General features: G+C 40.8%; 1 protein-coding gene across 1 annotated transcript; it reads left to right on the forward strand.

Moving 5' to 3' along the window:
- The first annotated feature begins 5,022 nt into the window (after positions 1-5,022).
- Positions 5,023-29,110, forward strand: RSPH3 (radial spoke head 3 homolog). Its single transcript, XM_025382812.1, has 8 exons — positions 5,023-6,654; positions 12,102-12,189; positions 19,315-19,456; positions 21,931-22,076; positions 23,358-23,561; positions 25,117-25,279; positions 27,996-28,082; positions 28,493-29,110. The coding sequence occupies exons 1-8, from the start codon at positions 6,539-6,541 to the stop codon at positions 28,801-28,803; spliced, it is 1,257 nt and encodes a 418-aa protein (XP_025238597.1). The 5' UTR covers positions 5,023-6,538; the 3' UTR covers positions 28,804-29,110.
- The last annotated feature ends 42,979 nt before the right edge of the window (positions 29,111-72,089 follow it).

Consider the following 72,089-nt stretch of genomic DNA (forward strand, 5'->3'; position numbering starts at 1 on the left):
GCACAGTGCCTGCTAATCAGAAACACCTATTGATTAAAGAATTTTAAAATGATTATCTGACTATGTCTGTGGTCATAGATCTACCTTTCCTCTTCTAACTAGGGATGAATTGTCCACGTTTCTAGGCAAGGCCAATCCCTCAACTTACACACAAGAACCTATTCCTTTTTGCCAACATCATTCCACCAATTCTTCCCTCCGTCCCACACCATCCATTCCACCCTCTCTCCTGAATCACTTCTAGAAACATATACACACACAGTCAATTCTCGCATTGAAAAATATTGAACCTGTTCTTGACTCAATTTCCCTTTAACTACCAGCCCATTTCTTTCTTCTTTCCTTAAGCCATAAATTGCTCTTCTGCCACTCTTTTCAGGATCCATTATAACTGAACTTTCTCTTCTATAACTTCATGAAAGTTGCCTTTTTTCAGATTACCAGTGACTTCTATGTTTCTAGATCCAATGTTCTTATCTTGCTTAGCACATGTATAGCATTAGATATAGCTGATTACTCCCTTCTCCTTGAAACACTTTCATTACTTAACTCCCAGGTGACCAGGCTTTCTGCATTTTCTACCATTTCTTTGACCCTCTTTTGCAGTCTCCTTTGCTGATTATTCGTCATCTTTCCAAACTCTAAATATTGGAATACTCAAAGCCTTATCTCTCTATACTCCCTTGGTAATCTTATCAAGTCTCATGGCTGTTGATTCAAAAATCCACTTCTCTAACCCAGACCAATCTCCTAAAACTATAGACTCCCATGTCCAACTGTCTACTCAACCTCTCCACTTGGATGACTAACATGCCTTCCAAGCGTGATGTGCCCCAGACCAAGCTGCTAATGCTCACTCCAAAAACGGCTCCTCCCCAGCGTTCCCTGTATCACTAAACGGCAACTCCATTCTTCTAGGTACTCTAGTCAACAACCTTATCATGGCCTCTGGCTACAATCGAATAGCTTAAATTAAACCAGTCCTCTCATGGGAATAAGCATAAGAGCTGAACATTTAAAAAAGCACACATAACAAAAACTACACAGGCTGTTTGAAGGCACTGGAGAGCAACCAAGACGGTCAAGATAGGAGAGCCTGGGATCCCAGGAAGAAGAGAGATGCAAAAAGTGATACAGAACTTCTCCATCACTTTTTCTTATTAGGGCATTTGCTGAGTTTTGTGCAGGGCATTATGGCGAGCAGAAAGCAGTGACCTGGAGGTATTGGGAACCTTTCAGATATGAGGAGATAAAAAATTGGAGTTGAAAACTGCTGACGGGACTTGAAGGGACAAGATCTCAAAGAAAGAAGGATCATAAAGAAGCCAGTCTGACATTTTGTTTGGCTTTTATCCTTGAGGTATTTGCTGAATTCTAAGCTGTAAGGGCACCAGAAATCAAGAAACCAAACAGTTGCTAAATAGTTAAAATGCTAAGTGTACATTTCAACAGTCTCACAGAGCTGGGGGTACAAAAATTGGAGTTCAAGGTTACCCAAAGATGGGGACCTGTTAAATATCGCAGATGTTCATGTTGAGAAAGAACAGAAAGGCCTAGCTCTGGGATAAGACCAAACCAGAAAATGATCAGCCCTCACAAAGTCTGAGTCCCTGACTAAAGGTCATCTGAGGCTGAGCACAGGGGCTCATGCCTGTAATCTCAGCACTTTGGGAAGCTGACGCAGGTGGATCACTTGAGGTCAGGAGCTCGAGACCAGCCTGATCAACATGGTGAAACCCAGTCTCTACTAAAAAAATACAAAATTGGCCAGGCGTGGTGGTGCACACCTGTAATCCCAGCTACTTGGGAGGCTGAGACAGGAGAATTGCTTGAACCTGGGAAGTGGAGGCTGCAGTAAGCCAAGATGGCACCATTGTACTCCAGCCTGGGCAACAAGAGCAAAACTCCACCTAAAAAAAAAAAAAAAAAAAGGCATCTGTTCCTACTCTAATTGCTTGACAGAATAAAATTAAATCCTTTCTGGAAAAAAACAACATCAGCCACAGTCTCTATGCAATTTTTATTTATTTATTTATTTTATTTTATTTTATTTTTTATCTTTTTCGCCAGAGCCTCTATGTGATTTTTTCCTGCACAATGTCCAACATTTAATCAGAAACCTTAGGTTCATCTCTAATGCGTTTCTTTCTCTCATGTACCACGTCACGTCCAATCTGCTCTACCTTCAAAATTGAGCTGGGATCTTCCCACCACTTTTGGCCCAGATCCAGAACCAAGCTCCACCAAAAGCAAGGCAGTCTGCCCCCCGGACATGGCCTCAGCACTGACTGACCGCACCTCTCAGGCCCGAGCACCACACCTATACCAGATCCAAGCCACTCTCTCACCAGCCTTATTGGGAGCAGCTTCCTATCTGGTCTCTCTGCTTCTGTCTTCGCCCCACTTCAGTCTATTCTCAACCAAGCAACTAGAAAAAACAAATGTTTTTAATCAAACTATGTCAAGCTTCTACGCAAAACCCTTTAGGGACTTTTAACCCTAGAGTAAAACCTAAAGTCCTTTCACTGACCTACAACAAGGCGCATGGCCCGGCCTCTGACTTCATCTCCGAATGCTCCTCTGCTCCACTCACTCTTACTCCCATCCCCAACATGGCTTCCTGCCTTAAAACTAGGAATTGGCTGCTTCCTTGACCTGGAATGCTGTGCCAATTAGTATCAATTTTCATTTCTTCACCTCCTTCATGTCTTTACTCAAACGTCACCTTTTCAATGAAGCCTGCTCTGAAAATTGCTAGGTCTCCCATGCCCCAGCACCTAGCCTTCTTTCCTGCTTTATTTTGCCTTAGCTATTATAATTATCTAACACACATAATGTACTCACTTTTCTTGTTTGTATGACTCCTCCACTGGAATACAAATTCTGTCAAGGCAGGAGTTTTAATCTGTTGTTTGGTTTTGTTTCTCACTGCTATATCCCCACGAACACGAGGGGAGTGGGGGTGAGGGACAAGAAAACAACAGTGCTTGGCACATACTAGATACTCACAACTATTTGTGGAATGAATCATTCAGTTTCAGATCATCCAAGAGTTGTCCAGAAAATAGTCAGATATCCAGGACTGTCATCTGAGGGAGAAGTCTAGGTTAGAGATACATCCTTTATTGTCCTGAGTATACAGGTGGTACTAGAAATCATAGATGTGAAATGGGACTGCCCTGGGAGAAAGGAGAAGAGAAACAGGTTGTGGATAAAAACTTGTACAGGCCAGGCACGGTGGCTCACGCCTGTAATCCCAACACTTTGGGAGGCTGAGGAGGGTGGATCACGAGGTCAAGAGATCAAGATCATCCTGGCCAACATGGTGAAACCCCACCTCTACCAAAAATACAAAAGTTAGCTGGGCAGGGTGGCATGCGTCTGTAGTCCCAACTACTCAGGAGGCTGAGGCAGGAGAATCACTTGAACCAGGGAGGTGGAGGTTGCAGTGAGCCGAGATCACGCCACTGCACTGCAGCCTGGCAACAGAGTGAGACTCCATCTCAAAAAAAAAAAAAAAAAAAAAAAAACTTGTACAAGAACCTACAATGGCTATCAATTTCTTTATAAAGCCCACTGTGGCTGGAATAGCACTACTGGTTACTATCATGCACGTCCGTGTGAAGAGACCACCAAATAGGCTTTGTGTGAGCAATAGTTTTTTAATCACCTGGGTGCAGGTAGGCTGAGTTCAAAAAAAGCATCAGTGAAGGGAGATAGGGTGGGGCCGTTTTATAGGATTTGGGTAGGTAAAGGAAAATTACAGTCAAAGGGGGGTTGTTCTCTGGTGGGGAGGAGTGGGGGGTCACAAGGTGCTCAGTGAGGGAGCTTTTTTGAGCCAGGATGAGCCAGGAAAAGGAATTTCACAAGGTAATGTCATCACTTAAGGCAAGAACCGGCCATTTTCACTTCTTTTGTGGTGAAATGTCATCAGTTAAGGCAAGGACCCGTCATTTTCACTTCTTTTGTCGTGGAACGTCATCAGTTAAGGCAGGAACAGGCCATTTGCACTTCTTTTGTGATTCTTCAGTTACTTCAGGCCATCTGGGCATATAGGTGCAGGTCACAGGGGATATGATGGCTTAGCTTTAGCTCAGAGGCCTGACAGTTACCCACTCAATATCCATTCTATTCTGCCCCAACATCCTTCTAACAGAATTCGTTCATCTCCTCCCTGGCCAAGCGTTTCTTGGAGGCCCGTAAAGACTGGTTAGCTGGTCTAATCCAAACATGGTGGTCTTACATATAGATCCTAAGCTTAAGTCAATATGATGTAATTCTGGTCAGCTGGGAGTTCACGAGGGGGTTTTGCTCTTCCAATAAAGACAAAAGAGAAGATACTTCTATTACTACCTTGTTGAAGCCAACAACCCAGGGGACAGAGTGGAAAGGCAGGGGAAAAAATGCGGTGTTGATAATGTGCTGAGCCCCCAAGTTAACCTCCAGGTTAACCAACCTGGGGGGTGTAAAATAATGAATTCCTTATTATTCAGGACTGTCACCTGAGGGAGACAGTCCTTATTATTTCAGCCACTTTGAATTGGTTTTTTGTTACTTGAGGGAAAAAACATTCTTTTTTTTTTTTTTTTTTTTTTTTGAGATGGAGTCTCTCGCTCTGTCGCCCAGGCTGGAGTGCAGTGGCTGGATCTTGGCTCACTGCAAGCTCCGCCTCCCGGGTTCACGCCATTCTCCTGCCTCAGCCTCCCGAGTAGCTGGGACTACAGGCGCCCGCCACCTCGCCCGGATAGTTTTTTTGTATTTTTAGTAGAGACGGGGTTTCACCGTGTTAGCCAGGATGGTCTCCATCTCCTGACCTCGTGATCCGCCCGTCTCGGCCTCCCAAAGTGCTGGGATTACAGGCTTGAGCCACTGCGCCCAGCCAAGGGAAAAAAAACATTCTAATTAATACGCTAGTTTTTACGGTTTCCACGATGTGGTGCCAGCCTTTCCTTCTCTAGATATTTCTACAACTCATCTACACAAGCCTTGCTTACAGTTTTCCAAATACACCTTGCACTTTTTGAGCCTTTGATCAAGCCATTCCGAATGCACTTCCCCCAAGAGGCTGGCCAGTTAAAATACTATCATTCATCAAACACAATTTAAATGTCACTTTCTCCTGTAGCCCTTTCAGAAATTACCTCAAAATTAAATGATCAGACCTAAAATCTTTTGGGAGTGTTTTCGCCTCTAGAATTTACCACATACCTTTATGTTGGTGTTACTTATGGAATGCCTACATCTGCCTTATGTCATAGACTTCAACGTGGAGATTGGGTCCAGATCTTAATATAAAGGCTTACCATTTACCAGGCACAGCTCTAAGTATTAACGGTTTTAATCCTCAAGACAAAACCTAAAGAGATAAATTCTTCCATTGCCACTTTGTGGATTAGGAAAATGAAGCACAAAAACATTTAACTTGCCTGAGGTTTCGGAGCTAGTACATTGTAGAATCTGGATTCAAATCAAGACAGCAATTAGCTGAATGAAGGTGTAACTGTAAATGCAAATAACTGATCACAAGGGATACACATTCACTCACACAAGATACAAGATTTTTAACGTTGCCGATACTAAAAACAAAGCGTCTGCGTTTTTAAGCGCAGCCCCACCCCGCGATACTAGATTTATTCTTCAGAGCTGGGAGCCTGATGAAGGGGAACTATTCCTTTATATTTTTTAAGACTCAATAAATTGCCCACTTCTTTCCCAAAATGAGATGTCTGTTGGGGTGGCCCTTGTCGCTCCGTGTGCCAAGGGTCCTCCGATTGCTAAGGACACAGCGGTGAGCAGAGAAGGCAGGTGAGGAACTGCACGGACTCAGCTGCAAAGGGCGGCGGCAGCCCGCCCCTGGGGCGGGGGAAGTGGAGGTGCCGGGAGACATCAGGAAGCCCTTCCCTCCCCGAGCACGTAACAGAGCTGGGAGCCTGGCTGCCAGAGGTTTGTCATCGCGGGGGCGGCCTGGGAGCGCTGCGGCGCCGCGGCAGGAGAAACAGCCAAGGACGCCCTGGAAGAGCAGGAGCACGTGGGCGAGAATGGTGCCAACACCAGCCCTGCAAAACCACATCCCAGAGCGGGGCCCAGGACAGCCACCATTACCCCGCAGGCCTCAAGGAAGACGGTCAAGTCAGCCAAGGCCGCCTCCCTAGTCAGGAGCCTCCCAAAGCGCAGGCGCACCTACCCGGGGGGCGCGGCTGGGCGGAGTCAAGAGCCGGAAGAGCCTTGCGCCGCAGTCCTTCCCCGGAAACCCGCGGGCCGGAAGTGTCGGGAGTTCCAGCTCAGAACCCCGGGTTGCTGGGCAACCGATGCGGCCGCTGCAGCTGGTCTCTGTGGTGCTGGGACCGAACCCAGTGTAGCTCCCACCTCCTACGCTGGTAACCTCCCGTCCCGCCCGCTTCCCTTGTTGTCGCTTCTCCTCGCGTCGGGGAATCCTTGCCCTTGGCACTACTTACATCTCTCCGGGTCCCACGACACCTTAGCGCCTACCTGCGTCAAAGCCAAGCTCCACCGAAAGCGAGGCAGTCTGCCCCCGGACATGACTTCGGCGCTGACTGATGGCACCTCTCGGGCCCCGAGCACCTACACCTACACCAGCCGGCCCCGAGCACTGCCTTGCCAGCGCAGCCGTTACCGGGACAGCCTGACGCAGCCGTGAGTGACCAGGCCAGCCCCTGTGTGGTCCATACTTGCACCCCATCCCCGGGCCGGGGTCTGGCCCCTTCGCCCTGGCAAAAGCTACTTATATGCTGTCTTCCCTTGGCTGCACTCTGCCGAAATAAAAGTTCTGCCCTAAGGAATCTCCCGTGGTGTGGAGGAGTGAGGCAGGAAGGGGCATGGATTGGGCACCAGCTAACTTTTAGTGATACTGAGTTGCTGCCGTGGTCCTTACCAGGTACACGAATCGGCTCATTTCACAAAGTTTGAATTGTACCAGTGTGTATTGAGGGCCAGCTACGTGCTGAGCACCTTACTGGGGGCATTCAAATACGTTTTCTTACTTAATCCACAGTGCTGTGAAGTTGGTTTTATAACTCCATTATGCAGATGAGGGAACTGCGGTGCAAGGATAATCCAACAATAGCATATCCAAAATGGGAGCCGAGTAAATCTCTTCTGCAGGCTTTGAGCAGGAGTAAGATTATTCTTCCATGCAGGACCACGTATTGGTTTTTTGTGGTGCTGGTGGTGGTGGTGGTGGTTGTTTTGAGACGGAGTTTCGCTCTTATCGCCCAGGCTGGACCGCAATGACGCGATCTCCGCTCACTGCAACCTCCGCCGCGCCCCCGCGCCCCTGGCCCAGGGTTCAAACGATTCTCCTGCCTTAGCCTCCCAAGTAGCTGGGACTACAGGTGCCCGTCACCACGCCCGGCTAATTTTTGTGTTTTTAGTAGAGACAGGGTTTTGCCACGTTGACCAGGCTGGTCTCAAACTCTTGGCCTCAAGTGATCCGCACGCCTCGGCCTCCCAAAGTGCTGGGATTACAAGCGTGAGTCACTGTGCCTGGCCGGCAGATTGTGTTTTTACATCGATGAACAGTTGCAAATATTCAAACATACATAGGAAAGAAAAAAATATACATAAGCTCTTAAAGTTCTCTTAAAGTTAAACGGTTCTCTAAAATTATTTCCATAAGCCTCAAATGTTGAATTCAGCAGACCTTTACAGGAATGCAAGTTCCATGGATGCAGGAACCTTTGCATCTTTTGTTCACCTAGTACAATGCCTGGTACATAGTAAGCACTTAATACAAATTGTCGAATTGATGATTGAATATCAACAGTGTAATTATTGATGCTTGTTTCAAACACTGTTTCTAAATTCATAATTATCTTGTTCTGACATTCTTTTGTAAGAGATGTCTATCACTGTGAGAAAACTAAAATAGAAAATTTAAATCTGAAGAGTGGTCATTTATGTTAGAAAAGGATTCAATTTTAAAATTTTCTAATCCTTCCAAAAACACTTTCTGGTGCCTTTAAGTAGTTGCTTACAAATCATTACTATCCAATCAGACCAACAAATTAGAAACAAGAATCAAGGATGGTTCATTAGGAACAACTTTTTTGATAGTTGATTAGTATATTGAAGTAATCTGTTGATTAGTTGCTTAGTATATCTGAGTAATGCACAAGACAGAAAAATCTCAATTTTGAGAAAGTAGTATCTTACAAATCATAATCATTGATATCCTAATGGATAAAATATTAATATTTTATCCATAATTTGCTTATGGGTAAGGATAATATTCTCCTCTGATACCTTTATGAATAAAATATTTTTTAAGTGTTCAGGAGAGTAGCTGGGCATGGTGGCATGTGCCTGTAATCTCAGGTACTTCGGAGGCTGAGGCAGGAGGATCTCTTAAACCCAAAGGCAGAGGTTGCAGTGAGCCAAGATCACGCCACTGCACTCCAGCCTGGGCAACAAAGCGAAACTCTGTGTCAGGAAAAAAAAAGAGTTCAGGAGAGTACTTGTCTTAATCCCTTTTATGTTGCTTTAACAGAGTATCTGAAACTGGATAGTCTATAAAGAGATGTATTTAGCTCACAGCTCTGCAGACTGAGAAGTACAAGAGCATGGTGCTGGCATCTGCTTGCCTTCTAGTGAGGATTTTTCTTATTGTATCATAACATGATGGAGAAGGTCAAAGGGGAAGCAGATACATGGGAAGTGGCCAAACAGGAGGAAGTACCTCATTTTGTAACAACCCGCTCTCTTGGGAACTAGTCCTGTGAGAACTTAATCCAGTCTCTTGAGAGTAAGAGCTGCCTCACTACTGCAAGAACTGGTGCCAAGCTATTCATGAGGGATCCACCCATGATCCAAACACCTCCCACTAGGCCCCTCTTCCCAACACTGCCATATTGGAAATTAAATTTCCATGTGAGTTTTAGTGGGGATGACAAACCACATCCAAACCACAGCAGTACTTTTAGTACTTTCAGTACTTGCTGGTGAGTAACTAGATGACCATATCCAAAAAGAGTATGCTTTTGTGTCAATCTGTCTCTATGCTAGAATGCCCTTTAGTTGTTTCCTGTTCAAAATTTCACATTGAACTGGATAAATCTTCAGTTTTTCATGGCTGGAATGGATAACTAACTTATGATTGAAGGGAGTCAAGATTCCAGATTATCTTGATTGGGTATATATAACTGGGCTGAAACCAGAAAATGAAACTTAATTGGAAAGCTGTGAAGTTTTACTTAGGTGTGAGAAGTCAGTTATACAGAAATGGGAGTATCTGATTTTTCCTTTGAAAGGGTCTAGAAATTTAACACAAGTCTAATGTGAGTCAAGAACTTCCACCTTTTCATAGGGTTATAAAGCTGAAAGAGAACATTTGAATACTAGTCTTCTCATTTACAAACAAGAGAATGTAATACATCTTTTATGTATTTCTTGGTAATTGGGTGATCATAAACACCATTAAATTCACCTTTAGGCATGTGTCAAAAGACAATTGTGATAATGACATCCTCATTTTACAAATCCTTTGGTAAAGGATGTATAGCCCTTCTAATAAAATAACATTTTAATGCAAATGAATTAAAACCTTAGAATATACCTTAGAACATTTTTTTTAAAAAACTCAGATCAAATAAGGTTTAAAATCACTATAGTGGGCAGAATAATGATTCCCCAAAGATGTCCTCTTCCTCGTCCCCAGAACCTGTGAACATGATATGTGGTAAAATGGACTTTGAGATGTGATTACATTAAGGATCTTGAGATGGGAGATCTTGAGATGGGAAATTAGCCTGGCTTATCCAGGTGGACCCAGTAGAATCACAATGGAGTCTTAAAAGTGAAAGAAGAAGGCTAGGTGCAGTGGCTCACGCCTGGAATTCCAGTACTTTGGGAGGCCGAGGCGGGCGGATCACGAGGTCAGGAGGTCGAGACCATCCTGGCTAACGTGGTGAAACCCAGTCTCTACTAAAAAAAATACAAAAAAAAAAAATTAGCTGGGCATGGTGGCGGGCTCCTGTAGTCCCAGGTACAACAAAGGCTGAGGCAGGAGAATGGTGTGAACCCGGGAGGCGAAGCTTGCAGTGAGCCGAGATCATGCCACTGCATTCTAACCTGGGCGACAGAGCGAGACTCCATCTCAAAAAAAAAAAAAACGTGAAAGAAGAAGGCGTAGGAGTCTGAGTCATAGAAGGAGATGTGTCATTAGAAGCAAAGGTCAGAATCACACAAATGTTGACTGGAAGGCGACCACAAGCCAGGGAATGAGGGCAGTCGCTAGAGCCTGGAAAAGGCAAAGCAACATTCTCCCCAGGACCTCCAGGAGGAGTGCAGCCCTGTTGACACCCCTTTTGGACATCTGAACTGCAGAATTCTGAGAATAAATGTGTTATTTTAAGGCAACTACGTGGTTAGTAGTACCATCTAATCAAATAGGAAACACTGAAGAAGTAATGAGTTGGAATGGGAGAGTAATAATTAGTTCCATTTTGAGGTTGCCTTCCAGATAACATAGTGAGATGTCGTTGGGCAACTGGATATACCTAGAGTTGAGAGAAGAGTTCTTGGCTAAATAAAAATTGGGAGTTTTAGGTATATGGATTATAATTGAAGTCTTGAAAATGGATGAGGTCGACTAAGGACAAGAGAAGGCTGAGCCTGGAGGAAATCCTCCAGTATGGGAGGAACTACAAACAAAGGCTAAGAAAAAGGCATTAGAGAAGTAGTAGAAAAACAATCAGAAGATTATGGTGGTAACACAGAGGCCTAGGAAAGAGAATGCTTCAGTGAAGGAGTGGCCAACTGGGCCTAACACTGCCCAGAGATCAATTAATACAAGCAATGAAACATGTTAGAATGTTCAATTGTGGCTTCAATATATGACAAAAAAGCAACTTATACCCCACTCAGAATCATTTCCCATAGAATACTGTTGTTGGTGTAGGGCAATGTTTAGTTTCTTAGCTATAAACAATATACCATTTAAATAACTTTGAATGAAAATATCAACTGTGTTTTTGTATTTTTTACTAGCAATCATTCTGATCCCTGAAATCAATATTTTATTTTATTTATTTGTCTATTTACTTTTTGAGACAAAGTCTCTCTCTGTCTCCCAGGCTGGAGTTCAGTAGCCTGATCTCAGCTCACCGCAACCTCTGCCTCCTGGGCTGAAACCATTCTCATGCCTCAGGCACCAGAGCAGCTGGGATTACAGGTGCAGGCCACCAGGTCTGGCTAATTTTGTATTTTTAGTAGAGATGATGTTTCACCATGTTGGCCAGGCTGAAAAATTTTATTAACATTTTAAACAATAACTTTAAAAAATACGTTTGGGGGCCGGGCGCGGTGGCTCAAGCCTGTAATCCCAGCACTTTGGGAGGCCGAGACGGGCGGATCACGAGGTCAGGAGATCGAGACCATCCTGGCTAACATGGTGAAACCCCGTCTCCACTAAAAAATACAAAAAAATAGCCAGGCGAGGTGGCGGGCGCCTGTAGTCCCAGCTACTCGGGAGGCTGAGGCAGGAGAATGGCGTGAACCCGGGAGGCGGAGCTTGCAGTGAGCTGAGATCCGGCCACTGCACTCCAGCCTGGGCGACAGGGCGAGACTCCGACTCAAAAAAAAAAAAAAAAAAAAAATACGTTTGGGTTTAAAGAACAATTAGAAAATTGACCTAATTTTTAAGCCTCATTTTTTTATTACTATAACTTTTCAATCTTTGAATCAAGCTTTTTTCAGTCCTTTAAAGAAGGCCCCTTTTCAGGTGGGCCATTTTCATATTTACTAAAGTCATACAGATTTACAATCTAAATCTAGCCCTGCCACTTACTAGCAAGGTGACCTTGGGCAGATTCCTGAGTCTGTTTCCCCTTCTGAAAAAGGAATCATAATTCCCACCTTGGCAGCTTATTGTGAATAATAAATAAATAATGTACATGAAGGACCTGGCATATAGTAAGCATTACATAAATTGTATCCATTTACCTCCTTATTTTATGGACCACACTGAAACAGAAATTTATTTTCTTAAAATATATTTATTTTAGTCTAAATCCTATTGAAAATGAGTTACTTCATAGATACCAATACTCTATTAAAATGGTTTTACAGAATTTTCTGTTTTACAGAGATGAGGAACCTATGCGTTATGGAAACATAATGTATGACAGAAGGGTAATTCGAGGCAACACTTACGCACTCCAGACAGGGCCACTGGTAAGTTAAGTTTGAATAGTCTAACACTGTGTTCTCACATTATCTGTGGGGAAGGATCAGTTTCTTTGTGTTAATTTCTAATCCATTGCAGACTAAAACATTCATAAAATAAAGATGAATTACTATAAAAATGAAGTTTTAAAAAAGACGTACAAATGGAAGCCCAGTGAGTTTCCAGGAGCTGGGGGATGAGGGGGCCAGGGAAGGAGTTATTGTTTAATGAGTGTAGAGTTTCGGTTTTGCAAGGGGAAAAGAGTTCCGGAGATAGAGGATGGTGACAGTGATAGAACAATGTGAATGTGATTAATACCACTGAATTTTATACTTAAAAATGGTTAAGGTGATAAATTTTACATTATGTGTATTTTACCACAAAAAAAGAATTAACTAAAAAAAAAAGCCCCAATTTTTCATTAGATTCAACAGAACTCTGCCATTCTAAACATTTCTAGACTTTTACTCTCAATTTCTATACTTAAATTGTTACACACCAGTTCAAATAGTTTATAGACACACTAGCCAGAGGCCCACATTTTGAGTAGCCCTTGTTGATTGCATCTAGGTTTGTTTAGATTATCTCATACTCTAATACAATTATCATTATTTAATCAAAAAGTCTGAATTCTGCTGCTTTAATTCACTCAACAGATATTTATTGACTTTTAGGTCCTGTTATGGGTACCTAGGATACAGAGATGAGTAAGACATGGTATGATATTAAGGGTGGTGAGTTCTTGGCACAGAAATGAAATACAGGTGAATCTCTAAACTGTATATGATATATAAGTGCCTAATACAAGATGGTGATAGAGATGCTCCTCTACTTAGGATGAGGTTATGTCCCAATAAACTCACTGAACATTAAAAATGGATTTAAAACACCAAACCTGCCAAACACACCATAGCATAGCATAGCATAGCCTACCTTAAATATGCTCAGAAGCCAGGTATGGTGGCTCACGCCTGTAATCCCAGCACTTTGGGAGGCCAAGGTGGGCAGATCGCTTGAGCCAAGGTGCTTGAGACCAGCCTGGGCAAAGTGGTGAAACCCTGTCTCTACAAAAAAAAAAAAAACCCACAAAAATTAGCTGGGCATGGTGGCACGCACCTGCAGTCCCAACTACTTGGGAGGCTGAGGCAGAAGGATTGATTGAGCTCCGGAGGACAAGGCTGCAGTGAGCGGAGGACAAGACTCCAGCCTGGGTGACAGAGGGAAACCCTGTCTCAAAAAACAAAAACAAAAAAACACAACCTAGAATGTTAAAGAATTGAGGGAAGCTCAGTGTGCCTGAATCGGAGTCTGAGGCAGGGAGTATCAAGAAATAAGTGATTAAAAAGAAGTTAAAGATGAATAATAACATTCAAATCCAATGTTGCTGAATGTCAGATGAGGCATGTGAAGAATCCACCTAAGGTATGTTCCCGGAACGAGACCCTGTCTCAAAAAAAAAAGTGCTCAGAATACTTACATTAGCCTACAGTTGGGAAAAATCATCTAACACAAAGTCTATTTTATAATAAAGTGTTGAATATCTCATATAATTTATTAAATATTAAAGTGAAAAATAGAATGGTTGTATGAGTATTCAAAGTACATTCTCTGTGGATACTTTTGTATCATCATAAAGCTGAAAAGTCATAAACCACATAAGTTGGGGAACATCTATTAGTCTGAAGCAATGGTTAACTTATTAAACATATATATATATATGTATGTATGTATGTATGTATATACGCTTCAACCCTATCCTGGATCTCTTGCATTAGAACCTCCAGGGATTCCCTGCTTCTCCCACTGAGGTGGTATCAACAAGGGTGGAGCAGGAAGCTGGACTTTCACCTTCACCCAGTACCAGTGAGGTAGTAGGAGATGGCACAAGTCAGTGCCCCACTCTTTCTGGGGTGGTGCCAGCAAATCCAGTGGGTAGCTGAATTGCAGTCCTATCTGGCAGTAACAAGGTGGTATGAGGCAGTACTAGTCAATGCTGCACTCTCCAGACACCACCACCAGTGTCAACAGAGCCTAGAAAGGAGCTGAACTACCACCCCCACCTGGCACCTATGTGTTGGTACAGGTTGACCCTCTGCTTTTGTTGAGGTGGTGACAGTGGGGCCCAGCAGGAAGTTGAACTTCTAACCCCACGCAGGCTTGTTCACTAAACAAAAAGGGTGACTTTCTACTGAAAAATTAAATAGGATCCAAAGTCTTAAAATATAATACCCAAAATAGCCAGGATACAAACCAAAATCACTTATCATACAAGAATCAGGACAGTCACAACTTGCACAAGAAAAGACAATCAAGAAATGACAAAACCAAGATGACTCAGATGTGGGAATTACCTGACAAGGATTTTAAAGCAACAAACATGTTTCAATGAAAAGTGGACAATTGTAGACACTCTTGAAACAAAAAAAAATCTTAGCAAAGAAATACAAGATAAAGTGAACCAAATGGAAACTTATAGAACTGAAAAATACAATAAGTAAAATAAAAAACTCACTGGATGGACTCAGTAGTTCGTTGGAAATGATATAGGAAACAATCAATAAACTTGAAGAAAAATCAATGAAGAATGGAAGTTATCCAGCTGAACAGAGAGAAAATAGACCAAATAAATAAATAAAAAGCCTGAGAGAGCTGAAGAACAATCACAAAGATTTATATTCATGTTGTTGGAATCCTAGAAGGAGAGGAGGAAAACTAGGAGATGGAAATCTTGAATCTGTAGGCAAAAGGCCTACAGATCCAAGAAACCAAGTGACTCCCCCAAAGAGGATAAACCCAGAGAAATCTACCTGAGACAAATCAAGATCAAACTTTTGAAAATTAAAAACAAAACATTTTGAAATCAGCCAGAAAGAAATTACGCATTAACTAAAGGAGAACAATGATTTAAATGGCAGTGGATTTCTTAACCTAAAACATGGAGACAAGAAAGTGGCACAATATTTTCCAAGTCCTTAAAGGAAAGAACTATCAAGCTCTAATTCTAATCCAGTGAAAATGTTTTTCAGGAGTTCCAAAACGGCAGCATAGAAGCAGGCTGGCTTCACTCCCCCTGCAAAAGAAAATCAAGAACAAATGTACAGTGCCGAGATTACCACCAGCAATATTCTAGAGGTCAAGTAGAAGGAGGAGGCACTTTCCAGGGCTACAGAAAAGTGAAAAAGCTCCAAGAAGGTGGTAGGAGAATCAGACATTCATGTCTGCAGTATCTCTTCTTCTAGTCTGCCTGGCACTAAGGATGTGGAGGATTGTATTAGCGTTCTCTAGAGGGACAGAACTAATGGAACAGATATATATATATGCAGTAGAATTTATTAAGTATTAACTCACACAATCACAAGGTCCCGCAATAGGCCATCTGCAGGCTGAGGAGCAAGGAGAGTTAGTCCAGGTTCCAAAACTGAAGAACTTGGAGTTCAATGATCGAGGGCAGGAAGCATCCAGCACAGGAGAAAGATGTAGGCTGGGAGGCTAGGCCAGTCTCTCTTTTCACATTTTTCTGCCTGCTTATATTCTAGCCACTCTGGCAGCTGATTAGATTGTGCTCACCCAGGTTAAGGGTGGGTCTGCCTTGCCAAGCCTACTGACTCAGATGATAGTCTCTTTTGGCAACACCCTGAGACACACCTAGGATCTGTACTTGGTATCCTTCAATCCAGTCAAGTTGACACTCAGTATTAACCATCACAAGGATTTATCTCTGACTTGTGATTTCTGCACTGGAAAAAGATCAAGGTGGACAACTAGTTTCCCTACCATGTTGGGTTCCCTGGCAGGAAATTCAACCCACAAGAAGCATCATGAGTTCCTGAAGAGAGAAATACCCCTGAGTACAGCCAAAGACAAAATGGGGAGGTGAGACTACCATCCCCAGCCCTGGACACTCCGCTGTATAACTCGACCAAAGGAAACACCAAATGAGCATGGCTGTTCAGCAGCACCACACTGTAGGAGATAACATTGTACCGGTCCCCTGGGCATAGACCCCTAGCCAGTCCCACTACCAGTGTATCCCCTTTGGGACCTCCCCCATTCAGGATGGGCAGTGCTCTGATCATTTACTAGAGCCAGGAGAACCTGGCCTTAAGGCGCCACCTAGAGCCAAAAAGGAGGCAGCAATCTAGTGATAAAGGATCTCTGGCAGGGCGCAGTGTCTCATGCCTGTAATCCCAGCACTTTGGGAGGCCGAGGCAGGCAGATCGCTTGAGGTCATTAGTTCGAGACCAACCTGACCAATATGATGAAACGCCATGTCTACTAAAAATACAAAATTTAGCGAGATGTGGTGGCAGGCATCTGTAATCCCAGCTACTTGAGAGGCTGAGTCAGGAGAATCGCTTGAACCCAGGAGGCAGAGGTTGCAGTGAGCCAAGATCACACCAGTGCACTCCAGCCAGGGTGACAGAGTGAGACTCTGTCTAAAAAAAGGGGGGGGGGAAAAAGGGGGTTTCTAAGAAAATATATCCAATAAAAAGCAAAAACAAGCCAGACAGAGAAGACTGGACTAAATAACCCTTAAGTGCAGAGACATAGACATACATCCACATGAGACAACAGCAAATGAGGAACCACGACCTACCCACCTGAAGGGACAAAGCAAGGAATCAGTAACTGGCACTAATGAGATGGCAGGATGTGAGCGCTCTGACCAAAAATTCAAAATAGCAGTCTTAAGGAAATTTGGTGACATCTAAGATAACACAGAAAAGCAATTTAGAAATTTGTTACAGAAATTTAACAAGGAAATTGAAATAATTTTTTAAAATCAAGCAGAAATCTTGGAGCTGAGTAATACATTTGTTGAACTGAAAAATGTATTAGAGGCTTTCAACAACAGAATGAATCAAGCAGAGGAAAGAATCAGTGAACATGAAGACAAAGACAGACTATTTGAAAATAAACAGTCTGAGGAGAGAAAAGAATGAGAAAAAACAAAGACTGCTTACAAGATATAGAAAATTACCCCAAAAGATCAAAGCTAAGAATTACCTGTGTTCAAGAGGGAATTGAGTAAGAGTAAGGAGTAGGAAGCTTGTTTTAAGAAATACAGAAAACTTTCCAAAACTTGAGAAAGAGATAGATATCCAGGTACAGGAAGGTCAGAGAATACCAAACTCTTTCACCCCAAATAATACCCCATAGAATAATCAAGCTCTCAAAGGTCAAGGACAAAAAAAGAATCCCAAAAGCAGCAAGAGAAAAGAAGCAAATAACATACATGAAGCATCTCCAATCCATCTGGCAGCTGACTTCTCAATGGAAACTGTACAGGCCAGGAGGGAGTGAGATGACCAGGAGGGACTGGGGTGACATTTTCAAAGTGCTGAAAGAAAAAAAATCATCTAAGAATATTGTATCCACAAAATTATCCCTCAAATATGAAGGAGAGATAGTCTTTCCTAGACAAATAAGAGCTGAGCAAATTCAGCACCACCACGCTCATCTTACAAGAAACGTTAAAGGAAATTCTTCAGCCTGAACAACAACAACGAAAAACACTAATGTGCCAAAAGAAAACATTTGAAGGTATGAAACTTACTGGTTAAATTAAGTACATAGACAAACCTAGAATACTCTCATACTATAACTGTAGTATGCAATCCACTCATAATTCTACTATGAGGCCCAAAAGACAACTATCAAAAACAGTAATAGCTGCAGCAACCTGTTAAGAGGTAGGTAATCACACCACTGCACTCCAGCCTGGGCGACAGTGCAGACTTGGTCTCAAAAAAAAAAAAAAAAAAATGCAATGAGGCAACTGAAAGTTAGTATGTGGGGGAATGGAGTTAAAGTGTAGAATAATTTTTCTTTGCTTCTGTTCTTTGTGATCTAAGATAAGTTGTCATCTCTGCAAACAACTTGCTATATGTATGTTTTTTGTAAGCCTCATGGTAACCACAATGCAAAAATCTGTAGTGGAGTCACCAAAAATTAAAAGCAACAAACTAAAATATACTACCAGATAAAGTCACTTAACACAATGACAGACAATAAGGAAGGAAGGAGATACAAAACAACCAGAAAATAAGCAACAAAATGGTAGTAGGAAGTCCTTGCTTTATCAATAATAACACTGAATGTAAGAGGACTTGGTTCTCCAATTAAAAGGCATAGAATAGCTGATTGGGTAAAGAAACGAGACCCAACTGTATGCTCCTACAAGAAACCCACTTCACCTACAGAGACACACATAGACTGAAAGTAAAGGGATGGAAAAAGATTTTCCATGCAACTAGAAACCAAAAAAGAACATGAGTATACTTACATCAGATAAACTACAAATCAAAGACTGTAAAAAGAAACATAGTCACTCTGTAATCATAAAGTGATCCGTTCAGCCAGAGGATGTAACAATGATAAATATGCACCCAACACCAGAGCTCCCAATTATGTGAAGCAAACATGAATGGATCTAAAGGGAGAAATAGAAAGCAATGCAATAATAGTAGGAGATTTCAACAACCCATTCTCAGTAATGAATAGATAATCCAAACAGAAAGGAAAAAAAAGAGAAAGAAGGAAAAGAAAATTGGTGTTAAACTTCACACTAGACCTATTAGGACTAACTGATATCTATAGAACATTTTATCCATCCTCTGCAGAGTACACATTTTTTTCTTCAGCACATGGATCATTCTTCAGAATAGACCATATCTTAGGCCACAAAACATGTCTGCACAAATTCAAAAAAGTAGAAATTCTATCAAGTTTCTTTGCTGATCACAATGAAGTAAAACTAGAAATCAATAATAAGAGGAACCTTGGAAGCTACAAAAATACATGGAAATTAAACAGCATGCTCCTGAATGATCAGCAGGTCAACAAATGAATTAAAAAGGAAATGTTTTTATTATTTTTGTAAATATATAGATAGGATTGTGCACCCATGTATTCCAGTTAACAGCCGTACTTTGAAGTTACTTTTATGCTTTGTCAAACATCTTTGTAATTATCTGACAAAGTACTAATGCAATTTTAATGAAGTTACTGATAATCAGGAAACATTATGATAAATGCCTTTATACTACCCAGGAATTGCTTTTGGAATGGCAGTTCTTGTATGCTTTAATAAATATTTTCTAAATTCTAGAAGTATTTTCTATCACTGTTAGCTCGGACAGCCTGATTCTCTAGAGCTTCAGAGACAACGGGAGGCTAAGAAGAGGGCTCTTGCCAGAAAACAAGCCCAAGAGCAGCTCAGACCACAAACACCTGAACCTGTGGAAGGCAGAAAGCATGTCGATGTGCAAACAGGTGTGTGACTGTGCCCTTGGCATTGTGTCCTCTTGGTTTACTCAGTTGTCTGTCAGTTCATTTGTGTTTGGCCTTTGTATTATTTATGCCTCTCCTGCACTGATACTTCCCTAGTAACATGGTAGGGAAGTTCATTTATTAAAGAAATACATAGACTAGGTTGGGTGTGCTGGCTCACACCTGTAATCCCAGCACTTGGGGAGACTGAGGCGGGCAGATCGCCTGAGGTCAGGAGTTTGAAACCAGCCTGGTCAATGTGGTGAAATACCCCGTCTCTACTAAAAATACAAAAAAATTAGCTGGGCATGGTGGCAGTCACATGTAATCCCAGCTACTTGGGAGGCTGAGGCAGGAGAATCACTTGAACCCAGGAGGTGGAGGTTGCAGTGAGCCGAGATCGCACCGTTGCACTCCAGCCTGGGCGACAGGAGCTAAAGTCCATCTCAAAAAAAAAAAAAAAAAGAGAGAGAAAGAAATACATAGACTGTATACTATTATATTAGTGGATATGACTGGAAGTGTGGGATGGGGTTCAAAAAAAAAAAAAAAAAAGAATTTTGGCCAAGCGTAGTGGCTCACATCTGTAATCCCAGCACTTTGGGAGGCAAGGCAGGAGGATCACTTGAGCCCAGGGGTTCGAGACCAGCCAGGGCAACATACCAAGACCCCATCTCTACAAAAACATTTTAAAATTGGTCGAGCATGGTGGTATATGCCTGTAATTCCAACTACCCAGTAGGCTAAGGCAGGAGGATTATATGTGCCCAGGATTTCAAGGCTGCAGTAAGCTATGATCACACCACTGCACTCAGCCTGGGCAACAAATAAATAAATAAAAGAATTTTGTGACCAAACAAATTCTGTCTTAGGAGCCCTTTTCCACATATTCTGTTCTCAAACTGGGATTCTTTCTCGTAGCCCAACATGAATCACTATTGTTTTCATTAGGACTTATAGGAAAGGAGAGCAATATAATTCTACTTTGTCATTTTGTCTTTTGAGAGGAATAAACCCACTCCCATCTGAGTCATCTGCCTCTCACACCAGCCTCCTCTGTCCTCCGGTTCTGTCACTGTGCACATTCCCCAGGGCCACACAGGCACCCCTGAGGCAGGTGTCAGGATTTGCGTGCTTGTCTTGCTGTCCTCAGCTGTAGAGGTTTACCTGGTCCTATAGGGTCTAGCTGTATTGTTGACAGAATCTTGGTCATCAGACAGTGCTTGGTGTTTTCCTTGGACCACTGTCACCACTTAAGGTTCACTTTGTACGCTTCCAAGATGGTGAGTGGATCCATCAGGATTATTTCTGCATGGTAAAGGCAAAAGGGACCATTCCATGCTTTAACACTTGCCTTTACGCCAAGTCTAGAATGTGTGTATGGCTGTCATTAGCCAAAGAGCTAAGTTTTCATGTTTCTTTATATCATCAGAATATTAAGTGATATAATAGCAGCCAGCTTTTTTTGGATATTTCCTCAGAGACTGAACCAGGTCCTTTATCTGTGTATTTCCTTCATTATTACAAAGATTCTGTGTGACAGGTAGTTATAGCCCATTTTCCAGATGAAGAAACTGAGGCCCAGAGAGGACATGACTTGGCCAAGTCCTGTGCCCAACATCTGACTCTAGTGCTCATGTTCTTTGCTTGATACCACATTACCTTTGCCTCATATAAATTACTCCTAACATGAAATTTGTTTTCATACATCTGTTTATAATCTGTAGTGTAGAGGGAACATCAAATAACCTGGTGACTTGGTACATGATTTTTTTAAATATCCAGGAATTTTCAAATCTTTATATGTTTACTGTCTTAGGACTCAAATATATATATGTGTATTACTGACTTTTTATCCACTGTTGTACTCTGCATCTTATACACATCTATGGTCTCATGTTCTTCTTCAGTTCCATTTTCAAATACAAAGCTCAGTGCTTTCTAGACATTCAGTAAATGTTCTAGCCTGACTAACTCTATCTATGGTCTTCCAAATATTTAAAAACTCTTAGTTCAGTATGTGAAGTAAGCCCCATATTTGAACACTTTTATTCTAATACTTATTTTCTGATTCATTTAAATATGTTTTGAAAGAGCTAAAATTTCAAATACGCATATATGCTTGAAATAGACCAGAACTTTTTTTCTTAGAGACAGAGTCTCATTGTGTTGCCCAGGCTGCAGTACGGTGACATGATCTTGGATCACTGCAACCTCCACCTCCCAGGTTCAAGCAATTCTCCCACCTCAGCCTCCCAAGTGACTGGGACCACAGGCACGCACCACCACACCCAGCTAATTTTTGTATTTTTTGTAGAGATGGGGTTTCGCCATGTTGGACAGGCTGATCTCAAACTCCTGGCCTCAAGTAATGCACCCTCCTCGGCCTCCTAAAGTGCTGGGATTGTGGGCATAAACTACTGTGCCTGGCCTTAGACCAGAATTTTAAACTCAATGTATATGATGATTCTTCTTAGAATTATACCTTGAAGAAATTGCTGATCGCATAATAGAAGTTGATATGGAATGCCAAACAGATGCATTTTTGGACAGACCACCAACACCACTCTTTATTCCTGCCAAAACTGGCAAAGATGTGGCCACCCAGATACTAGAAGGAGAGGTACAGTATATCCTGTGGGTTCCCTCTATAATCTTTATAAATGAGGTAAAGTTAGGTGTAGATAATGCTTAATATGAACAAGAGCCACTTCACAATCAGATTCTACTTCTTGGATTTCTTTCCAGATATTATCTATAATGGTTTTATCATATAGTACTCAGAAATGTTTTAAAATACCATGTTCTGATTTCTTTGCCAATTAAAAACAAAATCATTTAAAATATTTTTAGAATATTTCCACATTTGATTTTTGTTTGTTTATATGCTTGCTTAATGTATGTATATAAGATAGATTTGTACTAAATAAGGAAAAATAATATCCCTGGTATAAAAGATTCCACAATTAGTTGCTTGTGGATTATATAACGTTTGTAAAGATACTCTCTCATTTAAAAAAAATTTTAATAATTACATTTTTCTATCAGTGTGGAATGCATAAATGGGCCTGTTTATGAAATTGAAGAAGAGAAGGCAAGATTATGTTCATAATGACCTAAATGAGTTTTAACACTTGTGGGAACTTGAAAGAACTGTCATTGAAATTGGGAAATAAAATAAATCTTCAGAAGCTATCTGAAAGTTATATTTGCCTAGAAATCCTAGCAATGAATCACCAAAATATCTATTATTCTTATTTGTTCATTCATCAAACTGTTATTTAAAAATAAATAAAAACAACGGCCGGGTGCGGTGGCTCAAGCCTGTAATCCCAGCACTTTGGGAGGCCGAGACGGGCGGATCACAAGGTCAGGAGATCAAGACCATCCTGGCTAACATGGTGAAACCCCGTCTCTACTAAAAAATACAAAAAAAACTAGCCGGGCGAGGTGGCGGGCGCCTGTAGTCCCAGCTACTCGGGAGGCTGAGGCAGGAGAATGGCGTGAACCCGGGAGGCGGAGCTTGCAGTGAGCTGAGATCCGGCCACTGCACTCCAGCCTGGGCGACAGAGCAAGACTCCATCTCAAAATAAATAAATAAATAAATAAAAATCAAACAGAGAAGGCAAAGAATAAGACAGACAAGGATATTCCTCTTCAGTGTCAGGGTTCATTTTGATGAATGCATACATTTTTTTCATAACTTTGACTTAACAGATTTTTGCCTGTAAACAAAATGTTGTTGATTTTGAGGATTAGGAACCATAAATAAAGCACCAGCACAGTGTCTAGCACACAGGAGACACTTAATAAATAATATCTTGTTATTGCTATTCATTATATTTTTGTTGAGCATTTGATTCGTAATTAAAATTTTAAGTTTGCTTTATTTTGTATGTTTAAGCTCTTTGACTTTGATCTTGAAGTTAAACCAGTGTTAGAAGTTTTGGTGGGAAAGATAATTGAGCAGTCTCTTCTGGAAGTAATGGAAGAAGAAGAGCTGGCTAACCTGCGGGCCAGTCAGCGTGAGTATGAAGAACTACGGAATAGTGAACGTGCTGAAGTTCAACGACTTGAAGAGCAAGAGAGGCGACACCGAGAAGAAAAAGTATATATAATTGTATTTTTCTTTCTTAGGCAGTCTTTTAGCTAGTTAGCATATTATGTTCAAAATTACATGTGATGATATATCATAAAACTAAAGATCTTTGGGAATATATTAGAAAAAGATCTATAATATTTTTGCTCAGGTCTCTTCTATAGATCAGAGATCTTTCGTGGACTGAATTCCATCTTTTAAACTCCAGCTTACATAAATATACCTAAAGTGAGTTTCCAAAAGTTTCTAAATAAAGTGAAAGTTCCTAGGTTACATGTGTCCCAGTTGAAGACTCTTAAACATCAGCAGTGCTAAAGAAAGAAAGACATATGTTGGTTTGCCGTAAGTTAGTGGCAGAAAGATGGAAGGAAGGAAAAAGTGAGTGTATTGGAGAGAGACTGTGGGTAAGAAGCAGGGCATCTGGATAGAATTCTGATTCTTTTTCTCGGTGACCAGGCCCTTCTTTATACCCTTAGTGACACACCAGACTGATTTGGGTTCTTATAGAATATTTTTCAGATTCAGGATTTTTAGAATCTTCAATAAGGAAAGGTTTACAATCCAGTTTTTTTAAATGTGCCAGTAGCCTACAGTTAGGAAGCACTAGAATAGATAGTTTTTGGTTCTGGCAATAACTGTCAGCCTTTGTTGTATACTGATGAACAATTATAAAGTAGTATCTTAATACCTGAAACAGTTCAGAAAAAATTCCCAAGGGGCCTAACTTACTATGCTATGAAAAATAGCGTAATTGTTGGGAAATCCTACTCAATACCTATCAAATGGACTTTAATTCCAAGATGAATACTTAGTTGTGTAAAGAGCATAGGGCTTACAATAAGGATTGTGCAAAAGTAAGATTTTATTTACAAATATAAAATAAATTGTGGCAAAATAAACTTTGTTGAAATGAGTCATGAAATCTTTATCAAAAAATATTTGTTTATTCACTATTTGGAAATATGGAAAACTGGATACAGGAATCACCTAGATTTATATTTGTTTAGAGTTTAAATATAGATTTAATTAGAAAATATATTAATGCTCCCACTTCCATGTGAGAGTAGAGAACAGGATTCATCAGCTTTATAAATATTACATGGTCTAAAGGAAGCAACAGCAAAAAATAAGAGGCTTTCATAATCTTCAGAACCATTCAGCTTTACAAATTCAGGGAATTGTTACAAATGAACTCATTCACTGGCCCACTGGTAATTTTTCTTACCAGTAATATTTCATGATAATATTATTTTAAAGTACATATAGTGGTGATTATCTTTTTGCTACCATCTATACTGTCAAGCATGTATGTCTTGAAATTATTTTACTTGAAATGAATAGTGAGATTTTTACCTTAAATTCCATCTTTTATAACTTCCTGAATTCAGTACCCACTAGCTGTTGAAATTTGTTAAAATTTTGATGAAAAATATGGACCTTTAATAGATAGACACCTCACTGCCCATTTTTTGATAAGTCTGGATTCTTCTACTTATTAACTTCACTAGATTCAGTACTTGGGGAGGGCATAAGAGCTAAATAACCACCTATGTTGTTTTGGCAGGAACGGCGTAAGAAACAGCAGTGGGAAATAGTGCACAAGCACAATGAGACATCACAAAAAATCGCCGCCCGAGCATTTGCACAGCGTTACCTGGCTGACCTTCTCCCGTCTGTTTTTAGCAGCCTCAGGGATAGTGGCTACTTTTATGATCCCATTGAAAGAGGTTTGTAGATATTTTTGTTAGATTAAGTCTGTTGTAATAAGCATCCTCTTAATGGTTCAAATTTATGTTATGTCCATTTTTATTTTGAATTGGAATCTTTCTATTTCTGATACAAAGTCAATTTTAGTTGTTTAAAGTAAGTACAGTTGTTAATGAGATGTGTATTTTGAAGATCTTGATTTAAGGATATTAGTGTTTGTTTATTGAGAAGCAACATTTGTATAGTAGAAAGAAATATGGACTTGGTATTGAAAACTTGAGTTTGGGTTGCAGCTTTATCATTAGCTAGCTTGATGACCTCCAGTTTCTCCATGTGTGAAATGAGGATTTTTTTTTTTTTTTTGAGACGGATTCTCACTCTTTTGCCGAGGCTGGAGTACAGTGGCGTGATCTTGGCTCACTGCAACCTCCGCCTCCCAAGTTCAAGCAATTCTTCCTGCCTCGGCCTCCCGAGTAGCTGGGATTACAGGCACCTGCTACCACGCCCAGCTAATTTTTGTGTTTTTCAGTAGAGACGGGGTTTCGCCGTGTTGACCAGGCTGGTCCTGACCTCAAGTGATCCGCTTGCCTTGGCCTCCCAAAGGGCTGGGATTATAGGCGTGAGCCACTGTGCCCAACCTGAAATGAGGATTATTTAGGAGTTAAGTCATAAGATATATGAAACGTGTAAACTGTAAAGTCCTATGTATGCGTAAGTAGTTGTTATTAACTTTTTCTCAGTTGACTTATTCCAATCAAAAACCCTTTGAGGGCAACTATCAAGGTCATTTATTCGTTTAATTAGGCTCTTACCCTGTTCCAGGCAATGTTTGGTATTGGAGAAAAGGAAGGATCCCTGGTCTCTGCCATTAGGGAACCAATAGCCTGATAGCTGTCTGTCTGTATCCCCTCAAAGTCCGCGGTCCTAGCTGCTCAGCCAGTGGAAAGGAAGAGTTGCATGTCCTCACCACCACCCACCTTCCTCAGGGTGAAAAGCATGTACATCCACCGTGCTTGGTGTAGAGGTCCTATTTTGTTGGGCAGTAGTATTTTGGGACACATGTTAGTAATGTTAATTTTCACTGATTACATATTCAATTTAATACAAAGAGGTGAGATCACAGACAAATATTATTAACATACATAGTATTTTTCATAGGTGATATCATTTGATACTCCCAATAACCCTGTAGGATAGGCAGGTCAGATAGAATTCCCATTTTTTCGGAAATAGAAACTGAAGCTCAGAGAAGTTGAATGCCTTGCACCCAACTCCTCAGGCAGTGGAAATATTAGGCCTCAAACTGACTTGGAACTCAGACTCCAAGTCCAGTGTTCATTCTCGGCTACCATCCTACTGTCCTGGGCTCTAGCTTGGACTCTGTTAGCCAGAGAGACAAGTAGCCTTTTTTCTATCACTGATTGCCAAAAAAGTAAGTTATAGATCATATAAAAGCTTGCAAATGAAATTCATACCTGAGATTAAAATTATTTATAGTAGTGAATATAATATTCTATCACACTCTCCATTTCATCCTATTGAAAAATAAAATTAGATGCCTGCCCCAAAAAATGCTGTTTTGAAACTTTAAAATGTATATTGTAATAGATCATATATTTTTTTGTTTTTGTTTTTTTTTTGAGACAGAGTCTCACTCTGTCGCCCGGGCTGGAGTGCAGTGGCCGGACCTCAGCTCACTGCAAGCTCCGCCTCCCGAGTTCCCGCCATTCTCCTGCCTCAGCCTCCCGAGTAGCTGAGACTACAGGCGCCCACCTCTGCACCCGGCTAATTTTTTGTATTTTTTAGTAGAGACGGGGTTTCACCGTGTTAGCCAGGATGGTCTCGATCTCCTGACCTCGTGATCCACCCGTCTCGGCCTCCCAAAGTGCTGGGATTACAGGCTTGAGCCACCGCGCCCGGCCTAGATCATATTTTTAAAATGCTTACACAGTGGATTTCAGTTTGAACAAACTTAATACTGATGGAAACACCTAGTTTCTGACCTATTTCTAGATGGCTGCCTCCTCAAATGCCCTCTCACCTGCGTTCTCTGAGTCTGATCAGCTTCCTTCCATTAGGCCCTGGCCTTCAGGTGGAGACTTTCTTTTACTGGCATTGCTCAATTCCAGATTTGCATTGCATTTGGATTGGAGTTCTCCCAAACCCACATCCTCCCCCTGCCTCCCTGATCCATCTCAGATTGCACCTACGAAGGAAACTCCAAATGCCTTGACTCCAAGGAAGGCCTCATAGTTCTTAAAATATTGGGACAGGTGTGGTGGCTCACACCTGTAATCCTAGCACTTTGGGAGGCCAAGGCGAGTGGGTCACGAGGTCAGGAGATTGAGACCATTCTGGCCAACATGGTGAAACCCCGTCTCTACTAAAAATACAAAAATTAGCCAGGCGTAGTGGCGTGCGCCTATAGTCCCAGCTACTCAGAAGGCTGAGGCAGAGGAATCACTTGAACCCGGGAAGCGGAGGTTGCAGTAAGCGGAGATCGTGCCACTGCACTCCAGCCTGGGCGACAGAGCGAGACTCTCTCAAAAAAAAAATCACTTATGCAACAGAAAGGAAACTGACCAGAACATATATAAGGAATATGGCAAGTTATGCTGTATGAGTCTACTTAACATTTTATATTAAGAAACTAATGTTGATGAGTCTATTACATTAGGAGAAAAGCACATTATTCCTCTGACGATACATAAAAATCAATGAATTCTTTTATTACAGATATTGAGATAGGATTTCTTCCATGGCTAATGAATGAAGTTGAAAAAACCATGGAATATAGCATGGTGGGAAGAACAGTGCTTGACAGTAAGTTATTTTATCCAAAAATTCATCTCTAAAATTTTTAGTAGAAAGAATAAATTGAATAATTGAAAGATTAATTTCACAGTTCTAATACTTAAACTTTTAGTATATCAATTATATTAATAAAAGTGCAAATTTTTACCCTCAATATTATTTTTGGCTCTTTTATAATTTGATATCTATTAATATCTTCTGTCTTTACTTCATAAATGATATTCTGTTAAAACAGTATAATTTATATTTAATGCATTAAGTGTGAAGTTAAGTATGCTGACTTCAAAAAAAAGGTTATGACATAGGAAAGGGATGAGGCTTCGTGAAGGTTTTGTAATCATCTATAAGTCAGCACTATAACTCCTAAAATATACCATAATATGAAAATCATAATGATGTCTGGACACTTAACTTTTCAGTGTTGATCCGTGAAGTGGTTGAAAAGAGACTGTATATGTATGAGCATAAGGAAGAAACACATCGGTCTCCAGAACCAGAGGATGAGCCTGGTGGTCCTGGAGCAGTGACAGAGTCATGGGAGGCCTCTGAATTCCCGGAGCAGAGCATGTCACAGACGCAGGGGCTGCTTTTAGATGGAGACTATGTACAAAGAACAACATATGACAGAAGGTCATCCCAGGAAAGGAAGTTTATGGAAGAGACAGAGCTATTAGAGCAGGATGAAGAATCAGCAATGAGGAGGTCCATAGAGGAGGAAGAATTGTCATAGGAGGGGAGCTTCGAAGTCATGAAACCAATCAACAGCCAAGTCAGCAAGCAATCAGGTAATGATGCGCGAGTCCCCTCAGGTTATAGAAATTATGTTGTATTTAGTCAATATGTCTTTTTGTCTAATGGACTGGGCCAATCAAATGTGATAAAATAAAGCTAATTTGAAAATGAAACTAATTGAATTCATTTATTTAATAGAATATTCAAAGGCTACATTGTAATTCTAATGAGAATTATATGTAATTACTAGCTTTCTATTACCGTTATATGTAACCAGCAAATATATTTTTCCTTAGTCCTTCTAATTTTACGGGTTAGTTTTTTTTAGTACATACGATATTTAATGTTCAATATCAGTGCTGTCAGCCATTTAGCTTTTCTTCTCTATAGGAAAACTATTTCACCTACTGTAAGAGAGAATGCCTAGCCAGGCGTGGTGACTCACACCTGTAATCCCAGCACTTTGGGAGGCTGAGGCGGGCAGATCACCTGAGGTCGGGAGTTTGAGACCAGCCTGACCAACAAGGAGAAACTCCATCTCTGCTAAAAATACAGAATTAGCCGGGCGTGGTGGCGTGTGCCTGTAATCCCAGCTACTCGGGAGGCTGAGGCAGGAGAATCGCTTGAACCTGGGGCGGAGGTTATGGTGAGCTGAGTTTGCACCATTGCACTCCAGCTTGGGCAACAAGAGAAAAACTCTGTCTCAATAAAAAAAGAAGAGAGGATGCCTAAACATTGTGCTACTGAAAGCTGCAGTGCTCCCTTCCTGCAAGGACCAGCTTCAATATTCAAGTAAGGCTTAAGGAATTCAGTGGATTAGTAATATGCTCTCATCTATTTTTTCACATTCCTGCTATTAAAAAATTTCAGGCAATGCCAATAAAGCAAAAATCTCTGTTTGCCCTTATACAGTCTCACTCCCCTCCTCGAAGGCAGATCACTGTTACCAGTTAGGTATGAACCATCTAGGCCTTTTTTGAGATACTCCTATACAAATGTATTTGAAAATCTAGAAATATATAGCTTGATTTTCTTTATATAAATATAAACATTATTTGCATATTATATTTTTCACTTAAGAGAATGTCTTAGATCTTTCAAGGTTAGCAGGCATCCATCTCTTATCTTTTTAAAATATGGTTAAGGTATTACATATTATGACTGTGCTGTAGCATAGGGAATTAACATTTGACTTTTTAATCTGAATGTGTTAGAGAATTTACCTGCAGTATTAAAATCACAGATTATTTTCTCTCCAAAGCCTTGCTAATCGTAAGCAGTAACTGAAGTCTTCGGAGCCTTTAGATAGATAGAGCCTATTTTTCTTTTTACTTATTTTTATTTTTATTTTTTTGAGACAAGGTCTCACTCTGACACCCAGGCTGGAGTGCAGCAGCACCATCACAGCTCACTGCAGCCTTGACCCCCAGGCTCAGGTGATCTTCTCACCTCAGCCTTCCAGGTAGCTGGGACTACAGGCTTGCACCAGCACGTCTGGCTAGTTATTGTATTTTTTGTAGAGGTGGGCTCTTGCTGTGTTGCCCAGGCTGGTCTCCAACTCCTGGGCTCAAGTGATCTGCCTGCCTTGGGCTCCCAAAGTGCTAGGATTACAGGCATGAGCCACCGCACCTGGCTGAGTCTGTTTTTCTCAGAATACTTATAAATATATAAAAGTAGTGATTTAAAATAACTTAAAATTATTAACCCATTTACTTTAATTTCTTTTAAGTTAGGTACCAAGAATGTATCCACATTTAAAAACTTTTAAAAAGAATGCACCCATTTTCCCATATGGCATTTCACTATAACATTTAAGCCTCATGGCAACCTTCTGAAGCATGCATGACAATATTTGTATTTTTTAGTTTCTAATCCTTAATTCGATCAGCCAGCAAACATTAGCTGAGTGCCTGCTCTGCCTTGGGAATGAGGCTGCAGATACAGCAGTGAACAGTCATGAATACTTCATGTTTTTTACAGCCTAGCAGTGGAGCTAAATGAAGTAAATGATGTAAATAAAGAAACCAAAGCTCAGGGATTTTAAGTGATTTGCAATAGGTGACAAGCCTAGTAGGGAGTAGGACTAAAGCTGGAACCCAAATCTCCTTACTTCTAATCTAGTATACTTTCTTCTAATAACTTGCTGTCTTTGTGAGGTACAAAGAATAATTTAAAATAAATTATTGCATTTAAAACATTAGAGTCACACCTATTATCCATCACTGGGCTGGTTCCATCTTGTTAAACAGTCTTTATGATCACCCAAAAATTTATAAGGTATTAGTTTTGACAAGAAGACCAAAAATTTTTAATTAGGGCTATTGCTGATTATTATTGTTATTACCAATTTAAAAATATCTGTAACTAGTTTTTAGAAACCTTAAAATTGGGCCGGGCACGGTGGCTTACGCCTGTAATCCCAGCACTTTGGGAGGCTGAGGTGGGCGGATCACAAGGTCAGGAGATCAAGACCATCATGGCCAACATGGTGAAACCCTGTCTCTACTAAAAATACAAAAGTTAGCCAGGCGTGGTGGTGGGCATCTGTAGTCCCAGCTACTCGGGAGGCTGAGGCAGGAGAATCACTTGAACCCAGTAGGTGGAGGTTGCAGTTAGTCGAGATCGCATCACTGCACTCCATCCTGGGAGACAGAGCGAGACTCCTCAAAAAAAAAAAAAAAACTTTAAAATTGATTTGAGATGGATTATCTTTTATAATCCTCTAATTCCCCTTTAGAATGATCCAGTCCATTAAACACTTTGCAGATGCCAGACCTATGCTCTATAAATCCATAAATTAATTCAATGTATTAAAAGAAGTAGATAATCTATAAACCCCACACTGAATGGGTTAAGCTTAATTGCAATCCTAGTCCATCCTAGAGAGAAACCAAAATAATTGAGAGGTTAGGGCATTGTCGCTGTGAGAAAGCTTAGAGATAACACATTATATGTTATCTGGAGAAAAGAATGTTAAATGGAAACAAAGTTTATGAAGAATTTCTTCAAGTACCTGAAGGATTTTATGGGAAATTACAAGATAGCATACTTAGGTTCCATATGTCTAGATGACTTTTCATAACTAAGCAACTTTTGCAAATGGTTTGGGAACATAAAACTCTTCCAGGATGGAAGAAAATGGGTACCATTAACATTTGGATGATTATGGCACCATCATAACATATGCAAAATGCTGGCTCCCCAACTATGACCCTCAGTATGACTTTTAAAGGAATTATAAGCTCCAAATACTTTTTGGAGTATAAAAAGTACTTGACTTTTTCACACATTTGCTAATACCCTTCTCATAAGTTTTATTTCTTTCTGATGTTTTGGCTAACACTGAGCTAACAGAAGCTAAATAATAATAAAATGAAGGACAGATAGTAAATATATTGAAATTGTCGTTCCTGGCTGGGTGCAGTGGCTCATGCCTGTAATCCAAGCACTTTGAGAGGCCAAGGCGGGCAGATCATGAGGTCAGGAGATCAAGACCATCCTGGCCAACATGGTGAAACCCCGTCTCTACTAAAAATACAAAAATTAGCTGGGTGTGGTGACACATGCCTATAATCCCAGCTACTCGGGAGGCTGAGGCATGAGAATCACTTGAACCCAGGAGGCGGGGGTTGCAGTGAGCCAAGATTGTGCCCCTGCACTCCAGCCTGGTGACAGAGCAAGACTTGGTCTCAAAAAAAAAAAAGAAAGGAAAAAAGAATAAAAAAGAAATTGTCATTCCTGACATAAATTCCCATATCACTAAAATAGATCAGAGAGGTAGAATGTAATCTTCTCTAGCATAGGCATCATTGCATTTAGGCCATCTGAGGGCTACGAGCATGGCCTACGAAGTCACTCTGAGCAACACAAGGTGGAGTTTGAAAGCAGATTCAAAGCCAGACCACTGGGCTTGAGTTATGGTAGATGCTTAGTCAATAACATTGTTGAACAGTTCTCATTATTAGAAATGTCTTTCATACTGATTCAAAACCTGTAACTGAAAGATATGAGTGAAAAGATAAGCTAATAGCATTATAGGCTTGCTTATAATCAAGTGTTAAAGAGTTTGAAATTTTAGGATAAAAATATTTCAGGTATAAGATGCCATTTAAGCAATTTTAACTTCTTTTTGGAAAGAGAGTTTAAAATGAATGAATTTTTATCACTATATTCATTTATGATTTTTATAAATATGAACATTTTTGTGATAATTGTATGTTGTCTTTTAACATTTTAGATTATAACCACTAGGTGTCAGTAAAACCCTAAGATAAGGTTGACTTGCTGCCAACTTCATACATAATTTCGTGACCGTAAAAGACCTTGGTGAGCACAGTTCGAAAATATATTGTATTCCTTGGAATCTTCTAGACTCTCAATGAATATTTTATCTCACCCTAAAGTTATCTTTCAGCTCTGTAGGGGTGCCAGACTCTTAAAATGTTCATTTTAGAGTGGACTTTAGTTGTCACATACTTTAGTATCTAATTCAGGATCCTTAACAGATGGTCAGTTAGTCTTTGTTTCATCACTTTAAGGATGAGGTTTTCATGTTATGAGCTGCTCTAGATAGCAATTCTGTCTTACTTGGTTTTGTCTCCACGGGCCTGGGCTATGATAGATGCTTAGTCAATAACATTGTTGGACAGTTCTCATTATTAGAAATTTCTTTCATACTGATTTAAAACCTGTCCTATTATAACCTTTGCTTATTGGTCATAATCATGAGGGCATCATTATGGTAGAGGCAGACAAAATAATTTTATTGCTGTATCAGCCCTATCATGTACCCCAATAAATTTTTCTTTATCCCCCCCCCACCAAGTTTTTTTTCTCCCAATGAGATTCACCACTCTTCCCAATTATTCATCATGTGGCACAGTTTCAGAACTTGCCCACTCACCAGCCTGGTCACTGTTACCTTGAAATGGCTATTTGGTCAAAGTTTCTCTTAAAACATGTTTCCCAGAATTAGGTAGACAACTCTGGGTGTAATCTGACTCGGCAATCACCCATCACCAAATCACTTTCTCTAAACTCAAATGCCTAAAAATCATATCTTCCAGGACATCGGTGAGAAAAAGCCAAAATGAGTTTTGAGCAGCTACAATGTCATGAAGTCAACATACTTTGCCGTGGACCCTGTAAGCCTATCCTAACATGTTGCTAACCAACTAGGCTATTTCATTATTGACCCTACAACATGTTAGAAGTAACATTAACCAGGGAAGTGGGACTGCTGTGGGAAAACTCATAGCACTAATATAAGAGAAATGGCAGGAAAAAATAGGTAACTCAAAAAGTATAGCAGTCAGGAGCAAAAATTGAGTATTCTTCAGCATGTCCTGACTACACCTTTATATTAAAGTACAATACAGAAATTAATGTGTATGGACAAAACACCTCTAGAATGGTGGAATAAGGATCTCTGAAAATCTGTTCCTCCATAAAAGCAATGTGAATGCAGGCCAGAGTTGCCAAAATCAGTATTTTCAGAACTCTGGAAATTAACCAAAGGCTTGCAACAATGAGAAACATTAATTAAAGAAAAATGATTGAATCTTAGTAAGAACAGTAAACTTCATGGCATTTTAACTTGACCTGTTTCCATCCCGCTCTTCCCAGCTCCACCGTAGCCTTGAAAGCCAGTAACCAAGAAACAGAAGCTTAGGAGCTATTGAAAGGGGCATAAAGGCTTGGTGCCTCCCCACCCCCACAATAAAACCTCATCTCCAGACAGTTGTCACTACTTGGCATCTGTGGCAGCTCTCTGGGAAAGCCCATTTACAGGACATGTCTTTATTTAACCTGACTCAGAGCTTTCTCAGTGACAAAAGTCCTGACATCAAAGCATTAAGAACAAAAAGCAGCAGCAATTGTTTAACATCACAGCTGCCTGAGGTAGAGCAAATAAGAGACTGGCAAAAAAAATTGAAAATCTTGAGAGTGCAGTGTTGATAAGGGGCTTTGAAAAGCTTTGACATTTGCAGGGTGCTGTTTCTCATGCCTGTAATTCCAGCACTTTGGTAGGCCAAGGCGGGTGAATTACAAGCTCAGGAGTTCAAGACCAGCCTGGCCAACATAATGAAACCCCATCTCTACTAAAAATAAAAAATAAATAAATTAGCAAGGCATAGCAGCAGGAACCTGTAATCCCAGCTACTCAGGAGGCTGAGGCAGAAGAATCACTTGAACCCAGGAGGCAGAGGTTGCAGTGAGCCAAGATTGCGCCACTGCACTCCAGCCTAGGTGACAGAGTGAGACTCCATCTCAAAAATAAGAAAAGCTTTGACATTCTTGGGAAACTATACATAGGGTACATGTGTAGGACTCCATGCATGCCCAGAAAAGAGCTGAAAAGGCCTGAATCACTCACCTCTAACTGACCTTAAGGATCTGCACAACCAGAAATTGAAAGCTAAGACAGAGTTATAAACTGCCAAAATAGTAAAGGCATGCCCAACACATACAGAGCCCCTCAGCAAAGGATGGAAAACTTACTGGTTCAGGGCATTTAAGGAAATCTCTAATCATTAGCTGATTGCTAAGCTAACTAAGCAGAGACTTCAGTGACCACACGCAACAAAGAATACAAATTTTACAAAATTTTTCCAGAGAAGTCGTTAAACAAAAAATAACAAAACAGCAACAAAAAACCCAGGTTGGACGGGTGTCACAAGAATATAACTTTCAGAGTTACTACATTATAATTATTTAAAGTGTTTAATTTTCAGCAAAAAAAAAAAAAAAAAATACAAGGCAGGCAAAAAATAGGAACATACGGCAGTCAAAAAAAGCAGTCAATAGAAACTGTTCCCAAGGAAGTCCAGATTTTTAACTTACTAGACAAAGACTTTAATTGGCTATTTTATGTTCAAAGAACTAAAGAAAACCTTGTCTAAAGAATTAAAGTATGAGAAAGATGTCTCACCAAATGTGAGTATCAGTTAAGAGAGAGAAACATTTTTTTAGAACCAAATAGAAATTCTGGCATTGAAAAGTACAATAATTGAAATGATACATTTACTTCAGGGCCTCAATAGCAAATTTGATCTGGCAGAAGAAAATATCCATGAAATTGAAGTTAAGTCCACGGAGATAATTCACTCTGAGGAACAGAAAAATGAATGAAGAAAAATGAGCAGAGCCTCAGATACCTGTGGGACACCATCAAGCATATCAACATACACATAATGGGGACCCCAGAAGGAGAGGAGAGAAGAGAGAAAAGGGCAGAATATCTGAAGAGATCATGGCTTGAAAACTTACTAAATTTGATGAAAAATGTTGATCTTCACATACATTCAAGACGTTCAGTGAACTCCATGTAGGAGAAATTCAAGAGATCCACAATTAGACATATCCTAGTCAAACTGTCAAGAGACAGAGACAAATAGAATCTTGAAAGCAGCAAGACAAAAATGACTGTTCATGTACATGGGCTCCTCAATAACATTAACAGCTGAACTCATCAGGCATCATGAAGGCCAAAAGGCAATGGGATCATATATTCAAAGTGCTAAAAGAAAAAGCTGCCATTCAAGAATTCTGTATCCAGCAAACCTATCCTTTAAAATGAGGAGAAATTAAGACATTCTCATATAATCAAAAACTGAGAGAACTTGTCATTAGCACACCTACCTTACAAGAAATACTAAAGGGAGTCCTTCATACTGAAATGAAAGGATACTAGACAGCAATTCAAATCCACATTAAGAAAAAAGGAGCACTGGCTAGGCACGGTGGCTCACACCTGTAATCCCAGCACTTTGGGAGGCCAAGGCAGGTGGATCACAAGGTCAGGAGATCGAGACCATCCTGGCTAACATGGTGAAACCCCGTCTCTACTAAAAATACAAAAAATAAGCCGGGAGTGGTGGCGGGCGCCTGTAGTCCCAGCTACTTGGGGAGAATGGCGTGAACCCAGGAGACGGAGCTTGCAGTGAGCCGAGATGGTGCCACTGCACTCCAGCCTGGGCTACAGAGTGAGACTCTGCCTCAAAAAAAAAAGAAAAAGAAATAAGGGGCACCAATAAAGACTGTATATAGGTATATAAATGATAGTATAAATTTACTTTTCTTTGTAATTCTTCTGTCATTTAAAAGACAGTTACATCATAAAGCAATCATTATAAAACTGTATTAATGGACTTCTAATGTATAAAGATGTAATTTGTAGGGTGGATCATCACAAGGTCATGCGATTGAGACCATCCTGGCCAACATGGTGAAACCGTGTCTCTACTAAAAATACAAAAATGAGCTGGGTGTGGTGGTGCACGCCTGTAGTCCCAGCTACTGGGGAGGGTGAGGCAGGAGAATTGCTTGAGCCCAGGAGATGGAGGTTGCAGTGAGCCGAGATCGCACCAGTGCTCTCCAGCCTGGTGACAGAGCAAGACTCTGTTTCTAAATAAATAAATAAATAAATAAATAAAACGAAGGAGAAGGAACAGAATAATACTAGAGAAAACTTTTTGTATACTCTTGAAATTAGATCACTATTAATCTGAAGTAGATTGTCTTAAATTAAGATGTTAATTGTAATCCCCAGAGCAGCCACTAAGAAAGTATCTTTTTACAAAATAGTAAAAGTAGCTGGGTGCAGTGGCTCACTCCTGTAATCCCAACACTTTGGGAAGCTGAGGCAGGCAGATCACTTGAGGTCAGGAGTTCAAGACCAGGCTGGCCAACATGGTGAAACCCCATCTCTACTAAAAATACACAAAATTAGCCAGGTATGGTGGCACATGCCTGTAATCCCAGCTGTTCAGGAGGCTGAGGCAGGACAATCACTTGAACCCAGATGGTGGAGGTTGGAATGAGCTGAAGTCATGCCACTGAACTCCAGCCTGGGCAACAGAGCAAGACTCCATCTCAAAAAAATAAAAAACAGTAAAAGAAACAAGAGTATTAAAAGCTTTTCCTGGAAGATACCCATTTAATGCAAAAGAGAGCAATAATGGAGGAGTAAAGGTACAAAAAATACATAAGACATATAAAAATCCAAATAGCAAAATGGTAAATTAAAATCCTAGCTTATCAGTAATTTAATCAAAAGTAAATGGCTTAAACACCCTAACCGGAAGGCAAAGATTGCCAGAATGAGGGTTTTTAAAAATAATCCAGCCATACTATTAGAGACACTTTAGATTCAAAGACACAAATTGGTTGAAAATAAAAGGATGGACAAAGATATGGCATGCAAAGAGTAACCAAAAAAGAGCTGGAGTGGCTATATTAATATCAGACAAAATGAACTTTAAGATAAAAATAGTTACAAGAGATGAAGAAATGCATTTTATGATAAAAAGGTCAATCTTCAGAAAGACAATAATTATAAACACATATGCACCTAACAACAGGGCTCCAAAATACATGAAGCAAAAAGTGATAGAATTAAAGGGAGTATTAGACAACTCAAAACAATAGATACTTCAAAACCCCACTCTCAATAATGGATAGACTAAGGAGAAGATCAGCAAAGAAAAAGAAGATGTGAAATATAAACTAATTAACCTTAGACATCTATAGAAATACTTAACAACAGAATACACATTCTTTTCAAGTGCACATGGAACATTCTCCAGGATCATGTTAGACCAAAAATAAGCCTTAGTAAATTTTAAAATATTGAAAATTGCACAATGCGTGTTCTCCAATCACAATACATTTAAGTTAAAAGTCAGTAATAAAAGGAAGTTTGGGAAATTCACAAATGTGTGGAAATTAAACAATATACCCCTAAATAATAAATGGTTCAAAGGAGAAATCATAGAAAAATTAGAAAGTAATTTGAGGTGAATAGAAACAGAAATAGGCCAGATGCTGTGGCTCATGCTTGTAATCCCAACACTTTGGGAGGCCAAGATGAGTGGATCACTTGAGCCCAGGAGTTCAAGACCAGCCTAGGCAACCTGGCAAAACCCTGTTTCTACAAAAAAAGAACAAAAATTAGCCAGGCATGGTGGTACATGCCTATAGTACCAACTACTCGAGAGACTGAGATAGGAGAATCATCTGAGCCCAGGAAGTTCAAGGCTACAGTGAGCCATGATCATACCACTGCACTCCAGCCTGTCAACAGAGTGAGACTATGTCTTAAAAAAAGAAAATACAACATGACAAAACTTATGGATGCATCTAAAGCAATGCTTAGACAGAAATTTATAACTCTAAAAGTCTGTTTAAAACAGAAGAAACATCCCAAATCAATAACCTAAACTCCCACCTTAAAAAAACTAAAAAAAGAGGAAAAGAAACCCAAAGCCAGTGAAGAAAGAAAACAATAAAGATTAGAGCAGAAATAAATGAAATCGAGAATAGAAAAATAATTGAGAAAGTCACTAAAACCACAAATTTGGTTTTTCTGCAAAGATTAACAAAATTGACAAACCCGAAACTAAACCAACCAAGAAAAAAAAAGAATACCCAAATTATTAAATTAGGAATGAAGGAAATGATATTTTACCAGCCCTACATTAATAAAGATTATTATGGGAATATTATGAACAACTGTAGACCACCAAATTAAATAACTTAGATGAAATTGACAAATTCCTAGAAAGATACAATTTACCAAAACTGACTCAAAAAGAAATAGAAAACCTGAATAGATCTGTAACAAAGAGATTGGATTATTAATTTTTGAAACTTCCTATAAAGGAAACCCCTGACTCAGAAAGCCTCACTGATGAATTCTAATAAACATTTAAAGAAAAGTTAAGGTCAAACCTTCACAAACTCTGAAAAACATAGAAGAGGGGAACAGTTCCCAACTCATTCTATGAGACCAGTTTACCCTAATACCAGAATCAGACAAAGACATCACAAGAAAACTATAGACCAATATCCTTTAAATATATAAATGCAAAAATCCTCAATGAAATACTAGCAAACTGAATTTAGCAACATACAAAAAGGATGACCAAGTGGGATTTATCCAAGGAATACAAGGTTGTGAAATCCAAAAATCAATCAATATAATATGTTATATTCATGACACAAGTTTACCCATATAACAAATCTGCACATGTACCCTGAACCTAAGAGTTTAAAAAATAAAAAGAATATATGCCATATTAATATAATAACAGAAACCACATGATCATCTCAATAGATGCAGAAACAGCATATGGCAAAATTTAACACACTTTCATATTAAAAACAGTCAACAAAATTAGGAATGGACAGAAACTTCCTCAATCCTGTACAAGGCATCTAGGAAAATTCCACAACTTAATACTTAACGGTGAAAGATTGAATGTTTTCCTTATAAGATCAGGAATAAGACAAAGACATCTTGTCACTTTATTCAACATTGTACTGGAAATTCTAGTAATGGCATTTAGGCAAGAAAAAGAAAAGTCATGCAAATTGGAAAGGAAAAATAAAAATGTCTTCAGTTGCAGAATTTTAAGCAATTTATGAAAACACTATTAGAAGTAATACATGAGTTCAGCAAGTTTGCGGACCACAAAATCAATAGTTCATAAAAATTGCATTTTTATACATTGGCAATGAACAATCTGAAAGGAAATTAAGAAAACAATTTCATTTACAAAGCATCGAAAAGGATTAAATACTTAAGAATAAATTTAACCAAAGAGATGCAAGACTTATAGAGTACACTGAAAACTACTTAACACTCATGAAGGAAATTAAAGAATACCTAAATAAATGGAAAGACATTGCATATTCATACTGGAACACTTAATGGTGTAAAGATGGCAGGACTCCCCAGAGTGATCTCCAGATTCAATGCAATACCAATCAAAATCCCAACAGACTGTTTTTACGGAAATGGAAAAGCCAGTCCTAAAACCCATATTGAATTACAGGGGAACCTTAGTTGCCAAACAATCTTGAAAAAGAACAAAACTGTAGGACTCACACTTCCTAACTTCAGAGCTATAGTATTCAAAACTGTGTGGTAAGGGGTAAGGATAGAAATATAGATCAATGGAATACTACAGAATCTAGAAATAAATCAATTCCTCCAAGGTCAATTAATTTTGACATGTGTCCAAGATCCTTCAATAAGGGAAGAATGATCTTTTCAATAAATGGTAATGGAACAACTCCACATGCAAAAGAATTAAGTCAAATCCCACTTCACACCATGTACAAAAATTTACTCCAAATGGATTATAGACCTAAATGTAAGAGCTAGAACTCAAGACAAGATAACAGTAAAATATTGTGACTGTGGATTAGACAATAGTTTCTTAAATATGACATCAAAAGCACAAATGATAAAAGAAAAAAAAAGATAAATTGGATTTCATCAAAATTTAAAACTTGTGCTTCAAAGGACACCATCAAGAAAGTGAATAGATAACTCAGAGAATGGACGAAAATGTTATCAAAGCATATATCTAACAAAAAATTTATTATCCAGAATATACAAATAACTACAACTCAACAATAAAATGACAACCTACTTTAAAAATGAGTAAAGGGTTTAAAAAGACATTTCTCCAAAGAATTTAAACAAATAGCCAATAAATACATGGAAAATGTTCAATAACATTAGTCATTAAGGAATTGCAAATCAAAACTACTTCATACCCATTAAGTTGGCTAAAATTTAAAAAGACAGACAATAGCTAGTTATTAAGGATGAGGAGAAACTGGAGCACTCATTCAAGTGAATAAAGTTAATGATTTATGACACGACACTGGTCACATCTGGATTCCAAGTCCTAAAAATGAGTTGAAGATCATACAATCACAATACAGAAAAAGACTTGAGAATCCATCTAATCCCATTGATCCTTAGATTTGATTCTGTCCACAAAAACTATCAATCCATGGCAGAAACTGAAAAATAAAGACAATACTATACGTTTTTCCCAATTAAAGAACTGTCCTTTATTCTGAGATTATATTAGAGGAGAGGGTGGTGTGAGAAATTAAAGATAATAAAGAGTAGTAGTTCAGAATTTTTCCCCCTAATTGTCCATTCTTAAAATTGTTTTTGAAAAGTTATTGGTCTGTGAAACCCAAAAATCTTGGAACATTTGTCCATACCTCCCTCATTGTTTGAATAGAGTACATATATTAATGATTCCTGATAACTAGCAAAAGTTTTTATCAGGGGTAAGAGGAGGGGTGGATAATTTACTTTCTAGTGTATCACTTTTAGTATCTATGGGATGTTAAGAATTGTTTTTATTGTTATTTATTCCGTTTTATTTTATTGAGGCTATTTGGAAATTATTAGAAATTATGGTATAATCCCAGCAGTTTGGGAGGCCAAGGCAAGAGGATTGCTTGAGCCCAAGAGTTTGAGACAAGCCTCGACAACATAGTGAGACCCTGTCTCTACAAAAGAATTTTGTAAATTAGCCTGGCTTGGTGGCACATGCCTGTAGTCCCACCTGCTTGGGAGGCTGAAGTGGGAGGATTGCTTGAGCCCAGGAAGTCGAGGCTGCAGTGAGCCGTTAGACCATGATTGCACCACTGCCCTGCAGCCTAGGCAACACTGTGAAACCCTATTGAAAGAAAGAAAAGAAAGTGAAAAAGAAAGGAAAGAAGGGAGGGAGGGAGGGAGAAAGAAAGAGAGAAAGAAGGAAAGAGAAAAAGAAAGAGACTGAGGAAAGGGAAGGAAGGAAGAAAGGAAGGAGGGAGGGAGGGAGGGAGTGGGGAGGGAGGGAGGAAGGAAGGCAGGGAGGCAGGGAGGGAGGGGAGACAGGAGGGAAGGAGGGAGGGAGGAAGAGAGGTGGGAGAGATTATGAAAAAGAAAAAAGATCTCTCCTAAATTCACCACCAAAATTGAGTAAGAATTATCACTTATAATACTGCCTTTCAGTCTTTTTATGTGTATGTTTATAATTCCATAAAATTGGGATGATGAATATAATTTTATTTTCTGTTTTTATCATTAAATATATTTTGTGTTTTCCCATATTATTCAGTATTCCTTACAAATAGTACCTAAAGTGCAATTATTGATTTAATGATATCCTACTGCTGGTCATTGAAGCTTTCCTAATTTTTTACTCTTCTAAAATTATAAATAACATTTTCAATCATAAATGTGTCTTTAAATCTTTCCTTGGCATGGATTCCTACAAGTGAGATTACTAGGTCAAATAATGAACATTTTTAGGCTCTTGATATATATTGATGATCATTGCTTTCCAGAAAGATTGTGCCAACTTTTTACACTCCCATCAATGTCAGTGGAATCTGAGTAAGTTGGATTTTGCCTTCTTTAATAACACATCTTTTATGCTAAAAGATAAATAGTAGGAATTTTCACCTCACCTCCAGTAATGACAGACCAAGACCCAACTGGAGGAGTCCCAACAGAAAATATCTATAAACACTGGACAATAATACCAAAAGCAACTACATCAGTGAATTGGAGAGTGGACAGAGCAGATAAAATCGGGTGGAGACAAGCTCAGAGAAAAAGAGGATGGGAGCTGTACAAGTTAAGTTCTCTGTTTTTATTTCTTCTGTCTGGGGCTAAATATAGTCTATTTGGAGTGTATGGTCGTGGAGGAGACACTAATTGAAAACAGCAGTCTTTTTGACCAGGGAAATTAAAAAAAAAAAAAAAAGAGCTAGAGAATCATGGACACTGAAAAAAGTGGAAGAATCTTGGAAGCAAAAGAGCAAGAGAAGGTTTCAGCAAACATGTCTGCCCACATTTCCGAGTGACCCTTGAACCATGTATATATGGACCAAATTCAAAGCAGCTCATCTAGAGAAAAAAATATCTAAACTGAGACTGAAGCTGCCACCCTAAAAAATAGAGATTGCAACTCAAACATAGATGATTGCCTGCTTAAACAAAAGAAATCATAATCATGAGAGAAAATTAACTGAATCCAGAATTTCTACAACTTGATAAGGTCCAGGATACAATAAGAAAAACTACCTATTGTATAAAGAACCAAGAAAATGAAACATATTCTTAAAAGAAAATCAACTGAGTCCAATGCCAAGATGTGCCAGATACTGGAATTAGCAGCCAATGATTTTTAAACAGCTATTAGAACTCTCCTCAATGAAGTAAAGCAAAATATGCTTTCAATGAGTTGAAGAATATGAAATCTCAAGAGAGGGGTGATTGAAGAAAGGAATCATTTATCAAAAGAGAAATGATTAAAGAAAGAACCAAATGATATCTGATATACTCACCTGCTGTTCCCATCCCCTCTGCCTCCACAACACATACAAACCATTTGCCTCCCTAGCAAATTTCTCGTCCTTAAGTACTCAGCTTAAGAGTCCCCACTTTAAGAAGCCTTTCTTAGGGCTCCAGTGTCCTTGCAGCACACACCAGGCCTAAACTTACCAAGACAAGAACAATTGCAAGTGCAGAGTTTCCCATTTCCCCCCACAGTTGGGTGGCTCACATTGACTGAGAAGAGCTGGATATTAGACTATGGGAAAGGAAATTCAGCCCTGTATTCTTACATAAACATGATCAGCTACATGACAGGGGAAGTACCAGGCCTTCCTGTGGCATGGTCAGAGTCTGGGATCCAAGTCTTATAGTTTTAACTATGTAATGTGGTGGATCAGTAGTTTCCAACTCTGATCTGCCACTCAGCATTCTACCACGATTAGCTTCACTGCCTTAGGTACTCAATTCTAGCTAGTATCTGTGGCGCATATTTCAGAACCCAGTGGTCCTATTCCATGGGAGGCCAGCTCCATCTCTGGAAGACCAATCTGCAGAGAATGAGTCCTAGGCAAGTTGACCCTACATTCTTAGTTTACCCCCTAAATTCAAAAAGTGCCTCATTTTCTGTTCCATCATCATCTCATATTGTTTCAACCATGAGTATTAAGAGGCCAGTGACTGACATAGCTCTAAGAAGGCATTGCTGAACAGACCAGGGGTCATAGGAACTCTTATATCAAGCTCAATTCATCTAGTAGTTTTCCAAATTTTTCTAACTCCTTGATTTGCAGATATCCAGGTTTATCATTCATCTCATCTCATAAGTTGCATTTTTGTTTACAAACGATGGTTGCCCAAATGACCAACACTTAGTTTGCTTTTTTCATACAGCTGGTAATAACTTTTGCGTTAAGCTGACTGTCATGCCTTTCCCATGCGCTATGGTTTGAATGTTTATTCCCTTCAACTCATGTTGAAACTTAATCCCCAGTGTGGCAGTATTGAGAGGCAGGACCTTTAAGAGGTGGTGGGTCATGAGAGCTCTGCCCTCTTGTATGGGTTCATCCACACATGGATCAATGGATTGATGAGTTAAGTGATTAATGGGTTATCACAGGAGTGGCACTGGTGGCTTTATAAGAAGAGCAAGAGAGACCTGAACTAGCACACATAGTTCAGGCATCACATGTGATGCCCTGCACCACCTGGGAACCCTGCAAAGAGTCCCCACCAGCAAGAAGGCCCTCACCAGATGCAGCCCCACAGCCTGGGATTTCTCGGCCTCTATAACTGTGTGAAGTAAATTTCTTTTCTTTATAAATTATCCAGTTTCAGGTATTCCGTTATAAGCAATAGAAAATGGACTAAGAAAATTGGTATCAGAAGTGGGGCTGTTGCTAATAACGAATACCTGAAAACGTGAAAGTTAGGGCAGAGGCCGGAAGCATTTGGAGAAGCAGGCCAGAAAAAGCCTCCAATTCATTCTGGTAAAGGCTTAGATGACAAGAAGACTAAGGAAAATTTGGAACTCATTGGAGATTGTTTAAGTGATCATGACCAGAATACTGATAGAAATTTGGACAATGAAGGCCATTCTGACAAGGTCTCAAATGGAACTCTATTGGAACCTAGATTTAAAAAAAAAAAAAAAACTTAGTTGAACTGTGTCCATGTCTGAGGGCTATGTGGAAGACCAAACTTGAAAGTGATGAACTAGGATATCTGGTGGAAGAAATATCCAAGCAGAAAATCATTCAGGCTGCTGCATGGCTACTTTTAATTGCTAACATTAAGCTGTGAGAGGGGAAAAAAAAAAAATGACTTGGAGACAGAATTTATAAACAAAAGAAAAGCAAAGCAGAAAGATTTGGAAAATTCTCAGCCTGGCCATGTAAAGAGTGAAAAATGGCTGGGCACAGTGGCTCACGCCTGTAATCCCAGCACTTTGGCAGGCTGAGGTGGGCAGATCACTTGAGCCCAGGAGTTTGAGACCAAACAGAACAACATGCAAAACCCCACCTCTACAAAAAATAAAAAAAATTAGCTGGGTATGCTGGTGCACAGCTGCTGGTAGTCCCAGCTACTCAGGAGGCTGAGGTGGTAGGATCACCAGAGCCTAGGGTGCTGCAGTGAGCCATAATCACACCACTGTATTCCTGGGCAACACAGTGAGACCCTTCCTCAAAAAAAAAAAAAAAAAAAGTGGAAGTCAGGTGCTTCTCCTCAAAACAATGAAAGAAAGACCGCAAAGCCATTCCAAAGACCTTTGAGGCTTCCTCCCTGTTACAGGCCCAGAGACCTATCAGGGCAGGGATGAGCCCAAGACACCTTCCACAGATTCCCTCCCCAGGACCACCTCAGGACCCTGCTCACCAGGTTCTGGTGAGGTGCTTCTCAGCTGCCCCAGCTGTGGCTCAAGTAGTCCCAGCTGTGGATCAACCCGCTGCTCAAGAAGATGCAAGCTGTAGCCTTGATGGTGTCTCATGATGCTAATTCTGCAGGCCTTGCAGAAAGCAATAGCTGTGGAGGATTGGCAGCCTCTACCTAGATTTCACAGGATGTGGCTGAAAGCCTAAGAGCCAGGTAGAGACATGTTCAGGGATGCCATCACTGCAGAGAGCCCTCACTAGAGTAATGCTGGCAGAAACGTGGAGTCAGAGCTGCTGCAGAGAGCCCCCACCAGGGTTGCTAGTGAAGCCATGGGAGCGGGACCACCACCAGGACCCCAGGGCGGTGGAGTCCCCAGCAGCACACAGCGCCTGCATGGCAAAGCTTCAGGCACTGGACTCTGACTGCAAGCAGCCACGTGGACTGCACCCAGCAAAGCCAGGGGTGGGGGCAGCTGCCTGAAGCCTTAGGGCCCCAACCTCTGCCCCAATGTGTGCAGCAGGTGGCACACGGAGTCAAAAGAGACTATTCTCCAGCTTTAAGATTTGATGTCTTCTTTGCTGGGTCTTGGACTTGCTTGGGGCCTATTACTCCTCTCTTTTTGCCTATTTCTCCCTTTTGAAATAGGAATGTCTGTCTAATGCCTGTACCACCACTGTATCTTGGAAGAAGATAGCTTGTTTTGGTTTCACAGGCTCACAGGTGAGGCTCTGGACTTTGAACTGAAATTTTGTGCTGGAATTAGTTCAGACTTTGGAACTATGGGAGTGGAATGAATGTGAGAAGGAAATGAGTTTTGGGGGACCAGGGGTAGAGTGCTACCATTTGACTGTCCCCTCTAAAACTCAGTCCTCAATGTGGCAGTATTAAAAGGTGGCGGCTCTCTGAGGGGTGATTGGGTCATGAGGGCTCTGCCCTCATGAATAGATTAACCCACGCAAGGATTCATGGGTTGATTGATTAATGGGATGTCACAAGAGTGGGACTGTTGGCTTTCTAAGCAGGGGAAAGAGACCTGAGCCAGCACATCATGTGATGCCCTGTCACCTCAGGACTCTGCACAGTTCCCACCAGGAAGAAGGCCCTCACCAGATGCAGCCCCTCAACCTTGAGCTTCTCAGCCTCCAGAGCTGTCCAATAAATTCCTCTTTTTAATAAATCATCCAGTTTCAGGTCATCTGTTATAAGTAGCAGAAAACAGACCAAGACATCATGACGTTGGTTTTGCTTGAATTTCAGTATTCAGTCACTTGTTATGAGTTAATAAGATACAGTATTTCAGATACTATTATTAAAATTATGGCCAGATGCAGTGGCTCACTCCTGTAATCCCAGCACTTCAGGAGGCTGTGGCAAGTGGATCACCTGAGATCAGGAGTTTGAGACCAACCTGGCCAATATGGTGAAACTCCACCTCTACTAAAATACAAAATTTAGCCAGGCATGGTGGCACGCACCTGTAGTCCTAGCTACTCAAGAGGCTGAGACAGGCGGATCACTTGAACCCCGGGAGGCAGAGGTTGCAGTGAGCCGAGATTGCACCAGTGCACTCCAGCCTGGGCGACAGAGTGAGACTTCATCTCAAATAATAATAATAATATTAATAATAAATAAATAAAAGTACCTAAAAATTTTTTGTCAGAGGTAATTTTATCAAGTAAGTTCACCAGTGCCTCATTTTAAAACTGCTACTTGTTTCAGTTTTCTTTGTTCTCTGTGATATAGTCAGGTAGCTGGATTTTTTTTTTTTTTTTTTTTCTGTAGAGACAGTCTCTGTCACCCAGCCTGGAGCGCAGTGGTACCATCTCAGCTCACTGCAACTTCCATCCCCCTAGTTTAAGCAATTCTCCTGCCTCAGCCTCGCAAGTAGCTGGGATTACAGGCACACGCCACCACAGCCGACTAATTTTTGTATTTTTAGTAGAGACAGGGTTTCGTCATGTTGGCTAGTCTGGTCTCAAACTCCTGACCTCAAGTGATCCACCCATCTCAGCCTCCCAAAGTGCTGGGATTACAGGCGTGAGCCACCGCACCCAGCAGGATGTTTAAATGGGACTCCCTTCTCAGGGGAAGCCATGGCCCTAGAGGCTGAGAACCATGCAGTAGCACCTGGTACTGCTATATCTTGAGAAAGGCACCAACTGCAAGGCCCTGCAGAGAGACAGCAGGGTGTGAGCACTAGGCCTCACCCAGCAAGACGCTGTAGACGGGGAGTGCAGGGAGACCAGGGGTGGCGCTTGTTCTGGAGCTACTGGTGTACCACGCAGTGTCTAGGCAGGAAAGAAGCTTCAAGGGGAGAGCTCAGTAGTTTGGCCTGTGTTCCTTGGAGCTGGAGTTAATCGCTACCGCAAAATGGAATGTACCACCAAACAACAACTAGTGGATTCATACGCCACGTAGTAAGACAAGCCAGGATAGCAGGAGCATTTGGACTCCCTCAGGTCAATTTACAGCAGGACTGCTCAGCCTTCACCTCCCACACAACCAGCCTGCCATTGCTCATGTTTCCCACTGACCACAGCCTGATGACTTTGGGCATCTCACAGGCAAAAGTGCCGGACATGGCATGGCTGGCTGGTACACCAAGGGCCAGCAGCAGTACAGCATCAGATACTTCTCACACCAGCTCTAAGCCCCGAAGGGACTTGCTGTCCCTGACCACTAATGTCAGGGCACACTTACTTTGATCAGTGCATGGCTTCAGAAGAACTACAGCCAGCTCCCTCCTGGGATTTTTGAGGAACCCTCAAACTTCTCTTTGAGAGGAAGAACCAAGATTTGATACCCACGAGCTAGAGGACCCTGAGAGTAGATCACGGGTGCACCACTTCTGCAGATTCTTGCTCTCCCTGGACCCAACACCTTCTAACAGAGGAGTCAGAAACAACAAGCATCTGCAACAAGTTGAGAGCAATTTGAAGAAAAGAGGAAAAGCCAGGTGTACCAGTGCCAGCCCTCTGCCACTCCACCACAGATCGTCCAATCTGAAGCTGGCTAGATGCGGGAGCGAGAGGTTTCCAACTGGTGGAGTGTCCAGAGTTTTGACAATTGCACTGTATTAGACTCGGTTATTTGACTAGAGGTTCTAGTACCTTAAACATGACCAGAAACAGGCAACAAAAGTAAAAATACACAAATTGGATTACATCAAAATGTAAGACTTCTGTGTACCAAAGTACACAATCAACAGAGTGAAAGGGCAACCTATGGAATAGAAGAAGATATTTGCCAGTCATATATCTGAAAAGAGGTTAATACCCAGAATACACAAAGAATTCCTACAACTCAACAATAATGACAACAAAATAACCCCAATTTAAAATGGACGAAAGAATTAAATAGACATTTCTCCAAAGATGATATACAAATAGATAACAAGCATATGAAAAGATATGCAACATCACCAATCATTAGAAAAATGAAAATCAAAACTGCAATGAGATATCACCTTATACCATTTAGGATGGCTACTACCCAAAACACAATACAAAGTAAGTGTTGGTGAGAACGTGGGACAATTGGAACCCTTGTACACTGTCACTGGAATGCAAGATGGTACAGCCACTATGGAAAATGGCATGATGGTTCCTCAGAAAATTCAAAGTAGAATTACCATATGATCCAGCAATCTCATTTCCGGGTATATATCCAGAATAATTGAAAGCAAGGTCTTGAAGAGATATTTCTACACCCATGTTCACAGCAACACTATTCACAATTGCCAAGAGGTGGAAGCCACCCAAGTATCTGCATGAATGAATGGATAAACAAAATATGGTATGTGCACACCATGGGAGAATATTCAGCCTTAAAAAGGAAGGAAATTCTGACAAATGCTATAATATGGATAAAACTTGAAGGCATCATGTTAAGTGAAATAAGCCACTCACAAAAACGATGACTACTATATGATACCACTTATATGAGATATCTGGAGTAGTCAAATTCGTAGAGACAGAAAGTAGAATGGTGATTGCTGGGGCTGGAAGGGAGGAGAAACAGGAAGTTGTTGCTTAATGTGTTTAGAGTTTCAGTTTTGCAAGATGAAAAAATTCAAGATTGGTGGCACAATAATATGAATATATTTAACACTACTGAATTGTACACTTAGAAACTGTTAAGATGGTTAAATTTTACATTATACATTTCACAGTGTTGTTTTTTTTTTTTTTTTTTTTTTTTTTGAGACGGAGTCTCGCTCTGTCACCCAGGCTGGAGTGCAGTGGCCGGATCTCAGCTCACTGCAAGCTCCACCTCCCGGGTTCACGCCATTCTCCTGCCTCAGCCTCCCGAGTAGCTGGGACTACAGGCGCCTGCCACCTCGCCCGGCTAAGTTTTTGTATTTTTAGTAGAGACGGGGTTTCACTGTGTTAGCCAGGATGGTCTCGATCTCCTGACCTCGTGATCCGCCCATCTCGGCCTCCCAAAGTGCTGGGATTACAGGCTTGAGCCACCGCGCCCGGCCCACAGTGGTTTTAAAAAGTAACCAGAAAGCTGTGGAATCTGCCCAACATTTCATCCAAGAGGCAAAGAAACAAGTCCACAGATTGGGCTTAAGGAGTCAGTGGAAGGAAAACTAACGTTGTGTCCTGCCTGCCTCCTCTCAAGTCCAGTTTGTTCAATAATCTGGTTATGTAGGAGTGAAATGTGGAAAGTAAATGCTGTGAAGATGAGGTTTTCCTACATTGCTACTCTGTTTACTTCCATTCTTGGTTTCACAATCACTTATCTTCTCAGACATTGCTACCCTTTTTAATTTCTTTTGTTCCTTATTTCACAATCATTTCTTTTTCTCCAAACGTAACAGGAAAGGAGTGCCACCTGTAGAACATTGAGTTTCTAAATGGACAATATGACCGGGTTGCCACCTTGCTGTGGTCAGCTTGGCAGCCAGCAGCATCTCAGTTGGTCCTTGAATTATAACTGAAGCTACTGATAGAAAAGATGAAGTAATGATTTCACATCTTTTATACTGATTTCATTTAGGAAGGGTCTTTAGAAATTTAAACACCTCCCCCAAATGACAGGAATGCATAGCATTTTGCACAACGCTGTATTGAATTTATTTAGTTGAAAGAGTTTTCACCCATAATTTATCTTCATAGAGTTACATCTGGTTATCTTGTTTTTTAAAAATCTCACAGAAAACAAGAATGGGATTTTATAAATCTAAAGTGGTGGTAGCTAAAAGATTCTCCCAGAAAAAAATGAAACTATAAAATGTAAGTTCCTTGACAGCTGAACATAAGAGGATTACATTAAATACATTCACGAGTTCAAATGAGATACAGGAAAGCCATCACCATGCTGGGTTTGGTAGTAGCATCATTCAGCATCAAGCCTGGGCAACATGGTGAAACCTTGTCTCTACAAAAAATTAGCCAGTTGTGGTAGCACACATCTGTGGTCCCAGCTACTGGGGAGGCTGAGGAGGGAGGATTGCTTGAGCCTGGGAGGTCCAGGCTGCAGTGATTCTGATCATGCCACTGTACTCCAGCCTGGGCAACAGAGTGAGATGCTGTCTCAAAGAAAAAAAAAAAGAATTTAGCATCAGTGTGCTGACATTACATCAAGCAATGTTATGACTCTGGCCTACTGTTACCCTCCTGTAGGACTTGTTTAACTTCAGACAATGAAGTAATAAAACATTAAGAGTTTTATTTCCACGACGTCTAGGAATTGAGGCAGCATTATCTGTAGACTGACTCCACCTGATGGTTTAATCAAGGCCATTCTAGCGCATTGTGTGTGTTTCACAAATGTTAAGTTTTAACGTGAGAGCAATACTTAATAAGCAGTACTGCCTTTAGCTAGCTAGACACATCAGCCCTAAGTACACCTTACGGATAGCCGTATTCACTATTACCATAACTCTAATACCTGTACACACATAAAATGAATGCCATTTGAAGCTTGTGTCTTTCAAATTATTATATAGAAAAATACATGTCACTTTCTTTTTTTTTTTTTTTTTTTTTTTTGNCCTTACGGATAGCCGTATTCACTATTACCATAACTCTAATACCTGTACACACATAAAATGAATGCCATTTGAAGCTTGTGTCTTTCAAATTATTATATAGAAAAATACATGTCACTTTCTTTTTTTTTTTTTTTTTTTTTTGAGATGGAGTTTTGCTCTTGCTGCCCAGGCTGGAGTGCAATGGCACAATCTCGGCTCACTGCAACCTCCGCCTCCCGAATTCAAGCAATTCTCCTGCCTCAGCCTCCCAAGTAGCCGGGATTACAGGCATACACCACCATGCCCGGCTAATTTTGTATTTTTAGTGGAGACAGGGTTTCACCATGTTGATCAGGCTGGTCTCGAACTCCCAACCTCAGGTGATCCACCCGCCTCAGCCTCCCAAAGTGCTGGGATTACAGGCATGAGACACAGCGCCCAGCCAGTACATGTTACTTTCAAAAGATCCTGAAACCATACTCCCTGTACTATGAAGGCTAATTGAAAATTGCTTGTACCAAATTATTTTTTCATTACTCTTCAATCTGGATTATAGAAATTGTTTTATTCTAGCTTCTGTATTACTATGTCTGGGAAAAGATGAAATCTTCTGGGAGGTCAGAGAAACTACTGTAGTTTTTAAGAAGAGTGACATCAATTTGTATTTTTTGAAGGTAATTCTGGTAGAAGTATAAAATAGAATTTTGTTAAGAATGGAAATAGGGCCAGGCATGGTAGCTCATGCTTGTAATCCCAAGACGGTGGATTGCTTGAGCCCAGGAGTTCGAGACCAGCCTGGGAAACATAGTGAGACCCCTGTCTCTGCAAAAAAAATACAAAAATCAGGGCATGGTGGCACGAGCCTGTGGCCCCAGCTACTCAGGAGGCTGAGACAGGAGGATCACTTAAGCCTGGGAGGCAGAGGTTGCAGTGCACCGAGATCATGCCACTGTACTCCAACCTGGGTGACAAAGCAAGATGCTGTCTCAAAAAAAGAAAAAGGAAATAGGAGGTTATTTAGTACAATATTCCAATTGTTAGGCAAGAGAGAGTAAGCCATTGAGAGAGTGGGAGTTGAAAGCAGGGGACAGTCACATGAGACAAAGCCAATAGGAGATTCTAGATGAAGCAAAGTCTGTAAGAAGTTAGGAGAAGATGAAACCAAATTCAGGTGAAGAAAGTAGACTCATTACTTGCGAGTCTCAGTTTAACATTTCTAAAGTGGAAATTTAACAATATGTTCCCTCTGCCTCATCATAAGGTTTTTGTAAGAAATAAAGCAGATAAGTATCAAATGCAGAAAACAGTGATCCACAAATATTGGTTATTATTTTCATTTTCCTTTTTTTAAATTATACTTAAGTTCTGCGATACATGTGCAGAACGTACAGGTTTGTCACATAGGTATACATGTGCCATTGTGGTTTGCTGTACCCATCAACCCGTCATCTTCATTAGTTATTTCTCCTAACACTATCCCTCCCCTCGCCTCCACCCACCGACAGGCCCCAGTGTGTGATGTTTCTCACCACGTGCCCTTATGTTCTCGTTGTTCAACTCCCACTTATGAGTGAGAACATGTGGTATTTGGTTTTCTGTTCCTGTGTTAGTTTGCTGAGAATGATGGTTTCCAGCTTCATCCATGTCCCTGCAAAGGACATGAACTCATTCTTTTTTATGGCTGCATAGTATTCCATGGTGTATATGTGGCATATTTTCTTTATCCAGCCTATCATTGGTGGGCATTTGGGTTGGTTCCAAGTCTTTGCTATTGTGAATAGTGCTGCAATAAACATACATGTGCATATATCTTTATATTAGAATGGTTTATAGTCCTTTGGATATATAACCAGTAATGGGATTGCTGGGTCAAATGGTATTTCTAGTTCTAGATCCTTGAAGAATCGCCACACTGTCTTCCACAATGTTTGAACTAATTTACACTCCCACCAACAGTGTAAAAATGTTCCTGTTTCTCCACATCCTCTCCAGCATCTGTTGTTTCCTGACTTTTTAATGATCGCCATTCTAACTGGCATGAGATGGTATCTCATTGTGGTTTTGATTTGCATTTCTCTAATGACCAGTGATTATGAGGGTTTTTTTTATGTTTGTTGGCCACATAAATGTCTTCTTTTGAAAAGTGTCTGTTCATATCCTTCGCCCACTTTTTGATGGGGTTGTTTGTTTTTTTCTTGTAAATTTGTTTAAGTTCCCTGTAGATTCTGGATATTAGCCCTTTGTCAAATGAATGGATTGCAAAAATGTTCTCCCATTCTGTAGGCTGCCTGTTCACTCTGATGATAGTTTCTTTTGCTGTACAGAAGCTCTTTAGTTTAATTAGATCCCATTTGTCTATTTTGGCTTTTGTTGCCATTGTTTTTGGTGTTTTAGTCATGAAGTCCTTGCCCATGCCTATGTCCTGAATGGTATTGCCTAGGTTTTCTTCTAGGGTTTTTATGGTTTTAGACCTTACATTTAAATCTTTAGTCCATCTTGAGTTAATTTTTGTATAAGGTGTAAGGAAGAGGTTCAGTTTCAGTTTTCTACATATGGCTAGCCAGTTTTCCCAACACCATTTATTAAATAGGGAATCCTTTCCTGGTTGCTTGTTTTTCTCAGGTTTGTGAAAGATCAGATGGTTGTAGATGTGTGGTGTTATTTCTGAGGCCTCTGTTCTGTTCCATTGGTCTATATATCTTTTTGGTACCAGTACTAAGCTGTTTTTTTTACTGTAGCCTTGTGGTATAGTTTGAAATCAGGTAGCGTGATGCCTCCAGCTTTGTTCTTTTTGCTTAGGATTGTCTTGGCTATATGGGCTCTTTTTTGGTTCCATATGAAATTTAACGTAGTATTTTCTAATTCTGTGAAGAAAGTCAATTGTAGTTGATGGAAATAGCATTGAATCTATAAATTACTTTGGGCAGTATGGTCATTTTTATGATATTGATTATTCCTATCCTTGAGCATGGAATTTTTTTCCATTTGTTTATGTCCTCTCTTATTTCCTTGAGCAGTGGTTTGTAGTTTTCCTTGAAGAGGTCCTTCACATCACTTTAAGTTTTATTCCTAGGTATTTTATTTTCTTTGTAGCAATAGTGAATGGGAGTTCACTCATGATTTGGCTCTCTGTTTGTCTATTACTGGTGTATAGGAATGCTTGTGATTTTTGCACATTGATTTTGTATCCTGAGACTTCGCTGAAATTGCTTATCAGCTTAAGGAATTTTTGGGCTGAGACAATGGGGTTTTCTAAATATACAATTGTGTCATCTGCAAACACAGATAATTTGACTTCCTCTCTTCCTATTTGAATACGCTTTATTTATTTCTCTTGCCTGATTGCCCTGGCCTGAACTTCCAACACTATGTTGAATAGGAGTGGTAAGAGAGGGCATCCTTATCTTGTGCCGGTTTTCAAAGGGAATGCTTCCAGCTTTTGCCCATTCAGTATGATATTGGCTGTGTGTTTGTCATAAATAGCTCTTATTATTTTGAGATACGTTCCATCAGTACCTGGTTTATTGAGCGTTTTTAGCATGAAGGGGTGTTGAATTTTATTGAAGGCTTTTTCTGCATCTATTGAGATAATTTTCTACTTTAATAAATTTTTAAAATCCATGTGGCAAAGAAAAGGTATGTGGTATGTCATGAATAGATGGAGCTGTTCATGTCATTTATACAAAAATATACTCTGCATGTTTGTTCCATGCTGGGCACTACTGCTCTAGACCCTGGGCTGACAGCATTGATCACAACAGACCCGAGCGTTGCCCACGTGAGGCTCACACTCTAGTAAACAACAATGCAGAAGCAGCCCTTGAGGGCCTCCCTGCCTAGGAGTAGAGCCTGTGGGAGACTGAAGAATATCGATGCTTGTGATAGGAACAGGGAAGAGGCAGGAGCAGCCAGTTAGCAGAGTGGGAGTATGGCGGCTGTGATGTGGAACCTGGTCAGCTCCAGCTGTGGAGAATCAGCTTCTGGAGATGTAGATATAAGCTGTCAGGGTGACAAAGGAGTTAGGGACTGAGAAACTGGGTGGGTTTCGGGACATCATCTGATAACTGAACACTAAAAATGAATGAGACCTCAGAAATTGAAAGAGTAGAGAAATTCGCAAGTCAATGAGAATGCAGTTGAAGGAAAAGGAAGGAAGAGGAGACCTTGGAGGAAACAGATGACGTGATCAAAAAATTGGAGGAAAACTGAAGAAACAGATGGTAGAATAGAAGGGAGGATTTATTTTTTAACAAAATCACTGTTGGGGCAGGCACAGTGGCTCACGCCTGTAATCCCAGCACTTTGGGAGGCCAAGGCAGGAGGGAGGAACACTTGAGCCCAGGAGTTCAAGGCCAGCCTAGGCAAGATGGTGAGACCCTGGCTTTGAAAAAAAATACAAATAAAAAATGTTTTTCTTTTACTAGCTAGGTGTGGTGGCACACTCCTGTAGTCTCAGTTACTTGGCAGACTAAGGTGGGAGGTTCTCTTGAGCCCAGGAGTTTGAGGCTGTAGTGAGCTATGATACCACCACTGCACTCCAGCCTGAGTGACAGAGCAAGACCTTATCTCAAAAAAAAAAAAAAAAAAAGTAAGAAGTGACTGGGCAGGCAACGTGGCTCACGCATGTAATCCCAGCACTTTGGGAGGCCGACGTGGGCAGATCACGAGGTCAGGAGCTCAAGACTAGCCTGACACGGTGAAACCCCATCTCTACTAAAAATACAAAAAAATTAGGCGGGCATGGTGGCAGGTGCCTGCAGTTCCAGTTACTCAGGAGGCTGAGGCAGGAGAATGGCGTGAACCTGGAAGGTGGAGCTTGCAGTGAGCCGAGATCGCACCACTGCACTCCAGCCTGGGAGACAGAGCAATACTCCGTCTCAAAAAAAAAAAAAAGTGACTGCATTCACACGTTTCACACAAGATTTAATTGGTCATAGAGCTACTTCCATGTAAGTAAAGAAAATGGAGTAACAGTTTACATGATACTAGAATATCATAGTCTTCCCAGAATGTTGCAAGAGAACACTGTCTATGTATGTGATTCTTTTGTTTTTTTAGCAGTAGTAGTAGCCAAAAAGTTGTATGCTTCGATTTTTCCTAATCCAAGTCGCTAATACTAATGAAAATTTATCATTTCAAACTTTAAGTTTCAGGTCCCATTTTTCAATTAGTATAGGCAATCAAATATCCCTGGAATGGTTCGTCTACTCCTGATTTTATGTACACACACGTATCTGTACCAAACACTTGAGTATACCAAGTGCTAAGTGCAAAGGAAATTTTGCGTGTGTGTGTGTGTGTGTGTGTGTGTATAAAATTTCCTCTATTTCCTCTATTTGGGAAAAAAAATTTAGTGGTCAATGAAAGCTATCTATATAGTACCTTAAAGGAAAACTACACAAAGCACTTATGAATACACGAATTCTTTATTTCTAATACTTTTCTTGTGAAGTAACTGCTAAAATTATTTCTAACAAAATTACAGATGAGTAAAATATGTTTAAATGACATAACATAAATTATAACATAATTTTAGCAAATCCTTATATTACAGCATGGAATCACTTCGGTATCATTCAGGGATAAAGTATTAGCCATTACTTTAATAATGTTCATGTAAGTTCTTAAAGCATCATACATTTCTTTCTATCAGAATATGTCAGTTAACATAGTCCCATTGAACTCCCTCAGCCGGGTCATTCTTCTGTTTCTGAAAGGCGGGACCATGGAAGATGACACTTGTGTTCAATGTCAGAGATGTCTTCAGTGCCGTATAAGATTTTTATAAATTGTGTATCTGCATATCCCAGGACATTGATTTTATCCAAGACCAGTCTTCATCCTTGGCATCAAGAAGATTTTGACCACAACATTTTGAATCCTCTGTTTATTTTCTGGATGGGAAGAAAGGGTAAATGAAAATGGTTTTATTTTGTGGTGAACTTATCTACTCAAATCATAGATTATTCAGTAAAATCTCTTAACGTTATTTTACCATAACATAAAATCTCATTTTCATTTATTAATCAGAAAATAATATATGAAACATCATTTACTCTTTCCATAATAAACATCAAGAAATAAACTAGCATTCCCTAAGAAAAGACTTAAGACGTCACCTGTCAGACAGATGCCAGTTTGCGAGTGGAATGGCTAGAGAGAAATCTGCTGCACATTTGAAGAGAGAACCTAGAGTGCATATCCGTACCATGAGGAGAAAACACAGCTTAGTCTTTATACTTTGTCATGTATTTATTCAACAGATAGTTATTTAGAGTTATTGTGCACCAGGACCTGTTTTGTGACTGAAAACACAACTATGAACTAACAGGGAAGGTTGCTGGCCGACTTCCCCGTCTCAGAAAGTGAAGCAAGTCCTGCCTCCCTGCGTAGGCAAACTTCCTCAGCCCCTGTAAGAGCACTGCAAGATACTCCTAAAAACACCCTTCTAAACAATACTTTTTGCAGTGAATACAAATTGTGATTCAGCTGCTCTGGGGCGGAGTCCAGGCATCAGTGTTTTAAAGCTCCCCAAGTTAGTGGAAAGTGCAGCCAGGGTTGAAAACTTGAAAACCACCGAGCACTGTTTCTTCTCTGGGTTCTTTCATAAACATTAGTTTCTTGTTCTCATTTGACCCACAGTATAGTCCCTAGTATTGAAGAAAAATGGAAATTGGACCCAGTGAATTAGGTGATGCTTCCAGACCCTAGCAATCCCTGCCAATCTCTAAACCCCCAAAGAACAGAGACTAGGGACTAGCTTGTGTGATTCTCAGGGGAACGTCGTCGTAGCTAACCGCATCCGTGTTCTCTAGCCGTCGGCTGTGCTAAGTGCTCAGTTCGAATGGATGAGAGTCCATGCAGATTGGAAGGAAAGTGCCCAAAAAGTGTCTGCTTTATAATTAAAATAAATGTAGTCAAATCGTATCTTATTTACTTTGGTGAATGTTTTTCCGAAAAGTATAAAATTCTATAAAAAGCAACGGTCTTTTTTATTCAGAAATGTAGGACATATCTTGGTTTTAAGAATATAGCCATGAGTTTACTTTCAGGCAGTATTGGCCAAAGCAAGTATTACAATGTTATTACAATGTTAAAATAGTATTATATAATAAAATTACTGAAATATTAAAGCTTCAAGTTTAAATAGTTGTTTTAATGGATCAGTTTTCTAGTGTGATTTTAAAAATCACAAAATATATATACAAATATATATAAAATATATAAATATATAATATATACATATATTTATATATAAATATATACATATATAAAATATATGAATATATGTATGCATGTACATATATAATTATATATGTAATTGTGTATAATATAATTAATATAATTATATATTATATAATATAATTATGTACACATACATATATTTGTATATTTGTATATATTTATATATACAAATATACATATATGTGTATATACATATATAATTATTATTTACATATATACTATATACATATATAATTGTATGTGTGCATATATACCATTACATATGTATATATGTACATATATATATAATTCCTATAGTGCTTTTTATTTCCAATAACTTGCTTTGGTTGAAAATGTAATTTTAACAAAAGGTAGTTTATGAGCTTCTAAATCGATAATGTACAATAAACATAATGAACCTGATAGGGTGAAAAAGTCTCACAGCATGTATAGTATGGTCTGACCAACGCTAACATTAAGCTTATTGACTGGAAACTTCCTATCATGCTTTTAAAAAATTACTTCTGGCCAGGTGTGGTGGCTTACACCTGTAATCCTAGCACTTTGGGAGGCCGAGGTGGGCAAATCACTTGAGCCCAAGAGTTCAATACCAGCCTGGGCAACATAGCAAGACCTCGTTTCCACAAAAAATACAAAAATTAGCCAGACAAGGTGGCACACACTTGTGATCCCAGCTACTAAGGAGGTTGAGGTGGGAGGATTGCTTGTGCCTGGGAGGCCAAGGTTGCAGTGAGCTGTGATTGCACCACTGCACTGCAGCCTGGGTAGCAGAGAATGACCCTGTCTCAAAAAAAAAAAAATTATTTTGTAAGCGCCAAGTAATGCTCAATACAGAATATGGTACTTTTTAAGATACAATTTCTATTCTCCAACTGTTTCCAAATTAAGCAAAAATGAGTGCATATTTTAAATTATAGTCTGGGAGAAGAAAGGGGAGAATATAAGTTTTAATAAAAATCATTTGTGCCTCTCTAATCTGTTTGGAATTTGTCAAAGATACTAATAAATTCCTTTACTCATGTATTCCTTCATTAAATAGTTACCAAGCTCCTGAGCTTTAGATACAGGGATGAACATGACAAGGATGAACAAGGCCTGTCTTTCCAGAGTTTGGACTTCTGGAACTTAATTTCAGTTTATTTTCTCGCAGAACAAAATATGCCTAGGGTATGCACAAGCACCATCATCAGAAGCACAGATGGGGATTCAGCCAATATCCAGCATTGAAAACCGAACTAACAGTTACAGAGTTTTCATTTGGTAGCAATCTTAAAATATGTCCATCTGGAGGCCAAAAAAAAAAAAAAAAAGAGGAAAGTCTTTTTGTAAAATCCACATCATATTGTTTAAATATCTCAAGCTAGCATTTACAAATAACTGTGCTTAGGAAGGATGATGAGTTCTTCAACGCAGAGCACTCTCTAGTATGTAAGCTGTCTAGGAGCAAGTTCTTTCAGATGTTAGAATATTGTGGACATTGAAAGCATTTTCCACAAACCTGATTCTCCCCAGAGCCTAGCATGAGGAGGCATTGCATTTCACTAGTGTTCTTTTGTCAGCTTCAGTGAGTTTAGTGATAGACGAATCAATGTAAAGAGACAGCGTAAACCACCTGCTAAAATATTCTGATACTCACTTAAGACTACACCAAACACTCCCTCAGAATAGGGGACTTAAGTCAACACATTAACTCTTTCAGACCAAGAAGGCACCAATCAGGTCAATGCAGCAGCGTCTAGAAGCAGAGCAGTTAGGCTGACCCTGGAAGAAACTCAACCCTGATCCCCTGTCAGAGCCTCTGAGATTCTGGGAAAGAGGCCGCAGATGGCTCAGTCCATTGAATTCAATTTCATCTGCAGAGCAAGGCTAACAAAAGAACAAGTATAGGTTACCTGCTTCATCACAAAGAACACAGACATAGGACTTAGAATGTTAGCCAAAGGGCCCCAGTACATTGAAATAGAGGGAGCATGGATAACAGAGCATACTGCTGCTACAATTTAAATCTTCCGGGACCAAAATTTCTGAAGTTACATAACAATGCTTTGATAAATACTTGAGTTTCTGCAGATTTAAAAACGAAAGAGGCCGGGCGCGGCGGCTCACGCCTGTAATCCCAGCACTTTGGGAGGCCGAGGCGGGCAGATCACGAGGTCAGGAGATTGAGCCCATCCTGGCTAACAAGGTGAAACCCCGTCTCTGCTAAAAATAAAAAAAATTAGCCGGGCATGGTGGTGGGCGCCTGTAGTCCCAGCTACTCGGGAGGCTGAGACAGGAGAATGGCCTGAACCCGGGAGGCGGAGCTTGCAGTGAGCCAAGATCGTGCCACTGCACTCCAGCCTGGGTGACAGAGCGACACTCCATCTCAAAAAAAAAAAAAAAAAAGAGAGACCGGGCATGGTGGCTCACACCTCTAATCCCAGCACTTTGGGAGGCCGAGGTGGGCGGATCACCTGAGGTGAGGAGTTTGAAACCAGCCTGGCCAACATGGTGAAACCCCGTCGCTACCAAAAATACAAAATCAGCCAGGTGTGACGGTGCATGCCTGTAAATCCCAGCTACTCAGGAGGCTGAGGCAGGAGAATTGCTTGAACCCAAGAGATGGAGGTTGCAGTGAGCCAAGATTGAGCCACTGCATTCCAGCCTGAGCAACAGAGCAAGAATCTGTCTCAAATAAACAAAAGAATTCATTTTACTGATTGACGAACAAGACAATCTAATCCACAACTTCATTTTATAATGACTTTGTAAATGTACCATTAAAAATTTACAATATACATATTACATACATGTGCAAATATACATGTAATACATATATTGTAATTTTTGCAATATACATGAGTTTGAGTTCTGGCGGGGCACAGTAGCTCATGCCTGTAATCGCAGTTCTTTGGGAGGCCAAGGCAGGAGGATCACTTGAGGCCCAGGAGTTTGAGACCAACCTGAGCAACATAGAGAGACTCTGTCTCTACTTGAAAGAAAGAGAGCAAGAAGGAAGGAAGGGAGGGAGGGAGGGAGCGGAGGGGAGAGGAGACGAGGCGAGAGGAAAGAAAGCAACAACAAAGGACATTAATGGGAAATTTGAATGTAGACTGTATTTTAGATATGAATATCATTATGAGTGTTAAATTTTCTGAGTTTGATAATTCTGCTATATTTATGTAAGAGAATGTCTTTGTTCTTAAGACACATACACTGAAGTACTTAAAGGTAAAAAAGTCATGATGTCAGTAACATATTCTCAAATCTAATAATGCAGAAGAAATAAAAGCAATACTAACAAGAATATAGAAAGACAGAGGGGAAAAGAGAACTGGTAAAATCTTTTTTTTTTTTTTTTTTTTTTTGAGACGGAGGAGAACTGGTAAAATCTTAATAGCAAAATTAGGTGAAGGGTTTATGGATATTCTCTGTGTTATTCTTGCAGCTTTCCTGTAGACTTCAAATTTTTCAACATAAAAGTTTAAAAGTATATAAGCTAACACAGTGCAAATGAAATAACAGTTTTAAATCACCCATGGATCAAAGAATAAATTACAAGAGAACTTAGAAAATATCTTGAACTGAATGAAAATGAAAAACAACTTATTAAAATGTGTCTACATAAAGTTTATAGGAACACGTATAGCTTTAAACACTTGTAATAAAAAAGAAAGATGTAAGATCAATCTAGGGCCCTCCCTAAGAAACTAGAAAAACAGGAGCAAATTAAACTTAAAGTTAAGAAAAGGAAGTAATAAAGATCAAAGCAGAAATTAACAAAAATGAAAGTATGATAACAACAGAAGACAGGATAACAATCAATGAAACCAGAAGTTCTTTTGGAGGAAAATAAAATTGAAAAATCTTTAGCTAGACTGATCAAGAAAAAAGAAGATACAATATCAGGGGGGTAAAAAAAGGGGACATTTCTACAGATCCTACAGACACTAAAAGGATAATCAAAGTACTACTAATGAACAACTTAAAAGTATAATAGAATATTATAAACAGTTTATGTCAACAAGTTTAACAAATTATACAGAATGAACAAATTCCTAGAAAGATACAACTTATAATGCAAGAAGAAAATTTAAAAATCTGCATAAACTTATGGGGGGGGTGAAAGCACTTGGCATTCAAAGAATAGCAAGGCCAGTGTGACTGGAACAGAGTGAACTAGCAGAAAAGTAGTAAAAGAAGAGATCAACATGGAATACTACACAGCCATAAAAAGGGAACAAGATCATGTCCTTTGCAGCAGCGTAGATGCCGTTGGAGGTCATTATCCTAAGCAAATTAATGCAGGAACAGAAAACCCAGTACCACATGTTCTCATAAGTGGGAGCTAAACATTGAGTACACATGGATACAAAGAAGGGAATAATAAGACACCAGGGCCTACTTGAGGTAGAGGGTGGGAGGAGGATGAGAATCAAAACACTACCTCTCAGGTAGTGTGCTTATTACCTGGGTGACAAAATAATCTGTACACCAAGCCCCTGGGATATGCAATTTACCCATATAACAAAGCTGCACATGTACCCCTTAAACCAAAAATAAAAGTTGGAAAGAAAACAAAAATTTTTTAAATAAAGAAGAGCTCAAAGAGGTAATAGAATGTAATCATGTTGCACATTGAGGATTATTTTAAGGACTCCATTGACTTTCCTCCGGGTGCAATGCAGAGTCATTCCAAGATTTTTAGCAGAGGAATGACCCAATTTTTTTGTTTAATGGTATGTCAGTATTACCAACTCCTCAATAAATAATATTGTCCACAGGACAAAATTCCTACCAAATGTCAAAGCAGAAAATAAAAACTGGTTATAGAAGCTGAGAGTTTGGGTCAACCTGCTCTTCTTCCCATCCTACTTGGGAGATTTTGAGCAGGAAGCAGAGATGGAGATCAGATTGCTCTCCTCTGAGTTAGTTATCAGTTGATACACATCCTGGAGGCTTTACAGGAAGGCAGTGACCCTGCCATGGAAATTGCCACTGAGGCTGGTCCTGGGACCAAACTTGCTCAGCCCTGTCCTCTGCCCAACTGGTCCCTCCAGTCTGCACATAGCCTTCCAGTGTCCTAACCTAATCTCTGTCCAGGGTAACTCATCATTATCTGGGGATCCTGAGCAATTCTGTAGACTCTTTTTTTCTTGAGACAGAGTCTCATTCTGTCGCCCAGGCTGGAGTGCAGTGGCGTGATCTCAACTCACTGCAACCTCCGCCTCCCAGGTTCAAGTAATTCTCCTGCCTCAGCCTCCCGAGTAACTGGGATTATAGGCATGCACCACCACACCTGGCTATTTTTTTGTATTTTTTTTTAGTAGAGACGGGGTTTCTCCATATTGACGAGGCTGATCTCAAACTCCTGACCTCAGGTGATCAGCCCGCCTCAGCCTCCTAAAGTGCTGGAATTACAAGTGTAAGCCACCACACCCAGCCAATTCTGTAACTTTTAATGATCTTAATTCAAATCATAGAAATCCAAGATTTCTAAATCCATTATTTCAGAAAGAGACATTTGTTACATTTGCCCAAATATAAGGTGATATTTTTCTTCCCAAATATGAAACCCAAGAAAAAATGCATATTTGTGACACAAAATCTTATATTTGTGACCTTATAAAACCCCTAATACAATAAAAATCAAAGATATGCCTTTTCAATTTGAATCAAAAGACAAAAGCACTCTTTGGGATGTTCTCTTTAGGAACATGCAATTCTCCTTGTATGTGAGACACATGCTAGCTACATCATCCAGTTATCTTTCTTGGTTTATCAGTACCATGGGAAGCTTTGCCTTTAAAAATATGTGCTATTTGCCGGGCGCGGTGGCTCGCACCTATAATTCCAGCACTTTAAGAGGCTGAGGCGAGCGTATCACCTGAGGTCAGGAGTTTGAGACCAGCTTGACCAACATGGAGAAACCCCATCTGTACTAAAAATACAAAATTAGCCAGGCGTGGTGGCCATGTCTGTAATCCCAGCTATTCAGGAGGCTGAGGCAGGAGAATCGCTTGAACCCGGGAGGCGGAGGTTGCCGTGAGCAGAGATCGCCCGAGATAGTGCCATTGCATTCCAACCTGGGCAACAAGAGCAAAACTCCATCTCAAAAAAAAATACATACATATATATGTGTGTATATATATGTGTATATATATACACACACGCATATATATACACACATATATACACACACACATATATTTGATTATAGATATATATATGATTATTAGAATGATTATTCTCCCTACCAAGAGTTAATCTTGAATTTCCCATTTGTGATTTTCCCACTGCTTGCTTTCTAACAGGAAGCTAGTCTCATTTACTTTCTCATAATGACAACTTCGTGATAAAGGCCTTGCCCAACAGAATTCAGATGTTACTTGATGGTACAGGTGTTGCTTCAGATGACACCTGATTGCCTTTATCACCATTAGCAATTAGAGCACTAGTTAGGGAGACCCTGATTTTACTCATTACCGCTTAATTTAAAAGACAAAAAGAGCTAGCACTATGTGATGAATTGTCAAAGCCAGGGAACTCGTGGAAATTATGGCGGAGGCCTTAGTCTCATATCCGAGCGTTCGAGGTCTCATTGCCAGGAGGGAGAAGGAACTGTTCGAGCAGGAGAGCAATGGGAATGGTGTAGTGGTCTGTGACCCAACTGAAAGAGGAAGGCAGTGGGGAGAAAGCGCACTGGCAGCGCCGCAGCAGCCCGGAGGTGACCGGAGGATGACCCAGGTGGGAGCGCTGGGACTGCATTTAAGGAGGGTTTGCAGGCCCCTGCACGGACGTTCCCCACTTGTGTTCACTGCGTACTGGGTGCAAGGTCAGCACACGTCTTATGAGGGACCGACGGCCTGCTGGCTGCTGGCTGCAGGGGCAGTTAGGGAACAGTAATTAGAACAGTCAGGGAACCTCCTGCAAGGGAGCGGGAGCCATGCAGATAGCCCGCAAGTTTCCCAGGCAGAGGGGCCTGTCCATCCCCGGAGGTAGGGAGAGATGCATCCAAGGGAACGCAGATTGCCATACCGCCAGAGAACAGGAGAAAGGGCCTCGAGACAGCAGGCCTCGGGACAGAGGACCTTGGGACAGCAGGCCATGGGAAGGACGTAGGACAGAGGAGCACAGAGCTTGTCCCAGACACTGAGCCAGGCAAGGGGGACACAGAGAGGAAGTTCAACTCCTGGTGGACACCAGGAAGCCCAGGAGAAAAGCAGGACGTGCTTAGTGCTGGAGGGCGGGCGGGGCACTAAAGGATGGCCACAGTGCTGGGGCGCAGGTCTAGGAGGGAGTCCTGGACTATGGCAGAGGATGAGGGAGCCTTCCAGAGAAGGCGGCAGGAGAAGGCCAAGGAGCAGAAGGGAGTGGCGTGGGTACCTGGGAGCTGAGGCCCAGAGTCGGAGCCACAGCCAGGAGCCCCCAAGGGTGGGGCCCAGGGAAGGGAGATGCGAGGAGATTCCAGGACACTTTGATAGCAAGTGGGGCATGTCCCCAAGGCAGCGGAGGAAGCTACAGTGTCGTCCAGTAATCAGGAGTTTAGGAGGTGTGGCACAGTCGTGGATTTGGTATAGTCACACCCATCAAACCAGATCACAGGCACAGGAGGAAATGAAAGACAGTGCCAAGTACCTGCGGTGTCTTTGAGTTTGAAGGCTGACTGTGATTTCGCCCCCTAAGGGGTTCCTTTGCTTTTCCTTTGCTTTTCCTTTGCTTTCAGATTTTCTACAATGATTATGTATTTAGAGTGGAAAACAACATGCCTTAAAATAATCAAACTCTGATTATGCACCAGCACTCAAATAGGAGCTGGAATCAGAGAAGAGAGAGACAGAAATGAAGCAGGTGTCAGAACAGAAACTTGACTACTTGTGTGGAATCCTGTCCATGGAGAACGTTGAACTTGGTTTCCAGTGTGGACTAAATGTGAGGGGCACTAGATTCTGCGCCCGCTGCTCGCTCTACCTTCCTCCCTCCTTTTCACCTGCCGACTCCTGCTGGCCACAGTCCCAGCCGGCACTTCACTACCCCCAAAGCCTGCAGGAGCTGCTCCCTGCCATGTGGCTCTGATCCTCTATTACTGTGCTGACCTGGGCCCCCACCTGCCCTCCCAGCTTCCTCTCGGCCACCTCCCAACAGGTGCCCTGTCTGTGATGAGCTCGTCTGCAGGGGTCTCTGCTCAGAGAGTCCTTCCACTTCCCCTCAAAGGCCCCAGCAAGAACCAGTACCTCCTCCATCTGACTTGCCTGCCTGCGCCACTAGAGCATAGTAGGGACATTTTATCCACTTTGATATCCTCAGTAGCCACCATACAGCACATGTGCACTGTGGCTGAGGCAAGGGAGGGATGTGGCGGGAAACTGAGTCTGGATCAAGTGGAACATCCAGATAGAAACGCAAAGCCAGGAGTCAAAGGCGAGGGCTTCAAGGGAGGAAGGCAACGGCTAGAAATGAAGTGTTTGCTTGTATGTTTGTTTTTGAGACAGGGTCTGGCTCTGTCAACCAGAATGGAGTGTAGCAGCATGATCACGGCTCACTGCAGCTTCAACCTCCCCAGGCTCAGGTGATTCTCCAACCTCAGCATCCCTAGCCAGCACTACAGGCCTACACCACCATGCCTGGTTAAATTTTGTATTTTTTGTAGAGACGGGATTTCACCATGTTTCCTGGGCTGGTCTTGAACTCTTGGGCTCAAGCAATCTGCCGGCCTCGGCCTCCCAAAGTGCTGGAATTACAGGCATGAGCCACTGCGCCCAGCCAGAAATAAAGATTTGAATGTGAGTTAAATGAAGCGAAAGCAGAAACCATGAGTGTGACTAGCGTCCAGGGAGAGAATGAAGAGGATGAACCCATAACTTCCCCACCCCGGTCAACAAGCCTGTTGCAGCCATGAAATCCTGTGCCCCCAGAGCTGACAGGTCCGCAAGAGGACAAGTGACCCAAGGTAAACAAGTCACGTTCCCTCACAGAGCAAGCTGGGATTTTGAAGACAGAAAGGAAGAAACAGAGCCCGGGCCGCGGTGGCTCACTCCTGTAATCCCAGCATTTTTGGAGGCCGAGGCTGGCAGATCGCGAGGTCAGGAGATCGAGACCAACCTGGCTAACATGGTGAAACCCCGTCTCTACTAAAAATACATAAAAATTAGCCGGGCGTGGTGGTGGGCGCCTGTAATCCCAGCTTCTAGGGAGGCTGAGGCAGAAGAATGGCGTGAACCCGGGAGGCGGGGGAGCTTGCAGTGAGCGGAGATCGCGCCACTGCACTCCAGCCTGGGCGACAGAGCGAGACTCTGTCTAAAAAAAAAAAAAAAAAGAAAGGAAGAAACAGACTAGCAATTGTTGGTACAGGTCACATGAACAGCAGCACACTAAAGAAAAGGCCCACGATTGTCCAGGCCTCTAGTGCCTTCCTAGGTCCGGCCCTTTTCAAAGTACAGTTGTTCAAATGCCTTGAAATGCTTGGGCCAACTTCCAGTCAATTCCCTTTTCATTCAAAATAATTACAGAGTTGGTTTCTGATACCTGAAACCCAGATGACTTTAGCAATTACAACCAGATTACTCTGAAGCTAAAAATACATGAAATGCAATGAATGAAGAAAGCTACGGGGAGAGAGTGACATCATGGTTGATTGTAATAAGAGCTTCAATAGTCATTTAATGATCGTCTCTCTACCTCCTGCTATTATCTTCCCAGACAGAAATGGTTTAGTGATTCCCTTGGGAGAGTTGAAAGAATATTATAGCTCTAGCCAAATGTGATTTCCCATTCTACTCAGGTTTGGTTGACCAGAATGAAATCGGATTTTTTTTTTTTTTTTTTCCTTGAGATGGAGTCTTGCTCTGTCGCCGAGGCTGGAGTGCAGTGGTACGATCTCGGCTCACTGCAACCTCTATCTCCCAGTTCAAGCAATTTTCCTGCCTCAGCCTCCTGAGTAGCTGGGATTACAAGCGTGTGCCACCACACCCGGCTAATTTTTTTTTTTTTTTTTTTTTAGTAGAGACAAGGTTTCCCCATATTGGCCAGGCTGGTCTCAAACTGCGGACCTCAGGTGATCCGCCTGCCTCAGCCTCCCAAAGTGCTGGGATTACAGGTGTGAGCACCTGGCTCTTTTTTTTTTTTTTTTTAAGACAGTCTCACTCTGTTGCCCAGGCTGGAGTGCAGTGGTGCGATCTCGGCTCATTGCAACCTCTGCCTCCTGGGTTCAAGTGATTCTCCTGCCTCAGCCTCCCGAGTAGCTGGGATTACAGGCATGCACCACCACACCTGGCTAATTTTTTTTGTATTTTTAGTAGAGACAGGGTTTCCCCATGTTAGCCAGGCTGGTTTGGAACTCCTGGCTTCAAGTGATCCGCCTGCTGCAGCCTCCGAAAGTGCTAGGATTACAGGCATGAGCCACCACATCTGGCCTGATTATATTTTTTAAGGAATTGCTTCTTAAGAATGATAGTCTGGCCGGGCATGGTGGCTCATGCCTGTAATCCCAGCACTTTGGGAGGCCGAGGTGGACGGATCACTTGAGGTCAGGAGTTCTAGACCACCCTGGCCAACATGGCAAAACCCTGTGTCTACTAAAAATACAAAAAAGTAACTGGGCGTGGTGGCAGGCGCCTGTAGTCCCAGCTACTCAGGAGGCTGAGGCAGGAGAATGGCATGAACCCAGGAGGCGGAGCTTGCAGTGAGTCAAGATCCGGCCACTGCACTCCAGCCTGGGCCACAGGGTGAGACTGTGTCTCAAAAAAGAAAAAGAAAAAAAAAGGATCATAGTCTGGCTTCTACAGATTCACATAAATAACAACAGAGAGATACAACCCTTCCCATGCTGGGCAGCTGGTCACAAAATCATAGTACTGTGGGCCTATTTTTGACAAAAGGAAGAGTTTCTACACATTGTTAAAATGCTTATGTATATTTACTGGATAAGAAGCATGAATTAGAACCATCTACTGAAAACGGATTGATTTTAGCATACTGGGTTTTCACAAATTGTGACTACATAATTACCACTTTGTGCATCTCCACCAACTAAATAAAGTTTGTGCCAGGTCAGTCCTTTTGTCTACTAACTGATACCAATTTGTGAAACATTAAAAAACAAAGGAAATACTATTTAACAGAATAGTTTTGAATTTATCACACTGAGAAAACACAGCCTTTCTTATTCTCCAAGACAGTCACCAGTCGGCCCCTCCTCGGTAAAGGGAATTCCGGCAGTTTCCTGACTTTCCCGGAGTGAGAACTATCTGGTTGCTTATTAACCACCCAGCTCCCCCAGTGACTCTGATCAGTGGGCTTGGGATGGAGGCCAGGGACTTGTATTTTAACAGGCACCTGGGTGGTTGTCATCATCAAAAAAGCTGGGTTCCCCTATGGTTGGGACTGTGGCGTTCCTTCCCTGTTGTCCTGATGCTGCTGGTGTTGACAATGTGATTCCGCCACTGTTGAATTTGTGTTCTATAATATAAATTTGACTGTCAGCCGTGCATAGTGGCTCACACTTGTAATTCCCAACACTTTGGGAGGCCAAGGTGGGAGGATCACTTTAGCCCAGGAGTTCAAGACCAGCTTGGGCAACGTAATGAGACCTTATCTCTACAAAAAATTTTATAAATTAGCCAGGCACGGTGGCATACGCCTGTGGTCCCAGCTATATGGTAGGCTAAGGTGAGAGGATCACCTGAGCCTGGGAGGTCTAGGCCGCAGTGAGCTGTGATCATGCCACTGCACTCCAGCCTGGGCAACAGAACAAGACCCTGTCTGAAAAAAAAAATTAAGTAAAATAAAATTGACTATCATATACTGAGGTATAGTTCTCTTGTTATCTTGTTTAGGGTTCTCCAAGCTTCCTGTATCTGTAGACTGATGTTTATCATTAAATTTGAAGGATCAAGGCTATTATTTCTTTCAACAATTTTTCTGCCATTCTCTATCTTTTCATCTACTGGGATTCTAATTACATATGATTTAGACAACTTGAAATTGCCCTACAAGTCACTAAACCTCTGCTCATTTTTTCTTCTTCTTCAAATCTGATCATTTCTATTGCTTTATTTCCGATTCATTAGCCCTTTCTTCTGCAGTCTGTTGCTAAGCAGTGAAACTTTTATTTTACATATTGTAATTTTTCATTTTAGCATTTCCATTGGTTCTTTTTTATAGTCCCATTTCTCTGCTGAGACTCCTTATTCATCTTATTAGGACTATCTTTTTCTTTAAGTCTTTGGATATTTTTGTATTAGTTGTTCAGAGTCTTTCTCTGCCAAGTTCAACCTTTAGACCAAGATCTAGATGTTATTGATAGCTTTTTTTTCTTGATAATGGGTCACATTTTTCTGCTTCTTTGCATGTCTAGTAATTTGTTATTGTGTGGTGGACACTGTGAATGATATGATGTAGGGAGTTTGGATTATGTCATCTTCCTGTGTAAGATGCTGAGTTTTGTTCTGGCAGGCATTTAAATTACTGTTATATCCTCTTGATCAGGTTAGGCTAGTATCATTCTTTATTTGGGAGGAATCTATTTTGGTTTAAAGCTTAGTCCTAAAGTATTGTTCTTGCTTTATGGCAT

This window comes from Theropithecus gelada, chromosome 4, assembly GCF_003255815.1.
Source record: "Theropithecus gelada isolate Dixy chromosome 4, Tgel_1.0, whole genome shotgun sequence".
NCBI classification, from domain to species: Eukaryota; Metazoa; Chordata; class Mammalia; order Primates; family Cercopithecidae; genus Theropithecus; species Theropithecus gelada.

Excerpts from the sequence above, each read along its gene's own strand:
- RSPH3 (XM_025382812.1), top strand. The coding sequence starts at position 6,539 with ATGACTTCGGCGCTGACTGATGGCACCTCTCGGGCCCCGAGCACCTAC. Across the intron at positions 22,077-23,357 it reads CCCAGATACTAGAAGGAGAG|CTCTTTGACTTTGATCTTGA; the intron begins GTACAGTATATC and ends TGTATGTTTAAG. Across the intron at positions 25,280-27,995 it reads TTATGATCCCATTGAAAGAG|ATATTGAGATAGGATTTCTT; the intron begins GTTTGTAGATAT and ends CTTTTATTACAG.